Genomic DNA, 60,948 nt, shown 5'->3' on the forward strand with positions numbered 1-60,948 from the left:
TTGCCTTTGCTTTTGAAATGCATTTTCTCTGGTCATAGAACTCTGGGTAAATACTATCCGTCTCCCCTTACTACTTTGAACACTCTGTTCCACTGTTTTTGCTCTTGCATTTGTTTCTAGTGAGAAATTTCCTATTATCCTATCTTTGTTCTTCTGTGTACAACGTGCCCTATTTCCCTGTCTGCTTCTAAAATTTTCTCACAATCACTGGCTTTAAGAAAATCACTTGTGATTGCTTTGATGTAGTATTTCTTCGTGTGTCTTATACTTGGAGTTTGTTGAACTTCTTGGCTCTATGAGTTTAGAGTTTCACTCAAATTAAAAAAAAAAAATCAGTTGCTATGTTTTGGAACATTTTCTTGCCGAAGCAACTCCAATTACACATATATTAGGCCATTTGAAGTTGTCCTACAGCCTATTGACTTTGAATTTTTTCAAAATTCTTTTTTTCTATATGCCTTATTTTGAGCTTCTATTGCTTTTTCTTCAAATTCACCTGTCTTTTCTGATCTAGTTTGTCTAATGCACTGTTACTCTGAACCAGAGTTTTTTGTTTGTTTGTTTTTTTAATCTCAGTCATTGTAGCTTTCATTTTTAGAAGTTTGGTTAGAGATATTTTTGTATTTTATGTTTTCCATGCCTCTAGCTAACCTTCGAATATAGATATATATTTCATACATATGGACCCAGTCATACTAACTGTTTTAGTGTCCTGGTCAGCTAAATTCTAACATCTGTCTCAGATCTGGGTCAGTTTTGATTGGTTGATTTACCTCCTCATTGGAGATGGTGTTTTCCTGCTTTTTAACCTACCAATTCCATCTCTTCAACTCAGGGAGCCTGGATTCTTCCTCCCTGGGTCACACGTGGAAACTCTCAAGGCAGAAAGTAGTGCCAGGGAAGGACACATCATAAACGTGTCATTGGCTGGAGTGACATAGGAATCTTATAGTCTCATGGGAGGTGAGAGGGAAATCCTTGAAGATGTCTGTGACATGAACCTTCCAGCCACAGAAAGGAAGGTTATTATTTCTGAAGAGGAAATAATAAAAATTGAAAAATAGTTAACTATGGGGTGCCTGGGTGGCTTAGTCGTTTAAGCGTCCAATTCTTGATCTCCGCTCAGGTCATGATTTCATGGTTCCTGAGATTGAACCCTGCATCGGGCTCTGCATTGACAGTGCGGAGACTGCTTGGGATTCTCTCTCTCTCCCTCCCTCTCTGTCCCTCCCTAGTTCTCTCTCTCTCTAAATAAATGAATATTAAAAAATTAAAAATAGGTAACTATCATAAGACCTAAATGTTGTACTACTTTATTTATCAAGTAATTTGTTATGGGGCAGGGATATCTGAAATGATTATTACATCCCTTGAAATGATTTAGATAAATTCAAGTTTTTTCACAGCTAAGATGGAAGGAATCCTTCAAAACCATGGTTCCAGAAACTGAATCCAGGCTAACATTGTGAAAATAAAATTTTGTTAGATATATTATTTATTGTAGTTCAAGCGACTAGTTGGATTACCTCCGTTTAGTTGTTGCATAGTTGTTTTTTTTTTAATTTCTGTATGAAAGGAACATTTATTGAGATGGATTTTTACAGTGATTGCTTTCCTTATCTAAATGGAGGAACAATTCTACATCTTTCTTGATGCCCAAGTTAATGTGTTTAATTCCAGGGATGCAGCATTAACTTGCAACCATCTGCTTGAGTGTTGGTGGTGAGTCAAAATGACAGTCAGAGGAGATTAAGGAAAAATGAACAAACAAGAATATCTTCCTTTATCAAACTCTGGAGCCTGAGGCTAAACACAGAGCTTATAAATAAAAAGCTGTATTGAAGGATCAGAAAAATAGCACCATGACTAATCATCTGAAGAATTTAGAAGCAAGAGAGAAGAGATAAAAGTAAACTCAGATTCCTACTCTTTCTTTTTTTTCATGAGGGGACAGGTGAACACTGGAGAGGATCTTTCACTGCAGAGGATCTCGGCAATGTCATCCTGGTGCCTTACCTCTTGTTCTAATTCTAACGCAGAACTCTTCTCCTTCCCCCTTTTCACCATCCAACAAATATTTACTGAATGCCTACAGAGTATATTTCTGTTACTATGCGTGGCCTTGAGAACACTGTCAATGATCAAGAGACATAGTCTGTGTTCTCATGAATTTTCCTGTCAGGTACAAGAGACACACATGAAAAAGGTAGTTGCCAGGTTTACAAAGGAGAAGTTCGAGATTATTAGGGAATTTGTAACAGGGGATCACAGTTTAGCGGACCAGATGTTGGAAACTCTCGTCTTGGTGGTGGCATTGGGATACTTTTGACTGAGACCCTGAGATGTGTAGATGCACACTGTACATGTTCTTGTCTTGGGTGGATACTGGAGGTCCCAACAGAGGGTGCTTGATCTGATAAAGGGAACTTTGTGCTGGGTTTAATGCTTTTACCAACCTCAGTACCCTTCAGAAACATACCCTCTCACTTCCCTTAGCCTATTTATTTCAGAAGTAGAGATTTGCTGCCACAAGATTTTGAGACATTTTAAATTCTTATTAATGGTTGTTGGGTAGGTACTTGTCCCATTGTAATTAAAAATTTTTGTGTAGTAGAATACGAAAATACTGATTCAAAGGTGTATGTGCATCCCCATGTTAATAGCAGTATTATAAACAATAGCCAAAGTATGGAAAGAGCCTAAATATCCATTGACTGACGAATGGATAAAGAAGATGTGGTGTGTGTATATATATATACAGTAGGCTATTATTCACCCATAAAAAAGAATGAAATCTTACATTTTCAAAGACGTGGAAGGAGCTAGAAAGTATAGTGCTAAGCAAAATAAGTCAATCAGAGACACAAATGGCGTATGATTTCACCCATTTGTGGAATTTAAGAAATAAAATAGAGGAACATGAGGAAAGAAACACCAAGAGAGGCAAACCAGGAAACAGATTCTTAACTATAGAGGAAAAAACTAAGGGTTACCAGAGGGGAGGTGGGTGGGGGATGGGTTAAATAGGTGATAGGGATTAAGGAGGGCACTTGTGATGAGTACTGGGTGTTCTATGTAAGTGATGAATCACTAAATTCTACATGTAATATTACGTTGTATGTTAACTAACTGGAATTTAATTTTTATTACTATTTTTTAATTTTTTAAAAAGTTTATTTCTTTATTTTTAGAGAAAGAGAGTGAGGGCGCTAGCAGGGGAGGGGCAGAGAGAGACAGAGAGAGAGAATCACAAGAAGGCTCCATGCTGTTAGCACACAGCCCAAAGTGGGGCTCGTACTCACAGACTGTGAGATCATGACCTAAGCTGAAATTGAGAGTCAGCACACTTAACTGAGTTACCCCCCCCTTCCCCCACTAACTGCAACTTAAATAAAAACTCGGAGAAAAAAAATTGTGTAGTGACCTTGCAAGTCCATTAAAATGGAAGCTCTGTGCAGGCAGGAATAAATTTTGTCTTTTTTTACAGTTGTATCCTGAGCACCCAGCATATATCCTGGGCTCAAAGTGGAGAAACTGATATTATTTTCTTTTAAAGAGAGAATCTTACCCTTTTTGTCGTATGGACACTATTATATTGCATAGATGACGTCAACATCTTCCAAACAATTGGTGTCTTCTTCCTTGGAATTCCGATATTTGGGCCTCTCCTTGGACACTTAACTCTGACTTTCTGTAACCATTAGTTAACTTGTCAGATAGACTATAACCCTGGAACTTGGATCTGCTGAATCTATGGTCAGAGATTTCATTTTTTGCTGAGCCTGAATTTATACGCAAGGCATAGTAGTTTAGCATTAGCAGAGCATCTGCAGACTAATCGGGGAAGGCAATGTTCTTTGTGCTGTTCTGTACCTACCCCCCCCACCCCCCCATCATTTAAACATCTTTTCATTATTCTCATTCCAACATCATTCTTTGGAGAGACATAATGACTTTTTTGTGTGTTTTGTTTTAGAAATAGAGGCAGAGAAACAGGGAGACAATGAAAGAGAGGAATGCTTTTAAGTTTTTTTTTTTTAACATTTATTTATTTTTGAGAGACAGAGACAGACCATGAGCAGGGGAGGGACGGAGAGAGAAGGAGACCCAGAACCTGAAGCAAGCTCCAGGCTCTGAGCTGTCAGCACAGAGCCCCGCACGGGGCTTGAACTCAGGAACCATTGAGATCATGACCTGTACTGAAGTTGGACACTTAACCGACTGAACCACACAGGCACCCTGAGAGGAATGATTTTAAATGATTTTTTTTTTTTTTTTGGGGGGGGAGAGAAAGAGAGAGAGAGAGAGAGAAAGCGGGAGGGGAAGAGAGAGGGAGACAGAGGATCAGAAGAAGGTTCTGCGCTGTTAGTGCGGAGCCCCATGTGGGGCTCTAACTCACATGGCCTGAGCCCAAGTTGGACGCTTAACCAACTGAGCCACCCAGGCTCCCCAGAGACATAATGACTTTTAAATTAAAAAAAAAAAAAATCACATATTCCAAGAAAGACAAATTTGTCCTCTAAGACCAGGCTTTTGAAAGCTAGGTATCTTAGCTCCAGGTAAAGCATAAGTGGGTGAATGGGAGATGAATTGAAGCATGACCTACAAGAGTCTTTGAAAAAATGGGATCATATGGATAGCCAAGATATGGAAGCAGGTGAAGTGTCCATCAAGGGATGAACAGATCAAGATGTGACATCTATCTATCTATCTATCAATCTATCTATCTATACACACACACACACACACACACGCACACACATGTAAGTGTATGTGTATGTGTATATATATGGTATACACATACCATGTGTGTGTGTATGTAATGGAATATTATTCAGCCTTGAGAAAGAAAGAAATGCTTTTGTGACAACATGGATGTATCTTGAGGGCATTATGCTAAGTGAAATAAACCAGGCAAAGAGAAATACTGATGGTATCACTTATATGTGGAATCTAAAAACAAAAAGCAAAACAAAACTCATAGAAACAGAGATTAAAAAAGTGGTTGCCAGGGCTGGGTGTTGGGAGAAATAGGAAGAGGTTGGCAAAAGGTACAAATTTTCAGCTATGAGATGAATAATGCCTGAGGATCTAATGTAAAACATTAGTTGATACCAATGTAGTAGACAGTTGAAATTTGCTAAGAGAATAGAACCTCAATGGTCTCTCAAAAAAAAAAAAAAATATATATGTATATATGCATATGTATATATGTATATATATACGTATATATGCATATACATATATTTTTTTTGTGAGACCATTGAGGTTCTATTCTCTTAGCAAATATATTTATTTGCTATTCTCTTAGCAAATATATATATATATATATATATATATATATATATATATATATATTTGTGTGTGTGTGTAAGGTGATGGAAATGTTGATTAACTCAGTGAAGGGGAATGTTTTCACTATGCATATGAAATCACCATGATGTCCACTTTAAATATCTTAGAATTTTGTATGTCAGCTATACCTCAATAAAGTTAAAAAAAAAATGAGAACATATGATTGGAAAGGCACAATTATAGTGTTGAGAGGATATTTAAAACAGATTATATTGAGGACAACTGGGTGGCTCAGTAGGTTAAGCACCTGAGTTTTGATTTTGGCTCAGGTCATGATCTCAAGTGTCGTGAGATCGAGCTCTGTGTCAGTTTCTGTGTTGGGCGTGGAGCCTGCTTAAGATTCTCTCTCTCTCTCTCTCTCTCTCGCTCTCGCTCTCGCTCTCGCTCTCGCTCTCGCTTTCGCTCTCGCTCTCTCTTGCCCTCCCCCTACCCCTCCCCAACTCACACGCTTATATTCTTTCTCTCTTTCTAAAATAAATAAATAAATACCCCCCCCCCCCAAAAAAAAACAAAAAAACAGATTATATTGGAAAATCTGGGAATATTTCTTTTTGGGACCTGGTCTGAAATCATCTTATCTTTGAGAAGGCTTGCCTAAAATGATTGTGTTTATTGACATGTTACATTTTGTTTCTTTAACAGAATTTCCCACTTTTCTCTGTGAAAACTTATTTGAAGCAATGGTATGTGTAGTTAAGGGCTTCATTGATTTAGCCAAGCTTTAACGAGATTCTACTAGGAGCTGAACGATAGGACTTTGTGGAGGTGCTGAATATCTCTGCACCTCAGTAGTCTCATTGACAACAAAAGTGATACCAACAAAACCTTCCTCAGAGCACTGTTGCGGTGTCGTATGGAACAATGCATGGCAAACGCTAAACGCGGTGCCACTTATGGGAGTGAGCGAACTCGTTCAGCGCTAGACATAAGATCCCGTGGCTGCTTAATGTCAAAAAGCCAATGCCTCGTTTTCAATCCAGACATACCATTAGGGCTATAACCCAGGTCAGGACACAGTGTGTCAGTACGAGATGATGTGTGAGTTTCTCTTTTCCTATTTTCGTGGTCTTTCTCAAGCAACTATATTAGGTAATCAAAGACAGTACGTTTTGATTAAAACAAAAAAGGACCTAAGAAGACAAACAATTAACACAAGCTTTAGAATTTCATTCTTGATTTTTAAAAGATGAATCTGAGATGTTTAAAACTGAAGAGCAGGAGCGAGTATATGATGTTTTAAAGCACGGTCAGAGGGGTGCCTGGGTGGCTCGGTCGGTTAAGTGTCCGACTTCAGCTCAGGTCATGATCTCTCGGTCCGTGGGTTCGAGCCCCGCGTCGGGCTCTGGGCTGATGGTTGGAGCCTGGAGCCTGCTTCCGATTCTGTGTATCCCTCTCTCTCTGCCCCTCCCCCATTCATGCTCTGTCTCTCTCTGTCTCAAAAATAAATAAACTTAAAAAAATAAATAAATAAAGCACGGTCAGCAAACAGCGCTATTCTAGTTTCTGATCAATATAAGGGCCAGGTAGCTGCGGCAGGTTTTTTAATCACCAAAAAGTGAAGCTTCCAAAAATTGCATCTCTCCTCATAATTCAATAAGATGAGATTTTTTCCAAAGATATGATTGGTCCTTTCAGCAGAGGGGTGGAGAGAGTAGGAAAGTCTAGAAAATGAATACCTTTCACTTGACAACATTTAAAAGCAGCTGAAGTGCCCAGTGATAGAGGTTGCTTTGGAAAGAACCAGTAAGAAGACATCACAAGATCTGAGCAAACCCAGCTGGAGAAGCCCAGGGAGAGAAACTTCTTTTTGGCAGTCCCTTCAATTGGTGAGTTTTAACCAGGAGATGAAACAGCTAAGAAACAACAGATTCTATCATTTCCTGTTTGGAAGAATAGGACCTTGAATCGAATGGTCGGTTGAAGGGAATTATGAGGATAGGTGAGGCATGATTCACAGGGAACAGACACAATGGAATCCCCCCTCCTCCCCTTTTTCTCTGTGTCTGTAAGGACGGGGAGCAAGTAACAGTCCTTCCATCTGAATCTTTCTTCTGAATACCACTGTGTAATTGATGACGTTAATTGGACTTTTTTTTCTCCTGTTGAGTTTAGGCCGAAATCTACCAAGTAATGCCTATCAGCTTTATGCTTGGAAGATATCTCAGAAACCCAATTTCAGATCAGGAATAAAACAAGGCAGGCACCGAGCAGCAGAATAGTGAGAAACTGTAAAACTGCAGGTTCTGATCTGTCCCAAATTACTCTGAATTTCTTGCCAAAAACTGTGTCTTCTCATCTACTTGTTCCTCCCGGTATTTTTTTTTTTTTTTTTTAAACCTTGTGTGGTACTGTTTATTTCTCTTTGAGAAGGAATGCATGGATGGGACTGCTTACATTCTGCATATGCTTCACGTTGGCCGTCATAATTACTGAGGGCAACTTCATGACTGCAAATCACAGCTAACATGGTGTGTAGAGATGTGTGAGCTCAGGGCTGGAGTGTTAGAATTTGAGAAGTGAGAAGGGAATTTCCGACCCTTTTGTAAACATTCCTTTATTTCATCTAAGTGTCCTTTTCACACTAAAATCTGAGGTCTGGAGGGGGAAATACCATGTCCCCAGTGAGGGTGCAAAGTTTTCCCAGCCCGATCAGGATGTGCACGTCTGGTGTTCTGTAACGATGCTGACAGTAACCCTGAACTTCTAGTTTCATTTCTCGGGTTTACAATTTTGAGGCCAGGTGCTACCTTGATTATCTGCAGATGTTTGGGCTGTTGGGTTGCTTCCTTAGGAGGGGCTGGTGGGTGTAGTGGGTCCCCTGGGACAGGAAGAGAATGCACCCCAGGCCACAGCCTACAACATTATCTGGAACTTGAACTGGAGGGGCCTCTTGTTCTGTGAATGAAAAGTGTCATGGGCTGGCAATTCAAAGAGTCATCATTATATGAAATTCGGGCCTCGTCCCTTTTACCTGGGGGAAGTGACTGGGTTGGAGAGAATGTGGGAGTAAATTAATGTGAAACTTATTACTCAGCAATTCAGAAGAGGAGATATGGTTGTATTAAGGAGTTCCATGACGGTTGATACTTAAAGGAATTAATATGAACAATGTAAGATAATATTAAAGCAGGCTTTTCTATGGCTCACAATTTTCCCATTACCCGAGACTTGCCAATTTGCTTCAAGCTGAACTACTTAGGAATAAATTGACTCGGTGGCTATTATTCTGAGCAGACAACTCTGCCCATTTTTTACTTGACTTAGAAGATATTGAGTTGAATTGATTGCTCTCTTGCTGGCTTATTTCTGTAGAGGAACAATATTTTTTTCTCCTTCCTTTTTGCCTCCCTCCCTCCCTTCCCATGTTTCTTGCTGTATTTCTAGTTAAGCGGGTTGAAAAAATTTGAGCTGTTTTATTTTCTTCTCTAGCATCATATTTAACTATGGTGGAAAAACCCGAATAGTGTATGTGCATTTCTGTTTGACAGCTAACTTCAGCTGATCAAAAGTTTTCTTTGTGGTTGTGAACAGTTCCCCTGTAGAGAGGGCAAGGATCTCATTAGCACCAACTAATGGATAAAGTTTCCCTCTCTGGAGACCTGGATTGGGGTTTTTGAACCCCCAAATTATTTATTTTGTTTCTTAATTGCTACTTTTCCTGGTGGAGTGTTGTAGCTTCCTTTTTAATGTAGAAGAGAAAAATACAATATCCTTATATAGACCCAGAATCCAAAGATTTGGATTATAGATTTACTCTACAACGTATTTGTATGGGTATTATTATTGCTCGATGCACATTATGCACCTGTAGCTGCTGACACAGAAAAAAAAAATCATTATGAAGAGCACGGCTTGTGCTTATTGAATTTACAGAACATCCAGTGAGCAAGAAGAGACACAATTACTAGGGAGAAAAATCCCCAAAGTGTCACCTGGGGCTCTGGCCCTTGGCTGACACGCAGCCAAGGCAGCGCCGGCACAAGATCAAGAGCACGGATTTGAGCTGCTACCTGTGTGGTAGGATTTCAGAGCTCTGAGTAGAGTCCTTTGCAGAGAACTCTATCTCAGCTCCTATTAGATACACTGTAAATGGTAAAGCCCCAGGGGAAGTATCTCATGGTCTCAACAGGGGCCTGCCATATAATCTGTGGTCATTAAATATTTATACAAATGAATGCATGGATGAGTATAAAATTTTCGTGGATGTTGTAAATAATCTGACACAAATCCTTTATTTAAAATATGAGCAATAAATATGAAAGTAACATAGCTATGTTACTTAATTAGAAAATGGATGGATCAAGTACCCCCACCCCCATAAAAAATAAAGGAAAAATTGCTCCTAACATCACTCTACAGGATAGCTCTACTCACCATTCATAATAAAAATGGAATCTCTCGACATACATTTTTGTAAATATTTCTTTCTCTACTTTTCTTTATAAAAAGTTCTATAGCTCTTCAATAGTTTCTTTTTTCTTTTTTCTTTTTTTTTTTTTTAGCAAATATATTGTGAACCTCCTACTATGTCAACAAAATATATCAACTTCAGTTTTTAAGAGAAGAATTTGACAGGAAAGGAAAGGGGCCATGGCACGAGATACCTGTGTCCAATCGAGAGGCAGAGCGTGAGGTAGAGAGGAGACTGTTTCAAGAGGAGACAGTAGAAGAAAGAGCCAAGGAAAACTCCACTTCCTTGTCCTTAGTAATCTCCTTCCTGTACCATGATGGCCGATCGCTGGGGGTGAGGGGCAGAGATGTTTGGTTCTGTGTTGTTGCTACGTCATCATGAAACACTAGCCTAACGAGTGGCACAAATTTCTGGAGTTGATGTCAAAATGAATCTAGCCATAGACCCTTTCTCCTGCAGGCATATTGTGGGTAATCCTTGAGTCAGTAGTAAAAATGGGCAAACCCCCACCTGACAAAGACCTATAGAAGCCATCCATAGGACTTTTAAATTTTTAAAAGAATTGTGTTGCCTTGCCTACATTTTATTTAACGCTACGAAAATTTACCCCTCGAGTTTCAACTTTCGCTGTTTCATCTTTCTTTCACATCCTTCTCCTAGCTCCCGGTTGCCTCTTTGTTAACTTTTTGGACACTTCATGATCTTCATGCTCTTTCAAAGGTACCCATAGGTTGTATTGTTTCCAGCTCCTTTCTCTGGGCTGTAATTGATGAGAGCCGTACCACCCCTAATTTCAGCTCTATTGGCTGTTGCAATGTATCAAGTAACTAATTTCATAAACTCCCTCATGTTAATCTTCACAGGTGCCAATAGATTAAACTCTTTTATTCTCAGATAACGTGTATCTGGCAATAAATTTGGGGGTGATAATCCTGTAAGGTAAAAAAAATGGCAAAACTTTCAGAGGCCAGAGTAGGATAAAAGCAGGTGGGGAAGCTCATTTTGGGCAGAGAACTCTTAAAACACTTTGCATAAATAGCCATCCACATGCCCAAGCTTTTTGCCAACTCCTGCCCAACCCCAGAGAAACCTTAGCGGACAGAAGGGAAAATCTATTGCCTCACATTTTTTGAAGATAATTAATTGTAAGACTGAATAAGCTTCAACAGAATTGCACTGTCATCCTTGATACTAATTTATTTGTGTTTATCTCCTCATTGGAGGGGCCTCTTTGCTGTTGTCTTCTCCATAGCTGTTAAATAGCTGTTTTGTAAGTCCGTTCAGTTTGGACGTGAGGACTTGGGTCTGCCTATGCCTCAAGTTACCTTTTAGTTAAATTTTTTTTTTAATGTTTATTTATTTTTAAGAGAAAAAGAGAGAGAGAGAGAGAGACAGAGACAGAGGGTGAGAGGGGGAGGGGTTGAGAGCAAGGGAGACACAGAATCTGAAGCAGGCTCCAGGCTCTGAGCTGACAGCACAGAGCCTGACGTGGGGCTCGAACTCACAAGCCATGAGATCATGACCTGAGCTGAAATCTGCCACTTAACCAACTGAGCCATCCAGGTGCCCCACCTTTTAGTTTTTATTGTGGAATCATAAAGGATTTTTTGTTTCAGGTGAATTTTAGTAACACAAAATATTTAACATTTTTATGAGTGATGAGGAGTGGGGATGTTTTCAAATTTTTCAGTAATAAGGCTGTTATGAGAACAGTCTTAACGAGTATAAGTCATGGTCAAAAGGACCATTAATTAGCAAATGTGAGAGCAGTAGAGTATATTTTATTGCTTAAAGGCTCATGCTGTTGTGAATAATGTGAATAATAACATATAATTTACTCCAAGAGGTTTACTTTATATCTTCTCAGAGAATCATAAATTCAGGGGGGGATCTTCAGAAGCCATTTATATTTTCTCCACCTTTGGACAGGAGATCTCTCTTGTAACCTTCTCACACCTTCCCTGAAATATTTAGTGCCTTCAAATAAGTACTTACAGTGTTATGTGGTTTTTCCACAGTAGCCAAAAACTTCTGTATTTCAATTTATTTTATTAAAAAAATTTTTTTTAAATGTTTATTTATTTTTGAGACAGAGAGAGACAGAGCAAGAACAGGGGAGGGTCAGAGAGAGAGGGAGACACAGAATCGGAAGCAGGCTCCAGGCTCTGAGCCGTCAGCACAGAGCCCGACGCGGGGCTCGAACTCAAGGACCGCAAGATCATGACCTGAGCCGAAGTCGGCCACTTAACCGACTGAGCCACCCAGGTGCCCCTGTATTTCAATTTAAAGCTAAGTTTCTCCACCTGCCATATACTTTGAGAATCTCGTCACAGATGTGTTATTTTAATCCTCGATTCTTTAATGTGGTTTACTTCAGCAGCATTTCCCTGCGTATGCTGTCTCTCGGAACGCCAATACCAGAAGACAGTATTGTGACAGAAAAGAAGTTTCCATGGTTACAAAATTTGGTAGGCCCTGCATACTATTGGACTCTCTTGGACATGATCTTATTGTAGCTATCACAGTCTCCGGAAGTTGTCCGTGGACCACAGTACTTAAGGAACAACTAGAACGCAGTCAGCAACCAACATATCAAAAAGCAAAAATAAGTGTACAGGTGATTCAGATGTGCAGCCGGGCGAGAACCATCGGTTTTGTTTGCAGGATCCTATCCCAGGGCATGGCAGATATGGGGATGAGGGTTCTGAGTACGTGGGAAGATGGAATGGGAAGCTATGTGTCATGGGCGGTCTTCAAGTATAGGAGGTAAAATGGGAAAACAAGTACCCAGACAGCCTTATTGGATTTACACAGTGACGTAACTCAGTCCTATTCAGTACTGAAAAAGAAATTCCCTAAGACAGATCTTTGAACAAGTAGAATCATGCCTATATGTTGCAGTCATTATTTTAAGTAGTACAGTTAGTGTTGTTCTGCAGACAAACTCGTGATGGTCACATTGCTACATCCTGCTTTGATCCTACTCCAGTGATGAAACATCACCTCCACAGAGTAATGACAGTGATCCCATTGCCAGGGGTGCTCTTTTTCTATGCATTGGTTCCTCTACCTTTCTCCTTTAGGGCTAACAGTTATTCTGCACACAGGTAGGTAAACCAGAAAAATGAAGTAAATTAAGCATGATGAGGGACTGCTCAGGGAACTTTAAGGAGTGAAGAGAGGCTCTTTTTTCAAGTAGGTTAGCGAAGGAGGCAGATTCACCTTTCGAAGGATGTGGACTGTGGGCAGGGGCCTGAAGGTCAACTGGAATATAAGTAGACTAGGAAGAAAGGGAACAGATGCTACACGTAGGGGGAACAGCATGTGCAAAGGGGAGAGTTGAGAATGAGTTTGTAGTGTATGAGGAAGAGTGAAGAGTCTCCAAACAACCAATGTATTTAGGGGTTTCTACTTCCTCTCTCACTCTGCCTCAGGAAACTACGTAAGTCATGTTTTTGAAAGGAACCGGAAACACCTACCCTCAAGTGTTTTATTGTCAAACTTGAATAATACAAATTCTGATCAGTGGGTCCAGAAGGAAATAAGCTGACCTATGATGCATCAAAAGCCAGTCTTCTGCCAGGCATTTTAGGCCCTACAGAACAAGATCCCATTTACCAAGCCATGGTGGCTCTCACTTCTCACCATCACAGACTCTATTCCAATGAAGCAGACGTCTTCCAGTCCTTACACACTTTATGGTCATTTTTGCCTCCAAATCCTTGCTTATGCCCTCCATGCACAGAAAACCCTCTGTGGTTCTCATTGCCCATTAACCTGCCCATCTAGTTAGTTTCTCAGATTATAAAATTATTTCCTTGCCTTCTGTTTTAAAATATTATTGTCTAAAACCAAGTATGTCAGCATTCCAGGGGCACCAGGGTGGCTCAGTTGGTTAAGCGTCCAACTTTGGCTCAGGTCATGATCTTACCATTTGTGAGTTCAAACCCCGCACTGGGTTCTCTGGTGTGAGCACAGAGCCTGCTTTGGATCCTCTGTCCCCCTGTCTCTCTGCCCCTCCACAACTAATGTTTGTTCTCTCTCTCTCTCTCTTTCTGTCTCAAAAAAAAAAAATCAAAAACGTAAGTCAGCATCCTATTGTTTTATATTCTTATATTATTATTTTCTGATCATTAATTGCATCTTGTTTTTTTTTTTTCTGTCCCAAATGATATAGTCCTTCAGGCTAGCTAAATCTATGATACATATCTCTTATCCTGCCTTATCTTGGGTTAATAGATGTTCAATAATTACTTCAATCGTTACCAAAGCATACATTTATTTAGCATAAGACCCTGAGGAAATTTGTCATTCAATAGCTGCATTCTCATGGATGGGCAAGTTTCAGAAAAGTTAAGTGTCCTAGCACCGCAATAACTAGATGGCACTCCCCATGTACAGTGTGCTTTCATATCCAGTGTCATACTGTTTCTACAAGAAGCATGAATGGTGGGTAAGCATGATATTACCCATTTTATAGATGAAGTGACTGTGGTCCAGAGAGTTGAAATAATCTGCTCCAGATCAGAGGGTGGATGTCACAGCAGGACTCAAACCCTCATCTTATGGTTCTGAATCTAAAGTGGAGGACAGGACTGGGCAGGCAGTGGGAATGGGGAAATCTGCGGTGAGGAGAGAATTTACCGGAAGGAGGGACAATCAGAAGGGTATTAGGAGTTCTAAAGGTGAATTTGGACTTGGGGCAAGACTTGAGATGGTGGGGGGTGGGGGGGCGGGAGGTTGGCAGCCAGAGATTTCTCCTTCCAGAAGCTCCAGTTCTTACAGCTCCCAACAAGAAGGATTTTGAATGAACACCAACCACGTGACTGTCCTCAAACTGTGCGTGGTAGGAGACAGTAGCTCCAGACACCGGTTCATCAGGAGGGTCACGGGTGGGTGGAGAAGTCCCATTTAGGCTCTAAGTTGGAAGTTAGGAAAAGGTTAGATCTGTGTCTTTTGGAGAGGTTGAATGGCATCCTCAGATCTCTGCTCATCAGTCTTTCACCAACTGTGGGGCACAGGACTCTAAGTTCAACTTGCAGGCTGATGGGTTCTGTCCCAAATGGCTTCCTAGGGGGCTGAACAATGACATCAACCAATGGTTCATTTTGACATAGGTTCAAAAGTGGTAGAAACATCCACGCTTAGTATCCGCCCCCCTCCCCAAACAAATAATAATAACCATACCAGAGGAAGTTAAGATATCAGCAGGATGCTCTATCTCAGGAGCATCACACCAATCAACTTCCAGCATTGGGGATATTGTGTAATGTATACATATATTTTTTTACAGGGCCCATCAAAGACTTTCTGTAAGGCTTTTAAAATAAAAATTCAGTAGAAACACTAGGGCCTGTGTGTTTCGGGAGTTTCTCATTGCTCAAGATCTCATCCTGGAGCAAGAATAAGATAATTTAGGAAATGGATTTGAAGGGGTGATGGAATAATGAAATTGCTTTCTGCTTTAGGAAACTTGAACCCCAAATCTTCCTGTGCATGAGCCTTGTGAATTACAACCAGGATTGCACTCCTCTCTGAGAAAGTCAATATATCCTTTAAAATCTCCTAGTTGTTAATTTCACTTAGTAAAGAGTCTATGTTCTTTTGTATTCAATGCTCTAATAACTAATGATTCTATTTCTTCTTTTAGAAAAGTGCCAAAGTCCGCTGAACATATAACTGATAGAGATGCTCTTTTGGGCAATTTGGATAATTAAAAATATATCATACTCTGTCAAATTAAAAAAAAACATTTTATATATTTATAAAATATATATTTAAAAATTAAAAAAATGTTTATTTATTTATTTTGAGAGAGAGAGAGAGCACATGCACATGGGAGGGGCAGAGAGAAAGGCAGAGAGAGAAAATCCCAAACAGGCTCCACAATGTGAGCACAAAGCCCGATTTCTCACAAACTGTGAGATCATGACTTGAACCAAAATCAAGAGTCAGCCAGTTAACCGATTGAGCCATCCAGGCACCCCTATGATATATTTTAAATATTGATGGAATGTTTTCCCTCTCTTCCCCTTTATATATATATGTGTATACATATATATATATATATATATATATATATATATATATGTATACTTCCTATAATATCTTCTCTTAGCTCAGACCTTTATAAAAATTGCTAAGAAACAGTAAAATGGATGGAGCTTGGTCTTCAATGTCTTATTCACCCAAGGGAGGGGTGAAGTGAAGTGACAAGAGAGTAGCAATGATAAAGAAGTAAGATAATGCAGGCTTGAATAATCTGCACACTGAATAGTTGAATACTGACATATCTGGGTCATTGAAGAAAAGTACTAAAGTACTCACTGGTTATTAGTTGGGGAATCAAGTCTGACCCCGGGAACTTGCTTTGCATTGTAAAACAGGTTATGGGATGGTTCAAGTGGCTTATTCGGGTCTGTTGCCATTTCTACTGATTTGCTTTTCAGGCTCCTGGTCGCTTGAAGAGAGCATGGCGCTAAACCACACTGCCCCGCCCCAAGATGAGCGCCTGCCACACTACCTTCGAGAAGGGGACCCCTTTGCTTCCAAACTTTCCTGGGAAGCGGATCTAGTGGCTGGCTTTTACTTAACAATAATTGGTAAGCTTCCTTAATTTTTCTGTGCAAAGGCTGCGTGTAGGAAATTCATGGGCTAACATGTTGACTTTGCACAAGGATTCAGATATTTATGTAGATATTTTGAGTGGAACTGGAGAGTGGGAAGAAGGTAGAGGATGGGGTGGCATTGTGAAATTCAGTGAATGTTTCATAGAAATGACTCTATTATCTTTATTATTAGTGATGGATATTCCCTTGATCATCATAGAACTTTTATAGCAAAATCACTTATCCTGAGACTATTTTGGTTGCTTTGGGAGTAGGTTTGTCTTCTGAATAGTAAAATTAATGATAATGATATCTTATTTAAATACAGTGGTTCTTTTACTTTTTAAAAAATGCTTTTGATATAATCATAAGATGATAGGCTCAGAAAGGACCCTAGAAATCACCTCCTCTTCTCATAATTGAGGAACTGTCCCCGGACTGTGGTGACAACAGACACGCTAAGTTTATTTGCACCCAAAGTAGAGTGGCCCCATGATGGCATCACTAAGTGATTTTGGTGAGAGGTGGAAAAATGTATTGATAATAAAATGGGAGTAAGCCCAGGGTCAAAAAGTTTTATGCATAATCCAGAACATGGTGCACCTGCTTCCAGACTGTGCTTTCCAGTGTGGTGGCCATGTGTGGCTGCTGGGTACTTGAATGGTGACTTTTCCAGAAGATGTGCTGTAGTGTAAATATACGCGAGATACTGAACACTTAGCACTAGAGAAAATAATGTAAAGACAGCTCGTTAAGGATGTAAAGAAATTGACTACATGTCAAACTCATAACATTTTGGGTATACTAGGTTAAATATATTACTAAAATCAACTTAGTAATTGTCTTACTTTGTTTACTGCGGCTAACAGAAAAGTTTGAAATACATACGGCTCACATTTCTGGTTTACACTGTATTTCTATCGGACAGCAGTAGCCTAGGCGATTAGAATTCAACCACAAAACTTCTTAAATTTAAAACTGGTGTTCTACATTTGGGTAACCAGTGCACAGGTGGGTTATGTCTTTGGGGGTGTCTGCCTTTAATCTTTTCAGATTTGGGTCAAGCTTTGTTTCTCTCTCCTTCTCTCCCTCTCTCTTCGTCTCCTTCTCTCTCTCCCATCTATTTATTACGGGCTAAGAATTTCATTTAACCTCCTGAAATTAGAAAACTCATTAGAAAAGTCTGGAGACACCTCTATGGTCAGTGCTTGAGGCAAAAGGAATTGATGAGATTGAATCAGAAATTCCATGCAGAGGGATTCCCTGGGTCCTTGGCTTGATTGTTAGTTATTATCAGATGATTTAAATTCTGCTTCTTGTAAATGGACCCTCATGTCCTTTCAAACACAAGTATATATTGAGTGCTCATTCTTTGCCACTGTTTAAATTTCTGGGAATACAGCAGTGAACAAAATGGGCAAATTCTCTTTCTGGACAGGGACCATCTGATAGTAAAATCCACACTGCATTTTCATTAAACACAAGTACTTTCAATTATCAGAAAAGGCACAACAATTGACATCTTATAAATTGAATTTGTCTCAGTCAATTGCAAGAATTGGTTTAAAAAAAAAAAAAAAGTAGCATCTCTAACCTGACAAATTTCTCCAGATAACACAAAAGAGGGAGGGATCACAGTCCATTCCCTGCGCTGGCAGGGAGGATCTCAGGAAGAGAGGTAACCAGGCTGGGTGGGTTGGGCAATCAGGAAAATTTCTCACTTGTTTTATTTGGGGATGGAAGGAAAATCCACAGTCAGTTTGAAATGGGCATGCTGGGGTGAAGCTAGAAAAATAGGTCCAAAAAGAGTCCCCAAACAAAGGGAATATCAGATGACTCAGGGAGCTGGGAGTGGAGCCGAAGATATGTTCCAGAACAGCCATTCAGGGTGAGGCCAGGGTCATTTGGAGGGATTTAGACTCATCCTAGACCCAGTCTTGGATTTGGTGCTATGTCTGTTTTTCACCCCTCCTAAGATAGGTATGGGAATATGCCCAGATTCCTTTCAAGGAACCAGAGTTCAATGACATTCTTGGTGAGTTTGGTTAAATACTGGAAGTCTTAGGGAAAATTGGAAGATGAAAAGACAGATGTAACCTTGGATAGAGGAGAAATCAATTAGAGACCCATTTCCACCCTCAACCCTTTTACTATAGATACTTGGTTTATTATTAACAGTCTGTATATGAGATTTCATTGTTTTGTATTCAGAGTGAGAGTCAGGATTTTGATCATCAAAAAACATCCCCCCCCCCCCGCCCCGCCTTTAGCTTCTTAGTCTTGTTTTCCTTTATCATCAAAAATAAGTTTGCATTCTCTTGATAATCCCCTCCAGAGAAGATTGCCTATGGGAATAATCTACATGCAGCTGATAGTTGACTTTTTTTTGTGATAATGCTTTGGGCACTGGGTGAAGCCTCATGAAACATTAGTAAAGATAATTGAAGAAAGAAAAAGTGAGAAAATCCATATTCTCAAAAGAGAAGTAGAAAGACAAAGGGTGTTTAAAGGAGCTTTGTGTATCAAATATATATGTATACTTACTGTTTTCAATCTTCTTGGATACAAAGTAGAAGGCATTTGTTTGAACTTCTTCAAGCCATGTCTTCACGTTTTAATATCCCAGTGTGCCTTGCTAGCTGGTCTCCTTTAATGAGATGTAGGCTTCATTTTAGGTGCTTTGCTCTAGAACTCCCTAATCTCTTCTATTTTTTTTTCCTCTTCTGTCTTAAGAAAGCTAAAGAGGTTTTAACAGACCATTAGGCAGCACTGACTCCAGGAATTCATAATTTCCTAAGAGCACAATGCAGTTCGTTCCTGGTGGTTTCATACCATCAGCTGAAACACACATTTCTTTCCTTGCCCCTAAAATGAATTGTGGTGGAGAAGTAGAAATTAACATAGAAAAATCTGGGTTTCTCCTGTTAATACTCTCCTTATTCCTTACTACTAAAGGCAGCTGTACCAGATTCTCATTTATACACAGCTACACTATGAAGCAAGAATTCCTGAAGAAATCTACTCTACATGTTAAGCTATGGAAGTAGGTGTATTCTTTTCTTAAATAAAGTCAGTAGGGATTGGGTCTTTTTTGGATTTAAACTGGGTTTGTAAGAACTTTTGAACAGTATCATTGTAATGCCAAAGCCAATTAGTCATTAATAAAAGGATATAAAAAAGTGGGAACACATTTATACCATTATTGGTAGGTTGGAGGGTTGAGGGTCACTTTCCCTCCCTTTGGTGGGAGGGGGAGAGCCATACTATCAACTGTCACCCACTTCCCCTTAAGACCTAGTCCAGTAGAAGCAGCAGACACCCAGCGTCCATGTGTCCTCAGGAGGCAAGCAGTCCTGGGATGTGTCTCCAGGAGATGACCCTTTCCTTGCAGGGGTTTACGCCAGCCCTATCTGGCCTCTGCCTCTCCTGACTGCTGGTGCTCCCTCAGGAGTCCACGGCGATAGTGAAAGCACCCTGTTTGGTTGGGGTCACTTCAGCGTCAGAATTTATCAAGAGCCAAGGGCTTAACCCTACTTCTTAGAGGGAGGGAGTTCTATAAAGCCAATACTTGGTAAAAGTGGCTGAGGAAGTACTCCATCTTGGGGGCCAGTACAAGAACTGACCATGGGGATTCCCACAGCCTCCTGAGCTTCACTGGGAAATTAGCAGTTCCTTTTTCTGGGTAAGTGCAGTCTTATGATCCCTGACTCCTATCCCTTTGGAGGCAACCCATCCCTCGCCTGTCACTCGCAACTCATGCTTTTTACTTCATCTTCTTAATTGAGATTTTTATTTAGAGTCCTCTCACTACCCTCTAAACCTATGGTGTCCATTTTTGAAATTGAGAAGTGTTTCATAACCGAGGGAACCCCAAATCCTAGTGTTAACGGCGGGAATTTATATTTTTCCTTGTAGGGATTCTGTCCACATTTGGAAATGGGTATGTCCTTTATATGTCTTCTAGACGAAAGAAGAAGCTGAGACCTGCGGAAATAATGACTATCAATTTAGCAATCTGTGATCTGGGGATTTCAGGTAACACAACCGTTTCTTCTTTGGGGGTTTGAGCTGTGCCCCATTCTCAAGTCCTCACTGGCCCAGAGATCACCCCTCCCCCATCTCCTTTTGCTCCTCCCTTCACACACCATCTTTACAGAGCTTGTGGTAAGTCAACAGAGTGTGATCAGGCTAAACAGATCATCCATTTAACATTTATTGAGTCCTTTCTGTGTGCTGAGCACGTTAGGTGCAAGGAATACAATTTGGAATAATGCACGATACCTTCTAAGGCTACACCTCAGAGTGTACCAGCTAAACGATTTAGAAGACAGAAACTTACAGATCATGGTTTTGAGCTCTTTTATACCCCTGCTGCCCTTTTGGAAATCTGTTAAACACCAAGGGAGGAGGTCTTAAAGCTTCAGTATGAACGGGTGCCTGGGTGGCTCAGTCGATTGGGCGTCCGGCTTCAGCTCAGGTCATAATCTCGCAGTCCATGGGTTCGGGCCGCATGTTAGGCTCTGTGCTGACAGCTCAGAGCCTGAAGCCTGCTTCGGATTCTGTGTCTCCCTCTTTCTCTACCCCTCCCCCACTCGCACTCTCTCTCAAAAAATAAATAAACATAAAAAAAAAAACAAAAACAAAGCTTCAGTGATGGGTGAAGAAGTCTGAGAAGCGTGCCTGGGTGGCTCAGTCGATTAAGCAGCCAACTCTTGATTTCGGCTCAGATCATGACCTCATGGTTCATGGGTTTAAGCCCCCATCAGGCTCTGTGCTCACTGCACGGAGCCTGCTTCAGATCCTCTGTCTCCTTTTTTCCAGCTCTCTTCCACTTTCCCTCACTCTTTCTCTCTCTCGCTCTCTCAAAAATAAATAAATGTTAAAAATTAAAAAAAAAAAAAACAGTCTTGAGATGGTCTGAGAGGTGAGTACAGGAAGAGGGGAGGGCTGTCTTGCTGATATATTGAAATGTGGCTTCAGGACTGATTGATAGTGTAGGAAGCTTCCAGTTCAGTTCTGGAAATTGGAAATTGGCTGCACAAAAAAGTCACTTGGGGAACTTAAACAAACAAAAAACAAAAGCAAAACCCAAAAACAACAAGAAAAAACCAAACAGCAACAACAAAACACACACACAAAAAATCCCCCTTAAAACCTCACCGCTGGGTTTCATACCCAGAATGTTTATTTACTTGATTGAGAATGTTACCTGGGCATCAGGATATTTAAAATTGGTATTACCAGGTAAGTTAATGTGTGGCCCAAATTGGAAACCACTGGTTTATTTGTTGCTTCTTTGGATCCTCTGATAACCCAGCCAAGGAGGAATTGGAATAAAATTTCTCTTTTACTGTAATTTACTTTTAAAATATAAATGATTTTGGATAAGTAGCCTCCCTTTGCTTTCATCTATAAAGTTCCAGGGTTGCCTAGATACACTCAAATGTGCCTTTGGATCCCAAATTCTGCTGATTGGAGTATGGTCTTAAGTTACTAGAATTGGGGAAACTGAGTTCAAACAGCACACATCAACTCCTCTTTCCACTGGAAACTTTTCAGCAATTTCCCACCTCAAACGTCCCTATTAAAATGTTTTCTGATACTTGGTTCTTCCTTCATCAGTGGATTTTTCTGCGGCTGCCAATCTCCAAAAACAAGGCTCAATAATAAGCCTCTACTGTTGAGTCACTGTTTATCACCAGATGTGCTACCCCTGAGATTTTGCATGGCCTTCCTTACTTGGGAAGACTTTACTCAGTATGGACAGGCTTAAATATCAGGAGCTCTTATTGGAAATGCACGTGCACATTAAGAGAAGCATATTACATCATACCCCATGGGTGAAAATCGCCAAGACCAACCCTGGCAATTTGCAAAGCTGAAAAATGGCTGCCATTTTAGCGATGGCCACACGATGGCGGTGTCACAACATAAATGATAGCTTTCCCCGTCAACTCCTCCCTGCTCACCCCCAACCGGTTTGTCCCTGGTGTTGAACATAAAATGTTCAAATGAAACCCGCCATTTCATCCACATCCCTCACCAGAGAATACTACCAGGTTCATGTTTAAGGCCGAATTAGACTAAACTTGAATAAAAAGGTCCTTAATTGGTCTGATACATTGAAAATGCTTCCCACCAAGCAAACCTGCTCTACAATTGCACAAACCACCTCATTATTCTGCATATATCTTCAGAGTAATTCACCAAGAAAACATTTTCTTCCATGTGCTTTTGCTGATGAGCCCAGATCATTTTTCAACTTCTGAGTATCTCTAACACATTTCCCATTCCAGTAAACCTTAACAATATTTGCCTGTTTTATTTATTTTTTCCTGGCCCACTGTATTCCCTTATAAGCACCTTGAAGTGCATACTAGACACCAGGTGTATTTCATCTATGTAACTAAGATGGCTCACAATTGTGCATATGAAGTAGAATCACCTGGGAAGCTAAAAGAACAAAAATTATATTGAAGTATATTGATGCCTGAGTTTGTTCCACATAAATTAAATCAGACTTTCTGGGGGTTGGCATCCTGGACATTGATTATTTAAAGTAAAACAGGGGCACCTGGGTGGCTCAGTTGTTTAAGTGTTGGACCCGGGCTCATGACCTTGCTGTTTGTGAGTTCCAGCCCAGCATCGGGCTCTGTGCTGACAGCTCAGAGCCTGGAGCCTGTTTCAGATTCTGTGTCTCCCTCTCTCTCTTCCCCTCCCCTGCTCATTCTTTGTCTGTCTCTCTGTCTCTCTCTGTCAAAAAGAAACATTAAAAAAAATAAAAAATAAATAAAGTAAAACAAAAGCAAGCAAAGCAAGAGAAAACAACTCCCCCAGTGATTTTAGTGTGCAGCCAGAATGCAACCATTTTATTAAGTGGAGAAGGGAGAGGCATTCTAGATGACATTCCGAAGGTTTACCAAAGGCTCTACTCCAGAAGGAAGCTTAAAATAGTCCCAGGCCCAACAGATACTAATTTCACTCCATCCGAGTCACCTTCACTTGTCTTTTGCAGCCTTTAGCACCCACCCAGCTGACACTTACCTTAAGCGTTCAGTTCGTGTCTCCTCTGCCTGGAACATTTCCCCTCTAGATACTTGCTTGAGTTCTCTAGCAGTGATTTAGACATCTTCCTAAATGTCATGTGCTCAGAGAGGTCTTCCCTGATCCCCTTATGTGAAACAATTTCTATCTATCTCCTTCCGTTTCATTTTTCCTCACAGCTCTAATGACTAATGATCATTCCATCGTGTCGTATCTTATATTACAAATTATGTGTTTCTCTTCTCTGCCCTCCCTATTATAAAACGCATTTGTCTGTCTTGACCTCCACTTTGTCCTCTAGCACCTTGCTCTGAGATTGTTACATAAGAGACACTGAATAATTATTTGCTGAATAAGAACCAGTCCTTTTACACTCAGTATCCTCACTGACAAGAGGGCAAGACCACTGGGATTGAAAGCTCTGAAATGGGGGTGTAAGTCTAGCACTAGCTGTCACGACCACTAGAGGAGATGTGTGTCTCACTCACAGAGGCACTCGAGAAACACGTGTTAACTGGCTCCACTCTCAAGAACTCGGTGTACCTCTGTCTACTGAAGAAGGGCCACACCTGGGAGGGGGGGGGTAGGACGGGGCTGGCACCCGTGACTAGGGGTTCCTCGGTTTTCCTGGTGCAGAAAGGTTAGAGAACCTCATGATAGAATAGATCAGATGGAGGTTTTAGAGAGCTTCCTCAGCACTATTCCCTCTGGGAGCGTGAAGATTGAATGTGATAGCTGAATACAAAGGGTGCAAAAAATAGAAGAATGTTTTCTAGAATGTAAAAAACACAAAAACACTAATGGAGGCTGAAGGAATAAATAGTTTAAATCCCGGAAGTCTGGGTCTGGTTGTAAACCAAGGCAACCTACCATCGACTAAAATAGCTGTATCTCTTGTCTGAATAGACTAACTCAACAGGGAGTTGAGGCAGGTGGGTAATTTTAACTGGAGGGAACATCCCTTGACAAATTGCTTGGCCCTCTAGTTGTAGGCAAACCGTTCACCATCATCTCTTGCTTCTGTCACCGCTGGGTGTTTGGCTGGATTGGCTGCCGCTGGTATGGATGGGCTGGATTTTTCTTTGGCTGTGGAAGTCTTATCACCATGACTGCTGTCAGCCTGGATCGATACCTGAAAATCTGCTATTTATCTTATGGTAAGTACGAAGGTTTCTTGTTCCCTGATAGACAAAACTAGTGGACTGTCAGACTGTACCTATTGTACCGATAGGTCATGAACAGAGATTGCTAATAACCTAAGAGACCAAGGGTATTTCTATTCATAGCTCATTTTGTTCTAACATATGTTTAAAGACTTGAACCTGTGTCCATGTAGGTTTCTCTTAATTCTACTTTTATAGGAAATTCTGGTGTGTGGCTACAATGCTTTCGGAAAGTATCATTTCCTTGTGTAAAGTGTGTAAGCTTTGCTGTGCAAACAAAGAAATAAAATGCATTGAAAAGATGTTAGTTCCGAGATGGTTTAGTTGGTTCCCCACATGGTAAGTGTAATTATTAGAAAGATGTTTCTGATCCTCATTGAGGACTCAGGCTCCCCATGATTTCAGAGATAAGGAATTCCAAAGAGTCCGGGTCCAAGTTAGAGAGCTGTGCTGCCGTGGGGGCAAGAAAGGGCACGTGCAGAAATGTCACTCAACGTTCTTTTTGTAGTCTTGTAGGTAGAAAGATGAGGGAAGAGCCCGTCATAAAAAATTTTTCAGGGACTAAAGTTTTCTTTTGTTTTGTTTTTGTTTTTGCTTTTGTTTTTAATAATTAGAGCATTCAACATGCTAAAAATACATTTTTATTGCTTTTGCTCCCTGGGTTTCTGCGAACTTATTGAACCCAAAAGAGAAGCATTTGGGCCCTCACGTTTAATATTGAGAACGAGGCACAACCAGGGAATAATACTGGCTCCGTCTGGATAAAACTGCTCTGTGTGTTAATCCGTCAACCGTCTCATTGACGTTGCGACCATGGAGTCGGAGGATGGCCTGGAGCCTGAGGGGGGAAAGATCAAGTCAACTTGATGCTTTCAGTGTGGTAGAATTTTCCTTTATATTTTAAGAGTTTATAGTCCCAAACTCCAAGGAAACCGTTCAGAGGGAGGGTAAGGTCATGGACCATCATCTTCACGACCTAGCACTTTTTTGTTGTTGTTTTTAAATTTGCATCTCTTTTTCTAAACAGATTAAAACTTCCACTAGAAACAACTTAAATCAGAATTTCCAATGATATAAAAAAATATTCGATTGTATATATACTGGATGACTTCAGAGTCAAATTCTTTCTATAAACTTATTTTTGGTTATTTCAAATAAATTTTAAATATACTTATAGATTTTATAGATGAGAAGGCAGAATTTCCACTTCTTGGGGATATTTAAGAAATTCTACACCTTGATGTCTCTGCTTTTTAAGTATTTTCTTGGATGTAGGCGTGGTGTCAATGAAAGAGATGATCCTGCCCACCCCCAGAATAATTGCAGGGCATCTCTCCATATGGGAACTGTATATATTTTTCCAGCTTCTTTTAAGATTGAACCTCAATAGAATGGTTTCACCATTTGCTTTGACTCATGCTTAAGCCCTCTACACAGTGTCTTAAAATGTTGGAATTAGAAGACCGCTTGGGAACATGTAGACCTTTCTCCCATTAATGTGATAAACTGTTTTAAGGCATCCCTGACAGACAGCCACTTGGCCTCTTCTTGAATAATTCCAGTGACCAGTGACGGGGAGCTTACTACTGCACAAGGCAGCCCATTCTCTGATTGGTCTGCTCTCATTGTTACAATGTTATTCCTTATATTGAGACAAAACTGCCTCCCAGTAACCTCCACCCATTGGTCCTAGTTCTGACTTCTGGAGCAACACAGAACCAATCTACTAATCTACTCCCTCCTGTACTTGACAGCCTTTCACCATACTCGAATGTAAGTATCCAACACCTCGCCAAGTAACCCTAACCATAAATGCTTATACGTATGCCTATGCACATCCCCCTAAATATATGTGGTTATCCGTGCCAGTGTTTTACCCATTATAATGGACAAGCAAGAGCTGACATAAATGTGGCTACCTGATCCTTACCTCTATCTGGTTGGGCTTGAGAAATTTGCATTTTGTGATAAAAAAATGCCATGTGTTTGAGAAAAATAGAGACGATAGAATACAGATACAATCTGTTATATTTCTTGCGAGAGCTGAGGCAAACACAAGACTGAAAAATCATGCTACTGTAGTCCTTCGTAGCTTGCAAATCAGGCCTGGCATTGTTTCATCGAACTCTTATCAAAACCTGTCAGCAATGTACGTCTTATTTACTCTGTTTTACTGCTAAGAACATGGGTGTCTAGAAAGGTTACATGAAAAGGGTCAAGTCCTAGAAACGAGAATTAGGCCGTACTGACTTCCCAAACCACGTGGCACTGAGCAGAGGCAGGCTGGAGTCTGTGATGAAGAGATCATTTGGCTTTTGTTGAATGTGTTCTGATATTTCTTCTCTGCTACTCCAAACCAAGGCAGTAAGGATTCCCTTCTCCAGCCCTTTCTCTTTGAGGTGATAAATGGGGTGTGAAGGTAATTTTCCCAGTAGGCTACAGCACTTAGATCAGGCTACCCTGTCTTTGGTGGGTGTGTTGAACTTTGGAAAATGATCACTAGTGTTCTACAGCGTTTTTTTTTTTTTTTTTTAGATGACTACATTGTTTCTTCTTCTTGGAATTCTCTTTTGGTTGATGGAAACTATTCCTGAAAAACCTAGAGGTTAATTTTGTTTTCCTGAAAATATTTCCACAGAACTACTCTTTCTTTTTTAAAATTTTTTAATGTATATTTATTTTGAGTGCACGCGCGTGCGAGAGAGAGAGAGAGAGAGACACACACACAAAGAGACAGAGCACAAGTGGAAGAGGGGCAGATAGAGAGGGAGACACAGAATCTGAAGCAGGCTCCAGGCTCTGAGCTTGTCAGCACAGAGCCCTACGTGAGGCTCAAACCCATGAACCATGAGATCATGACCTGAGCTGAAGTCAGAGGCTTAACCAACTGAGTCACCTTTAATGTTTATTTGTTTGAGAGAGAGAGAGAGCGCCAGTTGGGGAAGGGCAGAGAGAAAAGGAGAGAGAGAATCCCAAGGAGGCCCTGTGCTGCCAGCACAGAGCCTGATACAGGGCTCAATCTCATGACCGTGAGATCACAATCTGAGCCGAATGCTTAACTGACTGAGCCACCCAGGCACCACTCCACCCCAATTACTTTTGCAGAACATGATACAATCTAGCTAAATCCTCTACCTCTCTTGCCATGGCTGTGTGAGCATGACTGCTGTGTTAGTAACGTTCGAAGGTTCAAAGTCTGCTCCCGTGAAGCAGGGTCAGTCACTTTAAGGTCACAGGCAGTAATGGTGGTGGCCCACCGACCCCCACCAACAAGTGCTTATGAGGACAAATGAAATGAGAGACATGGAAGATTTTAGGGAGAAGGGTATTTAAAGGCACAAACAATGTGTTACCATTTCCACCTTTCCCAAAGGACTCTATCTTGGATGAATCATTGATACATGGTTTTTGGCGCTTGGTCCTTCTGGTCTACCAATGGGCCTTATATTGGATAGGATCTCAAAGGTCATTCTAGATGCTTTCTTAAGATCCTTCGTTCATCGTCTTCGGCACCCTCTCATCTTTCTACTGCCCCTCCTTCCTCAGCTTTTGTCCCTTCCCCTCCCAAGGCTCCCGTGTGCCTATGGAAACCTTCCCTGTGAAAGCACTTCTAGTTTTATTTGCGTGGAAAAAGGCCCATGCTCTGGAACTTTTCTCCCTTCACTCCACTCTCCCTCAGAGCTCAGTTATCTGACCACTTCTCCCAGAATCCAATGGAATAACTCTTTGGATGTGGAATTTGACATATCGAGGGGAGGTATTTGGGTACAGGGCAGATTACATCCCGGTAACGCTTTTCTTCTACCTCCAGGGGTTTGGCTGAAAAGAAAGCACGCCTACATCTGCCTGGCAGTCATCTGGGCCTATGCTTCCTTCTGGACCACCATGCCCTTGGTAGGTCTAGGGGACTACGCGCCTGAGCCCTTCGGAACCTCATGCACCCTGGACTGGTGGCTGGCCCAGGCCTCCGTGGGCGGCCAGATTTTCATCCTGAACATCCTCTTCTTCTGCCTGTTGCTCCCAACGGCTGTGATTGTGTTCTCCTATGTGAAGATCATTGCCAAGGTTAAGTCCTCCTCCAAAGAAGTAGCTCATTTCGACAGTCGGATACATAGCAGCCATGTGCTGGAAATGAAACTGACCAAGGTAACTACAGTAACAGTTTACAGAGGTATTTTGTAATCAATTAAAACATCGTAGGGCAAAGAGGATAGGGGATGCTAGGGACTGGGGAGAACTTAGAGTCCCTATTCTTTACATACTGCTCAACTTTGCTATTATTTATCTAAACCTTTGTAGTGTTTCTTTTTCTTGTTTCTGTCTCTCATTTACACACACACACACACCCAAACACATCAGATATTTACTTAATTTGTATGGTGGATCTACTGGGAGCTTATTCTCTCTATTGAATAAGATACTCTTGGTTCTCAAAAATTATTCAAGTCATAATAAGAATAAGTTTTAAGCATCATGAGATGCCTCAGAGTATTTGTAGTTTTGTACGGATGTTGGTGGGTGTGAAGGACATTCTGTCACCTCGCATTATTTACCATGTCTGCTGTCCTATGGGAAGCTTATCTTAATGCAATATAATTCCTGCAGGGTTGAGTTTCTTGGTAAATGCTAACGTCAAGGGTTGACAGCTGTTTAGGCATTGTAGTGTAAGGAATGGAACACACAGTTTGAAAACAGACTGGGGTTTTCATTCCATGACCAACACCTGTGAAGTTTGTGACCCAGAGCTAGACACTGAAATTCTTTGAATCTCTGTTTCCTCACTTGGGCAACAAGAATAGTACCATTGATCTCATTGGATTGTGGTGGAGATTCAACGAGATAAAGCAGGTTATTCTGTCATTTGGTGCATAGAAGGTGTTGAAGAAGCCGCAGTTCCTTTATTCTCTTGTAATTTTAAAGAATTCTGGGAAAGTATGAGGCAGTGGTCTTTCCACTTTCATCCTGTCTTACCTTTACGTTGAAAAATATCTTTTCTGCACACACGTCAATATAAATGACATGCAGCTAACACCGTCAAACTGTATATTTGACACTAGGACATGCTAATTTCCATTTTACTTTTAAAGATGCAGAAATAAATGCAGATTAAGGTTCTAACCATTCCTTTTGGTCCCAACCAATCATATTACTGATATCCCACGTTCACGTGTCCTCACAACCTACTTGGGGACCACTTGTCTCGGGACCTATAGTAACAGTTCCCTCTAGACCCGGGGTCGCTTCTAATAAGTCAGGGCCTTGGTTCTAGTAATATTCCTCTCTTCACACTGCAGATGTTTCGAGATGGTGCAAGGGTGTCTTGGTTGCAAAGTGTGAGCTAGAGATTCTTCATGGTTCTGGTTGACTTTTCCTTCCTGAGCTCCACCTGCTGAATAAAGACCAGCTCCGAGGGAAGTTTTCATCACTGCAAATCTATGCTCATAATCTAATCATAGAGTAATTCTTTTGGGATGAAAATGCAGAATCAGGAGTCATAATCTACTTCTCTCTTATAATTGGTTGTAAAATGGAAAGAAATGTTTCCATAAAATCCAGGATCAGGAATTCAGTTCTTCATTTCTAGCTCTCCTTTTTGCTCTTATCTGTGATTAAAACACACACACACACACACACACACAAATTAATCCAAATAAATTAATCCAAGTTAATTTCGGATTACATTTAATCCAAACCCTACTCAGGACCAAGTACTGTTTTCAGGACACAGTAAATACAACAATAATAAAAATTTCTCTTCTCAGTGCTTTATGAAAATACGCCCAGAGAAACATCGTAACATCCGTCACACTCGTAGGTGGATTTGAGTTCACCTTGCAGCCCCGTTATTTGGCATAGCAGAAAGCTGCTCAGTTGTCATCTGACTTCCTCTCACTTCTTGCCACCCTCTGATGATATCGGCTTCGAGGCATTTTGATGGTCTTGATCAGTGAGTCCAGATCCTGATTCCCATGGGGTTCTTCTCCAGTTTCTCTGAGTCCGTTGTTATTCATCATCTGGTCTCTGGTTAATGGAATTGCCTAACTCCACCCACAGCCAACTTTTATAAATACCCTGGCATCTTGTTCTTTGTGTATTCTGGCGGGTGGGCAATTTGGTGAATGATTCTGAAAATCATTATGCATAGGAGGTGAAACTCAGCACACACCATTTAATTTGGGTTGTGGTCATCATTCTCCTTGACCTGGACTGGACTGTATAGATCAAGTATGCAGGCTTACTCAGCCCAGATCAACCAGAGAGATATTAAATGAAAAGTGTAGGCATATATATGTATGATTTTATTTTATACGCATCTTCTTCTAACATACACTAAGTGGCATTATATTACATATAATGTCTATATTGTATATATTATATATTATCCAATATGTCTGCATCTCATTTGTATATATAAAACTTATATTAAAATAGCCTGAATATAACATGCTTCTAATTACTTACACTTAAACACAAAAAATGTAAATCAAAATTCAACCCACATTGATAAACATAGCTTTCTATTTTGGCATCTTCTGTGCTAAATTTGAAATGTTTTCAATTACTAGTTAATTTTGATCTTGATTTTTTTTTTCTACTGAGTAAAAATTAGTAAAAACAACCTCATACTGGGCCTTTTCATCGTCTGAGAAAGCTTTTCCTCCATTCAACTACCTCTTAGGACTGAGCAGTTTGCTCATTCAGTTGGTGCTTCTGATCTTTTAGAAAAGCCTGGTCTGAAAGCTTACTACTTAAAGCCCACTTCCTTGGATTCTGGGGTCAAAATCATTTACTTTTCTGGGGGCTCTAATTATTTCCAGCTGGGTTATTATCTGGGCCTGCATTTTGCCAGGCTGGTCTTATCAACCTAGAAATTGACATTCCATTTACAAATATCTCTGTAGTTTGTAGTTTTCCTCTAATTAATTTTTTAAAAATGATGCTTTTGCCAGCCTTTTCTGGTAGGCTGAGATTTCACAAGAGTGCAAACAGAGGTGTGCAAAAAAAGCCCAAGAAATAAAACAAACAAACAAACAAAAGCTCTTTATATTTCTATGACTCAGTATAATCTCATTTTCGTGCCTACATTTGACTTTGTAACGCAAACTTAATATTAGACAATCAGGATAAGTTCAGTTGCTTTGGGGTTTTCCTCCTTCTCCCAGGGCTATGTATAAATTCCAGGGAGATTTTCAGAATTCCGTAGTGTCAATGGGTGGGGGGGGCTCTTGGTCTGGTTGTTCATTTATTGACCCTGGTATTGCTGAGATATTTAGGTTTCTTTCTGGTCTCAGTCATCAGCCGTCATGGGTCACTTTGCATCCTGCTTGTTCCAGTTAGAAGGTCTCTTTAGGCTCGTCAGCAATTCTAGTTACTTCCCTGTCCTTTGACTACAACTCATCATGTGTATTTTGGGAGCTTGGCTGGGACCCTGGGAAGTTTCCTGCCCTGGGACCCTGGGACCCTGGGACTCTGGGAAGGACCCTGGGAAGATATCCCTAAATGCATTAAGGGTCTTTTGCTTCCCCAACACCAACCCTGGCCCCTTGTGTGTAGTTCAGTGGAGTCCCTCAGGACAATTTCTCAAGGTCAGTTACCAGCTCCTCGGCGGTCCCTTCACCTTCGAGCTGTAGGCCTTTTACCCACTCTTGGGTGGGAAACCTGTAACCACGTGCATGCCTCTAAAATTGTTCCCATTCAGTAAGACTGATGCTTCCAGGCCTGCAAGTTTCTGGCTGTGGATGCTCGATGTCATTTTTCGCACATCCAAATCCCCTTTCTCTCAAGTATTTTCTCTCCTGTAAGTTTCAAATTTCTATTTTAAAACTCACAAGCTGAGAAATGAATGTTTTACTTCTTTGGATATTTCTGCTTGAAAAAATCTTCACACAATGCACTGAACACTCTTGCTTCTGCTTTAATGAGGGGGGTGGTGGAGTAACAGGAAGAAAATACCAGAAGCACAGACTAATTTTTCCAAATATTATTATGTGGTATGGATTAGTACTTCATATTTATTCATTTAACACATGTAGATCATCTATAAGTTCCAGGTCTATAATTAGTATCTAGATCCTTTGGGATCTGGATTTCTGCTCATTTCCCTTATTTCCACCAAAACGCCTTCCTGATCGCCCCTGGCTAGTTGAAGTCCCTCTGTAATGGGCCATAGGAGCACTTGGAACATTCGCTTTATTGAATCCCACGCTGGTCCCTCTTCTTTGCTAGTAGGTAGGTGAGCGCAAGTGCTACGCGTCCTGTGTGCTTCTGAGCCTCACTGCCTAGGGCCTCCTAGACGCTTAATCATGATCACGATAATGAATACATAATTGAATAAACTAAGTTCATCTAATTACCTTGATGAGCGGTAAGTGGTCCCTTGACCCCTGGCTGGAGATCCTCCGTCCCTTTCATAACTGAGAGGCATTTTGTTTTGCTTTGTTCTTTCACCCTGAAGTCTTTTTAAAAATCACAAATGTAAATCTCTGCTTTCCTCAAATGATTATCTCTCTTTTATTGCGCATGGAGTGTTATTTATCATGGAGGGGTCATAGTCAGAGAGCCCCCCCCGGGGAGGCTTCTGGGTCAGTTTGTGGGAAAGTGGAACGGCATTGCTTTTTATTTTTTAAACCGATTAATTCATTTCCTCTGGTTCTTCATAAGTGCTCTTAGTTTAAATGTCACTTCTCAGAAGAGCATTGCCCGAATTGAATTCAAATCTTCCTATTACAACGTGTCACTGCTGTCTTTACATTTTCTTCTTGGAGCTGGTTCTGACTTATAATTAATTTATGATTGCATATTTATTTTTGTGATTATTTGCTCAATGTCTGGTTTTAACATTAGTCATTAGTTGTTACTGTGGAGTAACAACTGTATCATTTTGTTCGCTTTGTGTCCCCAGGACATAGCACAATGCCTCAAATATATACATATATATATATATATATATATACACACACACACAAACAATTATATATATATTATATAATAATGTCATATGGTATAACATATAATTGATTATAGTATATTAATGTAAGTTAAATATAAATAAATATGAATAAAGATGTATACATAAATATATGTTAAAAATATATATTTGTTGAAGGAAAGAACTGCAATTAGGAATCAATCCCAGTTTTGCCTGTGACCCACTTTAGGGTCTCAGTGAGCTGATATTTGTTATTTATTTTGGCTGCCAGTGGCTGAACCCCTTTCCATGTTTGGAATTTCTGTGTTAAGGAACTTCCAACATTTTGAGTCTTGCTGGGGGATGGAGGGGAGGAACAATATGTCTGAGCAAAGGATGACTCCTAATTTAAAAGATACAGAAAGATCAGTCATGAATTTTCCCAGATTCCCTTGCAGCTGGAGTATAGCCATAACCCTAGGCTCCAGCCAGTCTGTCTCAGGAGCCAGTGTCACCAGCGAAGGGGCAGGGAGATGTCCCCTGGGGGCATGGCTGCAGCAGCAATGGTTTCTGCATCAGGGCCAGCTCAAGCCATCCGTTTTGGGTGTCATTTCTGTGTGGTTGGCCTCAGTCCTATGTCCAGCATTCCCAGTGACACTCTGTCCTAATCAGCCCATTCCTTTTCTGTCTCCCTTGGCCAAAGTCAAGTTCTGTTACTTGCAACTCAGAATCTTAACTGATTCACCTCGGAAAAACCACTTCACCTGGCTGGGCTTCGGTTTTCTCATCTGCGAGAGAAGGTGGGAGAGGGGAGTTAAATGCTATCTAAGTTACCTTCTAAGACTCTCAGGTTGTATCAAAACGGCTAGATTGGTGGATTAAGCACCCATGGTGATCACTCTTATTGCTAAAACCACTTTACCTCTCCACCTCAGTACGTTTTCCCTCTGAGTAGCGGTTTCCTCACCTTAAGGGCTTGGTTTATCTGTAATGACCAGTGAAGTCTCCCTTGTTTTGCAGAACCAGATAGTGAGAGTTCTTCAAGCCAGCCGCTGCCTCATTGGGGAATGTTGTGTTCAGTTTTAGACCAAAACCCCAAAACACAGATGTACAGAGCGATATGACCTAATTTACATCCTCTCCTTTCAATCTCAGCTTTTGCTTGTTTATAGAATAGTGGTATTTTAAGATTTGAGAAAGTTGCAGCTGGGAAGTGCAGAACACTCCTCCTTCTTGTATGTCTTTTTTTTTTTTTTTAATACAAATTAATATTTTCTACTTGGATCACAACCAGGGCTCACATGATGGTGGACACATCAAAGCTGTCAGAATTCTTTTCTTTCTAAGTGCATGAAGAAGGGCCTTGGATGGTTGGCCTTAGTTGTCCTTCTATCGATTAAAGAGAAGGGAGGAAGAAACTCAAATGAGACATGCTTAGGGTTGTTGAATTCCTCTATTTCTTCAAAGGTGGCGTGCAAGCTATCACCACCCTTATTTTTGTACCTGTCAGGAGCTGAGGTTCCAGTGAAGGTAGGTCATGGTTAAGTTTATCACCTTCCTTCCTCCTTGCCATTGGTGGTGTCACTCAATGGCAGGCTGCTTGCGTGTGGGGGGTGGTAGCCGCGTACCTGGCATTGACTCTTGCATTATCACATCTCTTATTTATTTATTTTTTAAACTTTATTTATTTTGAGAAAGGCAGAGAGTGAGCAGGGGAGGGGCAGAGAGAGAGAGAGAGACAGGGAGAGAGAGAATCCTAAGCAGGCTCCACGCTAGGCATGGAGACCGACATGGGGCTTGAACTCACGAACGGTGAGATCAGGACCTGAGCCAAAACCAAGAGTCAGACGCTTAACCAATTGAGCCACCCGGGTGCCCCAACCATCCATTTCATTGTTCAAGGTAGTACACAGATTCAAAATGAGAAGCCTTACTCATATCTGGGCAAAGGAGCCTGGTGGAAGGAACTGAAAGGGCATTCTCAGAGAACCCGGGGTTCTGTCTCACTCACACTATGGAGCCAAACACAGTTGGAATCCAAACCTGAGTACTTCTCCATCTGTGATATTTGCACTTTTGCACACTGCCTCAGCACAGAGAGGGCAGGACATCCCTTTTTGGAAACCATGTCTGCTGGACTGGTGAAGATGAATTGGACCCACACATAGAGCCTTACGTAACTTGGAGAATTTACTTTCAATTCCACTGTTCTATTATTGCTTTAATTGATCGATTCGCTAGAATCAATCAATTATGGACAGTACTGCTTCTGGGACACTTCAATTAATGCCCTTGAATTTAGCTGGAACATGCAGATATCCCTTTGTCCTCTGCAGCAAGGTATGTTTAAAGTGAACTGGGTTGCAGATGTGTGATTTTTTTTTTTTTTTTTTGTAGAAGCAGAACACATATTCTGTGAATTTCCTCCCACAAAAATTGCCTAATTTAAGAACTGAAGTTTTACTGTTTTCCAGTAAACCACAAGGCAGTAATAAAAGTGAAGCGATTAAAAAATAAACAACTTAGAAAAAGCTGACAGGTACAGGTGTCTGTGTTAGATCTGGTTTAAGGACACCTGGAAAAGAAAATTTGGAAAATGGAAATGAGGATACACTCAGAAATGAGGAAAGCAAGGAACAGGCTGATGAAAAATTAAACACGTTCCATGTTGAGTAGAAAGCACTGGGAAAATGAATGTAACATGCGAGATTTCTGTAGGGTGTATCTTAAAATGCCTTTAATATTTAATGTTTTAATGTTTAATATTTTGTGGAGTAGATTTTAACATGAGAAGATGGTAAAAAATGAATGTGGCTTCTGTTAACTTTGTATTCACTTCAAACATATAAGTAACATTCTGCAGTGCTTTTCCATCTAGGCTTTTATCCCTCTTTCTGCTTTAAACCTGATTTCTAGTCATTCATTTTAAAGCACTTAGCTTAATTCTAATCAGAAAAGCCACGATGATGCATTTGCTCTGTGTTTAAAAACCACAGTACAGTTAATTCTCCTATGTTCTTTTAAAAAGGATAACGTAATGCTAATGTTTGAAGTCCTTTGTCTTTCCATTGCACACTCTCATAAAAGTAGAAGATACATAAAATGCAGAAAACATTATGGACTGAGTGCCAATCTATTTTTTGTCAATGACTTTGACGGCAACCCAGAATGCAGCCTTTGCAATACTGTGAAATCATCATGTGAGTCACCAAAGGACAAAGGCAAGAGCTATGTTAAGTTCCCAGACATCTGCTAAAGCAAGTGTTATTTATACAGTTATTGTTTATTTGGGGATTTAGAAAAAGGCCCTCACTTTGAGCCCTGTGGCATCCTTTCTATTTACAAAAGAAGTCACACAGGCCAGACCAAACCAAATACAGTTTCTCCCGGGGAATCCTCTGCAGAGAGGTGGGAAAGCAAGCAGAGGGATTGCATGTGTGATCTGGGGCTGGGGGATAATTGTTAAGCACGGGCAAGTATTTTGGATCAGGACCCTAAAGGAAGGCTGCGGGACCCCAACACAGGGCTCAGGACTTGAAGGAGGTCCGCGCTCACTTCATTCATCGCTATGAGATTTAGACTCTATTTGTAAAATGGAACGAAATGAAGGTAACTGATGTGTGTCTCAGCGGCAGTTCATTTTTAGAGATGAGCCTTGAACTTCTTGGGTGGAATTTTATAACGTTGAGACTTCCAGTAGGTGTTTCAGACTTCTTTCTTGACACGGCCCACAAATATGGGGGTCTCAGGGCAAACACCCTGCTGCTGGCTGTTCGGAGGTCAAGTAGGGGTAGGACCATTCCCTGCATATAACAGCTCTGCTCTCATGCGTATTGAAATGCACATGTGCTCAAATGACTTTGTTATAAAACAAAACAAAACTTATCCGGTTGAATTTCTAAAACAAAAAAGCATGCACGAATGTTGTTGCTTTAACTATTACTAATAAAGCATTTTGTGTCTCATTCTTCATCCTTGATCCACTACGCTAGCTTGTCATGACCTTCATACCGGAAGCTGTTATTTTCCTTCTTGAATAAGAGGATGGGGGTGAGGGGCGCCTGGGTGGCTCAGTCCGCTAAGCGTCCGACTGGTCTCAGGTCATGATCTCACCGTTGGTGAGTTTGAGCCCCGTGACGGGCTCTGTGCTGACAGCTCCGAACCTGGAGCCTGCTTTGGATTCTGTGTTTCCCTCTCTCTGTTCCTCCCCAGCTCACACTCCCTCCCTCTCAAAAATGAATAAACATTAAAAAAAAAAATTAAAAAAAAAAAAAAGAGGGTGGGGAAAGAGGTGGTGATGCCTGCCTTGGATAGTTCCATTTTTTCATCTTCTCTGGGTTTGGGGGAACTCAAGGATAAAGGAAGCTCCACTTTTCCTACAAAGCCCTTATAAAATCACAAAGATGGGTCTGATCATGCTCTTTCTGGCCATGTACTCATCCCTGTTCTTGCTATGGTGGCCAGGGGCCTGCAGGCCTCTGCTCAAGCTTGGGTCACGCGAAGCCAGCTCCATGCAACAGGGGTAGAAGGGATACAGGCAATGCTGAAGTAGAAGGTATATGAGGCAGAGGAAAATAAACAAAACCAGACGTCCACTGCACAGCCCTAACGTGAATATTGTTTCATGATTTCTCCTACAGAAAAAAATACTCTGGTAGATAATAGTGTAAAGAGACTTCGAGGTTCGTGCACTCTGTCTCAATTAGGACGTGAAGTGGCTCCTGTTTAAAATGGACACCAAAGCTCGGACCTCATTTGCCAGTGTTAGTACTCGAAGCGAGAGCCCTTCTATTTCTTATTTACACTGCAGCCTAAACAAACTGTTACAAGTGGAAATTCTGTGTGGCCAGGGATGGTGTCTGCTTTGCTCATTGCTTTATCCCCAGCACAGAACATGGGGGAATACTCACCCTTGTGGATTCAACGAATGAGCAATGAGTTTTCTACCTCCTATTTCTTCCTGCCCCAGTTCATTCAGCAGAGGTCAATCTTCCATTCGTTAAGTCTCCTGCTCAAAAACCTACTAGTGCCTCAAAGCACATGGAATGAAGTGCACGCTTGGTAATATGCTCCACAAGCCCCTGAATATACGCATGTTGTCTCTCTCTCCAGGCTCATCTCATGTGCCAAAGTGAACTGTTTGCTAGTTTCTGTACAAACCTCACACATACCTGTGCCTTTGCTCACACTGACTGTACTGCTATTCCTTTATTTTAACTTACCAACATGCAGGTTATATGCCACGTCTCCCGCGAAACTGTTCTGAACTTGCCCTGTGCCGTGCAGTTTGGTCCTCCTCCGGGCTGGCACTTAAATCCTACTCTGCCGTGTACTGCAGTGGTTTGTATTCCAGAGGGATACAGCCAGGCACTAAGGTGTACTAGTGTCCCCGTTAGCGCTTGGCGTTGTGTCTGACACAAGGCACTTGCTAAAAAGGGGTTGTTGAATTCAAGTGAGATAATCCATAGGGTCAGGTAGTTACAGGGCACTAATTAGGGCTACGTCAGTAGGGGGGCTGGGTTGCAGATGGTGAGAAACTAGTGAGAGCGTTTTAAAACCCTGTCTCTAATTATTCTTTGATCTGAAACTTTAGAGGCTCCCCCAGGTAATTATAATTTTGTGAGAGAGAAAAGTCCTTTCTGGAAAAGTCTTGCTTAATGCAACTGTGTCACTTTGGTTAAAGCTTGGCGATTCTGTTTTACTTTATATCTAGTGAATTTCCACTCTCTGAGCCTCACACTTGAGAAAATGAGCCAAAAGAAGGAACACTTGATAGAAATCTCTGAAGAAGATTCATATTAAAATTTCCAACAAGAGCAGAGTTTCTGTTTCCTGAGGCAAATGAGTGATTTCAAATTTCTTCAAGGTGAACATATTGTCCGTGTACCTCTGTGAAAATACGATGGAACATATTTTCCATCAACGTGGGTTGAGAAGTCTTGGAAATTTCAGGGGCACTGATGTCTTCTTAGCATGAGTTCATGCCCAATGTAAAATTGGACAGCGTTTATAGGGTTAAACTTTGGGTCTCTTGGTACATTCCAATTCTGGAGTAGAGATTGGATAGGATGTGGTAAATGGGATAAGGCATTGTAATAACTTCTTCTGGCTGAACATCTCTGAAGTCCATCTGAAATGTCTCTCCTATGGGCGAGATAAATGTAAAAGGTAATAGACTTTCTTGGGTGTAATTGGGCTGCCGCTCCTCCTCCCACCCTTCATTTCCACCCAGTGTTTTGACTCTGTTCTGTTACTTGCCCTCGCCAGGTGGCGATGCTGATTTGCGCTGGCTTCCTGATCGCCTGGATTCCTTACGCGGTGGTCTCTGTGTGGTCAGCTTTCGGAAGGCCAGACTCCATCCCCATCCAACTGTCTGTGGTGCCAACCCTACTTGCAAAATCAGCAGCAATGTACAACCCCATCATTTACCAGGTCATCGATTACAAATTTGCCTGTTGCCAAACTGGTGGTTTGAAAGCAACCAAGAAGAAATCCTTGGAAGACTTCAGGTAAAATTTTGGAAGCTGGGAATGAATGATGCTGTTTCACAATCCTATGGGATTCAAGCCACTCCGATACGCTATCTTCTTAGGCTTAGAGCTCATCACTTAGGAGTAGTGTAATGAGGACTGTATTTTTCTGTTCATCAAAATTCCTGAAATCAAGCCATCAGATATGTAAGGTTGAATGTCATGGGTAGAGGATACCAAACGGATGCTCTATTTGAGCAACCACCATTCATCCCTCTTCCTTATCTAGGACCAAATCCATTTTACCCCAAGAGTACAGTTCCACATGGCAATGATCCAAAATTAAGTTCTCACAACAGAACAGATTCTCCTGTTTGAGATGTTTCTGCCATTAGCTAAGAGTTCTAGGATTTGGGCGGGCAAAGGAAGGAGAGAAGGGAGGTGACATATTCTGCTCTCTGTTCAGGTTCTTCGTGTTATTCCCACAAGAGCCCCATGTTGTCCCTTCTCTTTGTCAGACAAGGAGATGGAGGTAAGGTAAAACAAGTAAGGTTAAGGTCAAGCGAGCTGCCTGTGTTTATGCAGCCAGCAAGTAGCAGAGCAGAGGTTTCAATTCGGGTCCCCTGGGTTTCAAAACAGTCTACACTGTTTCCGCTACGAAATGAACAGATGAGTTTGGGGATCCAGCACCATAGTTCCCAAAGGCTCCATGTGAGTAAAGAGTTGAGAGTGATGTGTGGACTTTGCGTCCAGTTAGGGCCAGTCTTAGTAGAGTGTAGATCAGGCACCTGAATGCATGGTCTGAGGTGAGGGGTATTGAGAAGGAATGGGTTCTCTGATTTCCATTAATTCTTACTCACTGGATGTCTGGTTGTTTCCCAATACTATTTTCCTGTATCAAATAGGAAACAGAAGGGGGAAGAAAGGTAGAACTAGCTTTGAGAAGATACGGGTCTTTATCTTGTTCTCTCAGTGTGCTGGAGCAAAGTGGTTACGTTTTTGACCTTTAACGTCCTCGCCATGCAGGGTACAGATCAAATGAAAAAAAAAAAGGCACAAAGAAACAGTATTGTCATTGTTGCTGGTACAGGGGAAGAAATACACAATTTGGAAGTAGAAGATTAGTGTTTGGTTCATTTTTCTGTATCCGGGCAAATGAACTACTTATAACTTAAAATTGTGACGAGCTGCTTGTAACAGCCATCATTTGAAACTGTAGGAATTACACCAAATGCATGTTTGGAAAGGGTTAGGTGACAACTGTTCGTGGTTTTTGTTTTGTCTTGTTTTTCTTTCACGTTGTTGGTGGTTCATGCCTTTTCTGTGGAATTGGATAAACTCAAATGCTAAAATGCATCTATTTCGGCAGTAACAGCACTTTTCCCTTATCAACTATTAATACTTTATTATGAATGCAGGTTAGAGAGAGTGTTCTTCATAGAGCAGTTGCGGGAGAAAATAATGGGCATTTCTTCCTCTGAAAGAGATGGGACTTTGACAGGAGTGGCTGAAGGCAGATTGCACCTACCTCATAATCTTGCCTCGGACTGAGTCTGTGTTCTGTGCCTTAGCTCTTCAGGGTAGGCAGCACATAAATACTCAATTGCACAATAATGAAAAGAGAGAAATTTATGAGGAAGGCAGTGACTCGGGGCCTCAGACCTTCAGAAAAGCCAGCCAGCCAAGAGTCAGTTCAGTTCACCTGCTCCTGTTAGCCGTTGCTATGAAATACAACAGTTGGTTGGCTGAAGGACAAGTGCTGTTTTCTTACTCCGGGGTCTCAGCTTTCAGTGGAAAAAGCAGGTGGTAGCGCTAAAAAACCCTTGGGTTTTAAAGTTTGGAACATCTTTAGAAAAGGAATGCAGAAGCGGTGTGAGGAGTCGCCGATTTTTAGAAGGCTCTCTTCAGAGAAGAACTTTCCAAAGAAGCGAAAAAGCAAACATTTTGTCGTCGTTGCCCTTGTTATTAAAAAACTAAGAAAGTGGGTAACATAGATGCTTATAGAATGAGACGAAGTGGTAAGAAGCCAGTCCAGAGTGGTTAATGCTCTGCCAGAACAGTTTAAATTGAATTTAAACTAGATTAATTGATATCCTTGTTTTTTTTTTCCTTTTCTGAGCTCTGGAATGAATTTGCTTATAATGGGACACCCTCTTGGGAAATATTTTGCATTCAAATAAGAAAGCTAATGTGTTGAATATGAGCTTGTGGAAATAAATTTTGAGTGGTTTTTACAGTTCATTTAAAGTTAACTAATTCCCCCCGCTGAATTGAGTCCTCTTGAGATTTTGGTAGAAGCTGATGAACTAAAGCATGGCCAAGAGCCCTTTTTGACAGGCTGTCTGTTATTCATCTCATCTGGGTATCCAGATGAGGTCTCCTGTATTTTGCAAACAGTGCTTTTCTGCCCTGTTTGTGTATTGGAGACACCTGGGGAACATGGAAAAAACTAACGCTCCCTGGAAAGAGATTTGGCTTCCACTGGTCTGGACTGGACCTTCATTAGTTTGTTTGATTAGTTAGCTCTCCCAGATGGTTCTCGTACCCAGCCATTGTTGAAAGCCAGTGACCCAGAGCCTGGAAAAGGAAAACATTAATAGTTCAGAAGCCTCTCACCCCACTTACACAGAGACCAATGAGGTCATCTACATCAGTGACAGGGAAACCAGACTTCAGGAGCTAGGCCAATCTTAGATGCAATAAAACGTTCAAATGACACGGGGAATACATAGCGAAGGACCGAGGCATTTTACATTCCTAATAGTTTAGTAAAGATAAAGTATAAAAAAAGTACTAAATTCTGGCATTGCCGTTGTAATAAACCTTCCCTCACCACCTTAATTTGAATGCTGTCCTTCACTCTTTGTAGGTAAGATACAGGGCCCAACTGACTGGTTGGTAGATAGGTAGGCGATGTAGTTTGTTCTAGGGACAGAAAACTCACTAGGCCACGTGGAATGTGCCATGAATAAGTGGTCTGGTTTTGGAAAGCTCCACTCAAGGGATTTCTTGACTTTGAATATTTTAAAAAATTTTCTAATGTTTATTTATTTTTGAGAGAGAGTGAGGGAGAGAGAGAGAGAGAGAGAGAGAATGATAGAGTGCAAGCAGGGGAGGGGCAGAGAGAGAGGGAGACACAGAAACAGAAGCAGGCTCCAGGCTCTGAGCTGCCAGCACAGAGCCAGACGTGGGGCTCAAACCCACAAACAGTGCGACCATGACCTGAGCCGAAGTCGGACGCTCACCCGACTGAGCCACCCAGATGCCCTTTGGTTTTGAATATTTTAAAGTGATTTATTATTTGCCTTCTCTTTCTAGTTCAAGTCTTGTGTCTATAATCTTCATGATAGACAAGACTGATGTGTATACATAGTATGTGTCTGTGTGTGCGTATATATATTAAGTTGTGTTTTTCTTCTCCTGTATCTAGGCTGCACACTGTAACCACAGTCAGGAAGTCTTCTGCTGTGCTGGAAGTCCATCAAGAGGTATGAAGATGGGCACGGCATCACTCATGGACATAATTATTCACTTATTTGCCTCTTCACTGCTGTTGATGTTTGATTGTGACTACACTTTTCTCTTTATATTATATTTTTATATTTTGTACACTTTCCCTCTTTTTCCTTCAGCCAGGATTTGCTGGGGAATGCCAATGGCCAAGTGGAAATTAGATTGTAGGATACTATGTAAGGAATATTACCAGGATGAGCCTCCCTGGAATTTCTTTTTATTGTAATTTAAAACCTAATTGTCATGCCCCAAAGTATGAAGTCTGAGATCCTGAGAAAAATGTTTAATTACTTTATTTATTAGCATGTTATTTCATTTCATTATGTCATCATTATTTCTTAATGTAGGGCCAGGGTGGCAGTTTTGGGGTTCATTCAGGTGGGTGATTGTTGGGACTGTGGTTCTTTGACTGGTATCCGCTTCTGGTTCTTTTTTTTTTTTTTTTTTTTTTTTTTAAAGAGAGGGAGAGAGAGCATGAGCAGGGGAGAAGCAGCGAGAGAGGGAGACACAGAATTTGAAGCAGGCTCCAGGCTCTGAGCTGTCAGCACAGAACTGGATGCGGGCCTCGAACTCACGAACTGTGAGATCATGCCCTGAGCCGAAGTCGGACGCTCAACCGACTGAGCCACCCAGGCGCCCCTCTGCTTCTGATTCTTGTAACCATTCTCTTCTGATGTTGGCAAAGAGTCATACTAATGGTAGTGATTCCATGGAGCAGTCCTCTAGGGAAATCAATTTTGCCTTAAACCCCTAAATGGAAAACTCTCTCGTGTCTCTGAATTTGAGGGCAAAAGCAATTCTTACCGGTAATAATTTTACCCACATGGATTTTCCTCATGAAGCCGTACATACTAACAGTGGATGTGACAGGGTATTTATTACGAGCTGTAATTATACAAGAAACAAATTTAGTGAAAATAGCTCTATGGAAGTATTTTTTGTTTGTTTTCCGTTACCTTTTTGTTTCTTTTGTTCATTGTTTTCAACAAATACCGTGTGAGGTTTACAGGTGAAAGAAATGCAGATAAGAATAAATTGGAATGATTTCAGTTGCAGATGCCTGCCCCTTAAGAACTAACGCAAGGGGGCAGGCATGTAAATACTAGGTCCAAACTGGCCTTTAAGACCTGTCTATCCGGTCTTCTTTCCTAATCCAAGGAGGATTGGGTTAGGGCCATCTTCCTTGCAGTTCTTTTCATTGAAGCCCTAGGCAGGGGTCCCCCATGCTCCCTGCTCCATTCACCTTCCTCTTCTGCTATGACCCTAAACCCTGCTCAACAGTTCTGATCCCACCTTTCTGATAACGGCTGGTGAGAGAAGAGGGAGAAAGAAGGGAGAGGCCCTTCCAGAACCTTTGATAATCTTTCCACTCCTTTCATCTGAGGATTTGTAGAGATCAGACCCTCCTCCAAGTCCTCACTCCTCAGTACATGGTACCTTGGGTTTCTTTGTCTATTAGTTTTCTCCAGAGTTGGGGTGGAGAAGGAGTTGATGAGTGTGAAGGGCTTACGATAAGTGCTCAATAGATGTGTATGTAAAACACTCTCTGATTAAAGCAAAGGGAGTGACACGCCTGCGTGGGGCTTGGGACTGCTTACCTGAGTGCGGACAAAAGTGGCAGGATTATCATTAGAATAAGGAGCAAGGGACTTTGAGGCAGATGAGTAAAATACAGAGGTGTGGAAGAGCATGGCACGGTGGAGGGGGACACAAGTTCAGAGCACAGTCAGACTGCCTGTGTCTACAGCTCACTGCCCTTCAGCAAGCCTGTAAGGTGGGTATAGCGACAACAGCTTGATCACAGGATCCTTTTGAGGCTCAGATGGGAAAATATCCACATAAATCACTTAGCACCAAGACAGTAACGGAGGGAGCAGCCCCTACATATTAGCAATTGTGGTCATTACTATTAACGTGGTTGGTGGTGGTCACAAGCGGGGCAAGAAATTGTAGTCAGGCAAGAGCCAGATCAGACCCCAAGGGCCTTGTCGGTGATGTTATGTGATTCTTACCTCTAAAGGGATGGGGACCCTCTGGGAAGGGTGTGATGAGGTTTATGACTTTTAGGAAGACCAGTCTGAGGGCAGCGTGGAGAGTAGATTGTTCTGCGTGGCGATAGGGTTCAAGAGTAGAGGTTGGGAGACCAGTTGGGTAGCTGTATAAAGACATGACAGTTTTTGAGGGCCTGAATTAAGGATTGGTATCAGACATGGAGATGAAAATATCAGACATGGAGATGAAAATATAAGTTTAAAATATTTTAAGTGGGAGATCTTGACAATTGATTGTGTGGGAGGTGAAGGAACCAAGGATGACAGGGGAGCATCTGCTCAGGAAACGGTGAGGTTAGTGGTGACTGCATCGTGCAAGAGGGCAGAGGGATGGGGGCAGACAACAAACCAAATTTGGGATATGTTGACCCTAGTGTCCAGAGCACAGGTGAAGATATTTTAAAAAATAGGCAGTTAAAAATAACCTAAAATCATACATGATGTATGGGGATTGGAATTTTCAAGTGAAGCAGGTAGGAAAAGAATGAACGTTAAGGGAGAAATTGCCTGTTTCAAAAGACCTGATGAAAATGAAGTGAAGAATTTTTTGTTTCGTTTTGATTTTGAAGGCATGATTATGGAAGTGAATGATGGAGGGGAGTAGAAAAGAACATTCCGATTAACATCTAGAAGGTAGAATTTAACACTGACATTGTACAGAAGTTCCTGAAGATAGACCCATCCTGTCATTTTTTTAACTGTTTAACTAGGGTGTAGTCTTTCCCGTGGCTTAGAAAAGCATCTATAAGAAAGGATTAGCAGAGCTATTGGTAGGGGGCTGGGGGAGGGCAGGGGCAGAGGGAAAAGTGTAAATACCAGGAATTTTGGGAAAAAATATGACTTAAGAAGTGATTCTACATGCTCTGGTTCCACATTTTTTTTTTTTTTTTTTTTTTTTTTTTTTTTTTTTGTGATACTTTGGGAGATGGGAGGCACCAGAATTGTTACCAGTACTGATAGGGAAAGAGAAAACTTAGGGTAGAATAAAGGAGGAAAAGAATGAGCCCTTGAGGGTTGGGCTGTTGTTGGATGATTGACCATTCCCTGGGGCTTCCAATGATTTGAGAAAGCTCTGTGTAGTCCCCAAACACTTCAACAAATTCAGTTAAGCTTACTTTAGCTTAGAAGATAGACATATCATATTTCGTGCTGATAAGGCTGCGTGAGATAATCTGAAACCTTGAGCAGACACTATGCTTAGTCTCCTTTAGATTCTGGTAGCTGTTTCCATGGTTCTATGCCAGGCACAGGAAGGACACTCAGACATTGAATGGTAGAAATCAAAAGAGTGGCTTTCAGGTTTGAATTGGGAAAGATCTGGAAGCATGGAATAAAGTACTGAATTAAGAGTGTAAAATCCTAGATCCCTAGTTTATGCTTTATTTTAAATCCACTTGTTTCTATGTAGCTGTTTTAATATGACTGTCTCACGAATGAGTGAATGAATGAATGAATAAGTGCATGAATTTGTGAAATGGGGATTAAGAATAGAGATGCCCTAATAACTTGAAATGTTGGGTGTCAAGAATCATAATAAAATCCAAAAATATTTTGATTTTTTTTCCCAAGTAGAATGAGGGAATAGGAATATATTACACAGTAAAACCCAGCTATTTAACTCTTAGAAATTTAATTGTTTGGAGAATCAAGCCTTATATTTATTTCGAACTGAATGGTAGCTCAGTTCTTTTTCCAGGGAAAAATTCATTGCCATCTTTAATGATTCTTAAAAATATGAACCCCAAATCTGCCAGTGGGAGTGCTTTTCCATTAAGTTAGTGCACATGAGGGAGCAACAAGGAAGGGGAAGTAGAGAGGAAAAGGTGGAGAGTGAGTGGGATATTGTATTGCCTACAGAATAAAATGTCTTAAATTCTGCCAAACTGTCAGAGGATGATTTATATGGAGTGAGGGTAAATGCCATTGTAGAAAAAAAGGTTAGTGAAAGTAGAAAGAGCCTTTGATTCAATAACTAATTTTGTAGAAAACAAGGCAGACCTATTGCCCGGAAGGCCAAAGAGTTGACTTTTATGTACTCTTCTTGTGAAAAGGAGTAAATGGCAAGAAATATAAGAGCTATAAGGGATATGGTAAGAAACTGGAGGGATGTCCAATGTCAAGCCATTAGCCCCACCGCCAAACTGCTGGTCGCCACCATAACCTTGAATGGTTTTTCAAAGATGGTACAACTTTCAACATATATATTCATTAGGTTGTGGAACTCTGAAGAATACATACGCTGTAAGCTGGGTTCCATCCTCAGAACAGAGGGATAGTGTGGCACCAGGTGTTTTGGAGGGAGAAATCTAAGAAAACAGCCCCTTGTGGAATGCTGGAACCAAGGCTCCCAGTCTCCTCCCTGAGAAACCAGAGGAAGGGAACAAGAGGCTGTTGGGTGAGTCAGCATATTCCTCACATACAGCTGTATTAGTAGGTGTCAGAGCTATCTTGTTCAGAGAGGAGGACTTTTTTCCCTTAATACCAAGAGTTACACTTTTGTAAGTATTTTCTATTTTGGAAGAGTCATCCACTTGTAACACCCACCCTTCCCACATACACGCACACCCAAATGAACAAAATCTAATTTTGTTAGGGGAAAAGAAAAGCATCTGATCCACTTGAAAAATGAACCACATTTGGCAGCAAGCATGTGGGATTTATCCAAACTGCTTAGAATTAGATCTGAATCTACGGATTTTGACACTCCGTCCATGTAGAAGCAAAGCCATGTATGAGCCCAGACTGATAAAAAGCTTTAAAGCATTGGAAGTGAGGAATAATAGTATTAGAGCAGAATCACTCTCAACACTCCCAGAGAGTAGAGGAACTGGCACCCTTCTCTAAATATAGGACCAAGGCTGAAGATTCTACAAGCACTTCCAAACTAGGAGTTTGCAGGAACTTGCTGCCACAGGGGAACTGGCAGAGCATCCATCCAAAAGAGAATGCAATTCTGTGGTTGAGGCTGAACGTGGGGAATAGATGAAGCCCTTGGCCCAGGATGGGGATGAAACCAGGCGCTTTCCAAAGATGACACCTCTCTGAAGACGAAGATGGTTCAGGGTGAGATGAGACCCCAGCCACCTCTTTTGAGTTGTTTGCTGTTATTGTTAGCGGAAGTATCTGGGCAAGCCCCAGTGAGGAGCCTGCAATGGAAGGCGTGTGGACTGGTAGCATGAACGTCCTGAAAGTCAGGTTAGCCCAGGAGCCAGAAGACCAGGTAGGTACCTCTGTAAGAAACAACTGGCTCAAAAATGTTCATGGTCACAGTCAGAGCCCCTGGAGTGTAATGGCTTGAGTGGGTAAGGCAGAAACAAGAGGTAGAGTGGAGATACACTGAAAGAGTGGATCAGGAGGGGCAATTTCCTATTTCAGGGCCTGCAGGTGGATACAGTCCCTTGGAGGAGCTAATTAGCTGGTAACTATGTGGGCACAGAGTAACAACTTCTAGACAAACTCTACAAAAAGTTTGCATGCAAACGTTGATATAAAAAGGAGGCAGGTGTGACTTCTTTAAACACCTTTAAAAATATATTTATTTTTAGCTCCTAGAGAAAATACCAGAAGTGGTTAAATGATTGTACTCACAGTTTAGTTGCTCAAATCCCCAACGACAACATCTAGCTGTTGGCTTCACCCCTTGGGTACTCTACATTTCCTAGGTAGTGGAGTCAATGACATGGCTTGCTGTTTGGAAATAACTGAATAATTCTGAAGGTTAGAGACATACATATTTTTGGCACTGTAAGTATACATGTGATCCTGGTGGGAAGAAAGGGAGTTATTTATTCCATTTTCAGCCGTTTAGGGTCTTGGTTGTCTTCAGTTTTGTCTTAATTTAATTTAGCACAACTATTAATTAAAATCATTTATCACTCAATATAAATGATCTTCAAATGAATAAAATCATTCACATCAGTCAGCTGCTACTATCAGTACATGTTTCCTGTTACAGTGGCTTATGAGTTTTTTCAAATTAAGTTTCAGAATGGTTGAAGTTAGAGGGGGAGATATAGTCTCCCAGAAAATACTCTACTCGTTTTATTTCAGTTGATCAGTATAAATGAGTAGTGGTGGGAAATCATCTGAGCTTGTGAGTCTTAGATGGCGGCCCATTTTGTATTGATTCCAGTTAATACAAATAGATGAGGTGTGTTCTCATTGTAGTGAGAGCCATATGATTAAAGGTTGTGTAAAAGGTCGAAACTCAAGTTACTTGCCAGGTATTAAATTTCTCCAAGGGAAATAATAGCAGCTACAATATTATTAAGTTTAACGTGTGACAAACAAGCATTGCTCTAGCGCAGAGGTCAGCAAAATACAGCCCTCAGGTCAAATCTGGCCCACCGCCTATTTTTGTAAATAAAGTTTTATTGGAACACAACCACTCATTTGTTTACATATCGTCTGTGGCTGCTTCCCTTTTTGAGTTGTTGAGAGAGAGATTGTCTTGAAGGGCCTAAAGTATGTGTTTTCTGGCACTTCACAGAAAAAGTCTCACAAAAATCTGCTCTACTGTTTACATGTCTTAAGACCTCGAGGGGGATATACTTTGCTCCTTATGAAGAAACTGAGGTGCAGAGAATTTATGCAACCTGCTCAAAAGTCACACAGTCAGTGGAAGAGTTGGGGTTCCAGCTCTCTCCCGCTGCCTCCAGAGCCTGCACTTCTCACTGCTGTAGGGGTTGACAGAGAGATTTGTTCTGTCTTTAAATTTTCTCCTTCCCTCTTGCTTGCTCTAAAATCCTACTCTAGGTTTCTTCGAATAATTTTACTTCCTTGCTCAATTTACAAATGGGATGGGGAATTAAGAATCAATTTCCACCCTTTTTATAGAGCCCGGAGGTCCCAGACCGGGTGCATCAAGTCATAACTCTGTTTAGAAGGGAATCAGTTGTATGGGGGTGTGTTGAGGTGATAACCTTTGAAGATAAATTAAAGTAAACATTATTTAATGAGTATTTACTACACAGGAAGCTATGCTGAAAAGAATGCACACTCTTTATATGAAAAGAGGTCATGGTCCGGTGGAAAAACAGATGAGTGAAGGATGATTGCGATACCTTGTGGAGAGTGCTATGAGAGAGGGAGCACAGGGAGCTCTATGAGCATAGGAGGGCTCTCCTAAGCCACACTGGTGTGGGAAGGGATGAGACCTGTCCTGGAAGAGGAAATTTCCCATAGGAGTTGGTCAGAAGAAATTGCTGGAAGGGTCTTCAAAACCAGAGAGAGCTTTGTGAGGAAAAGGACACTCTATGTAAAGGCATGACATATTACAGAGGCTCTAAGAAGTTGTATAGAGACAGGGAAGGGGTTGTAAATTCATGAAGGTCCTTGAAGATCATGATCTCAGGGTCAACAGCTTCTTTTGTTTCCAGTTGACTGTGGGAAAATCTTTAAGCGTTTTTAGTACACGAGGATTGTGTTCAGAGTTCCATTTTGGACCACAAAACACAAAACACAGCAGTTGGGACACCTGTATTGAATTGCCTTGGAGGCTTGTGTAAATGTAAATCACCTGGCCCTACTCATACCTCTCACATCTGACTCTCTGTGGAGTGGTACCCATTTAAATCTCTGGGATATTGAAATCTAATGATGTTTTTATACACTTCACAGCTTGAGGAGCATTGAAGAATGGTTTTAAGAAGGCGTAGGGGGAAAACTAACCTAGGTGAGGACTGAAGAGGGTCTGAAAAGTTGTACCTGGGTTGCAGAGGGAGAGATGGATTTTAGAAGTATTTTGGAATTAAAGATTGACACGAGTTGGTAATTAATTGCATGTAGATAATGGATAGCGAAGGAAAAGGAAATGTCCTTTCTGATTAAAAAAAAAATTCTGGCTTAAGTAATTGCAATGAGATAGAGAATATTTTTCTCCCACCTACAGTTGTCCCTCCTTCTGCCTTCTCTCCCAAGTCAACTCAGATATTTGCTCAGTAGCTTCCCTATCTTTCACTCATTTCAGAAAATGAGCCAGGAAGTCTAGAAATGAGCACTCAGTTTAGTTTCCCTAAAACAGAGAAAACTATGTCCAGAGTAGTTAGTTGGAATATGTAATTATTGGAAAGGAGATCCTGATGTATAATATGTTACATTTTTTGAACTTGTCATGCCACTGTGAAGGATGTGAAACCTGGCAGGAAGAGCAGTTTAGTTAAATTAAGGAGTCTCGTCTGTGGGCGGATTGGCCATGAGAGAACTGGGGAAGACTTGCTTATGAACCAACATCATACTGGTTTTTTTCTCTCTCTGAGAAACTGTTATTTGATTGATGGTTTTTATCATCCCACACTGCTGTTGATCAGATACTCTAAATGAAATCCTCCAACTTCACAAATCTACAAGCTGATCTGCCATAGATAATCCAGAAGTGGATTATCCTCCCATGTATGTGAAGGAGACACTTTCTAGGATTTAGTTTGCTTTGGCTGTCCTAAATAGCACAAGAGAATAGCACAAATCCCTGTCATGTTTCCAGCAAAACCCCCAAGCAACAGGCTTATTGGAAAGAATTTGGTTAAGGGAGTTTCCAGAACTGGGTTCTGCCTCCGGTTAGTTGTGTGACTTTGTTCCAGCCCATGACTCGGTAGTGATGTTGAAAAACATATGAACTCAACCTTCAAGGAGCTCATTGTCTAATGGGGAAAGCAGCATCAGAGGATGGGTACACCATCTGGCTTCAAGGAGGAAGTAAAAACTTAGAGGGTGGGTTAGGTGTTCAGGCCCAGGAGGAGATGGAGGGGCTGGTCCCTGCAGAGGCATGCCTGGAGGATAGAGAACAGTTTGTATTAGTTGGATCAAAGGGTGTGTAGGAGAAAATTAGGCTGTGCAGATGAGTAGGGAGCACATCCTAGAGGACCTTCTGGGTTAGTCTTAGAGGTTTTGCATTTTATTCTAGGTGATGTGTAGGAGTAGAACACAAGGAAATGAGTTGGGAGACTATGGAGGTGGATGGATAAGAAAAAGGGCCCGAACTAAAATAGAATATCCAGGAAGGGAACAGGATGATATGCATCCAGAAAGCTCGAATCTCCAGCACTAATTGCATCTGGGAAGAAGAGAAAGGAATCCACTGAGAAGCCATCCGCAATGACAATGTCCATCCCAATCCCTGTCCTAGTGTGTACGTGTGTTGGGGCATGGTGGGTATGATTAGGATCTGAATTTAGTTTTGGAACCTCTCCACTTCCCAGTGGTATGCTTCTCCTTGAAACTCAATTTTTCTTCTCTACAAGAGGAATGGCACACCTTTTGGAAATGAAGAGTGCATCTAAAGTGCTCCCATATGGTCTGGCACATACAGGGAAGTTAGCTGGCAAGTGTTAGTTCTCCGGACTCCCAACCCCACCCCATGTACCTTGTCAGAAGAAAGTAATTAATAAGGAATATCCAAATAATGATGCACCCTATGAATATTGAAGTAAAATATGTTAGTTGAATTATCCCAATCTATGGCAGAGTTACCAACTACAGGGTGCTGGAAACCTGCACTTCCACCATCCTCTGATGCCCATGTCAGTCTACTGTGTAAGGGACTCCTTTCCTTTAGGACAGGAGCTTGTGAAAGCTGGTCTGGATACAGTGAGTGTTAAAGGAGGTCCGTCTGAGTCTCCATCTGGGGCAGCTTCAGTCCACATCTGTAATTTGCCTTGTTCTCTTACAGATGAGGTGCCGGGCAGAGGTGAGCGTGGACTGGCGAGAAAAGTATTTTTATAACCGAAAAAAGTGGTGCAAAGGGTCTTCTACTGATTGGCAGCGTCACCTGATTAGGGAGGCAGGGTTTGTTCCTGATGCCTTAATCACAGTATCTGCTCACCTCTCTGGGGTTTCGGACCAACCCCATTTTCAGTGAAAGTAGTGTGGGCTTCCTATGCTCATAATGTGCCCACTCATCACAGTTTCTGTGTAGATTATTGTCCTGTCCTAGCTGTAGTTTCCCAGATGTGGACCCCACGCAGGCAGAAGCGGTCTGATTCTTACAACTGAATTACTTCATCTTCTTTTTCTTCCTGCATAAGCATCTTGAGAATGCCCCTTATCAGGACTCTTTGGAGAATAAGAAATGAAACCAGGGTAACCCGAATCAATGTGTCTTTTATAAAGAGGAAAATAGAGACCCATTATACTTATAAGCCAATGGAATAGCTTTTGTTTTCCTTACTTTTCTGTCTCTCTCTCTCTCTCTCGTACCATACAACAGAAGCAAAATAAGAAGAGGCTACCTTAATTTCAAAGGTAATGCTTAGGTGAGGAGGAAAGTCATTATGCTGGACCAAAGGGAGAGTGGAAGCAGGAAATTTGGAGGATGAAACAAATTTACGCACCTTATAAATTTTGAGTGGACTGGAAACACAGAAGAAATGAATAAAAAGGCCTGCCAGGAGACCATGAAGTGGTCTAGTTGGGAAATGACTAATGCGTGAACACAAATCTTGGTGACAGATGCATCAGCTATCTGTGAACTTTCTAAAGGTTAAATGAACAATAATAAGATTTTGTCAGTGCCCCAAAGTGAGTTTAAACCATCAACCACATGATGCAAATATGTGAGCACCTTTCATTGGGCATGACTAAAAAAATAATGAGATAATGTTTAAAATAACGACTTCTAGAACAAAAGAGCAATTAGGGAAAATTCGTCTAAAAAGCCAAAAAATGATCATTGCTTGGTGCTTTCATTGTTGTCAGTAGAAATATTTCTCTTAATATAATAAATTGGGCCCTGTGGCAAGTGAAATAAGTTCCAGACCAACTATAAGTCCCTTGGGATTCCCTGGCAGCTAGAAAGCTTGGCATTCCCGAAATACCGTTTTCATCAAAATGAAAGATGCTCGTGAGTCTTCAAGTCAAACCTACTAATTATTACACCAGGCCAATTGAGAGTTTGATATATTCAAAGCTCTGTCATCCAGGGACTGATTCTGGTTTTCCTCCTGCCAAGACGTTGGTTGATTTTGACTACAGTAGCACGTCTGGTAGGCATGTATGAATAACAATTCTGGTAGCTGGATTCTCCATGACTACTGACACCACAGGGGACCTCTTCAGGTTCTTTCAGGTACATGAAGAGTTTCATTTCCAAGTAAGCGAGAGAAACAAATAACTTACCTTTGCTTGAGTGGGTCTGTGAACCTCAGGAGATTAGCCATTCCTTTTAGACTCTGTGTGTGTGTGTGTGTGTGTGTGTGTGTGTGTGTGTGTACATAATTTTCTGGTTTGCTTAATATCTTTACAAAAACTTAATAGAACTTTCCATGAATAGATAAAAGAGAAAGAAAAGTATAATGAACGATGTATCCATCTTCCAGTTTCAACAATGATCGATACGTGGCTCATCTTGTATCATGTATACCCTTATCTACCTTCTTCCCTCGCCTCCAAAGCAAATAACATCCTGGGATGTCACCACAATTTTATGAGTATCTGATTTGTGAGAACAAAATTTCCCAAAGTATGATCCACAAAAACCCTGTCCTACAAAGATACTGCAAAAATAAAGGGTGCTAATCTTCAAATGCTTTGGGAAAATGCTAGACACTTTGTCTCCTTTTTGAATGGCTACCCTGTATGTTAGCACATTAATGGCTCTGAGATGAGAAGTCTACATGTTAGAACTCATTTAAACCAGTATCTTCCAAATTCGATTGAGTCTAGAACTCTATTTCCAGCAGATCCTATTTACATCATATGGAAGAAACATTAAGAGATAATATTTACAACATTTACTAGGCACTTGCTATGTGCCAAGTTTTCTGTAAAATATTTTTATATGCATTTCCTTATTTAATCCTTATAATAATCCTTTGAGATGAGATTTACCGTAATATATTACAGGGTAATATATTACCCCATTTTCAGATGAAGAAATTGAAGCTCAGATATATGAAACAACTTGACAATGGTTACACAGTAGGGAAGAGACTGGGGCAGGATTTACTCCCATATCTGTGCAGCTCCTGGAATCCCTGTGCTATATACACATTTGGAGAGGAGGTGTTAGTTACAACTGATGATGGGGACATCCTCTGGTGGCATTGATAGACCTACTCTTCTTTTCTTTTCACTTGTAGTGACAAGGGAAGCAAAGGTACAGCAAAACATATTTGGTCAGAATCAGTAGGCTAAGGATTTTGTTTAATAATTTGTATTTCCATTGTGCTTTGTACATTTTAGATTATTCACAAGTCTATTGTCATTACAGACTTGGAATTAGAACCTAGATATTATGTCCAGGGCATTTTGTTTTGACTGCACTGTGAATATTGCATTGTCAAATAGAGTATGATCCTGACTTCTGGCTTGTTTTAGTTTATGTAAACCAGAGAGGCAAAGGAAAGGGGTGCGAGGGAAACCACCTTAATCAAGAATTACTTGATGGAGGAGAATCTACTCATGATAATGCACTTTTCAAAATATCCTACAGGCAAGGTCTGGTGCTTACCTCGGTGTCTAGATCACGATTTTCATGTTTTAGGGTAGGAAAGGAGGAATCTACAAAGTTAGTTTTCTTAGGACAACTTATGACTATCACGTCCCAGGGAGAACTCTGCCAGTGCTCTTGGTGATTTTCTTACTCCCCCCACCCCAGCCTGGGTTGGAAGCTCTGGTCCAGGTCTCCTTAGTGATGGGAGGGGCTCTATGGAGCCACTTAGTGGTTCCTTAGCAGAGGTGACCATGATGTAGCTGAGAAGAGTAGCTATTTTTCATCTATCTCACTTTGCTTGCCAAGGTCAAAGTATTGCCTTCTAGAGTACATGTTTTGTATATTCTTCCCTGAGTACAAAATCATGCAGGGAAATTGGAAAATTATGCAATTGTTTTCAAATGTATCATGGGGAATAGGACAGTTGGGTAATAGCTACACAAAATTAAGCACCAACATGATTTGAGCTTTACCGAGATAAATGAAAACACCTCTGATTATCTGGACAGTTATTTTGGCTAAGACAGACTTGCATGGGAGATAGGGAGCATTTGGATGGGTGACTGCTAATACTGAACATTATCACTTCATTAAAGTAGGTCGAGAGAAGCAAATGTGATAGGTTTTTCTCACATGCTATAATTACCAAGGGCAATTCAGTATGTTTTAGTCTGGTCTATATCTAGCCCATGAAATTATATAACAAACAATCACTCATTGTAGGTGATTAAAATACATGTCTCTGGACAGATTAAAAGGGGATAGATAAAGCGCCATGATCTCATTATCTACTATACTCCCTCTCACAATTAAAGAAGGTGTAAATTTAAAACTTATTAAAATATGGAGACACCATGATATAACAAAAAGAGAATTGGTCCCTGGATTAGACAACCAGCGTTAAAGAATCTATTCCTATACTTTGACAATGTGGCCTTGGGAAAATCATTTAATTTGTTTGAGCCTTGGTTGCTTATTTGAAAATTGAGATAATAATAAACCCTTAACATGTTTTACTGGGGATCAAAGAATATGATATGTGGACCTACAAATTCCTAAACAAAGTGTTAATAATAATGCTCAAAAAATGGAGCAGTAAAGCCAGAACAGAAAGGCCCCAGAAAATGCCAACAAAGTCCCCTGTATAAAGTGGTGTATCTGGGGGTGTGCAAGCTTGAGACCCACTCTTCTGAAACAGGAGTGCCTTAGGCTGCCTCTAGTTTCATTGATGAGATGAAGGTCAGTCAGTCCGAGAGCAATTAGCCGAGAATAACAGAAGAGCCCATCACATAGTATCAACGTAAGTGATGCAGTTAAATACTGACTTTGGGATCTGTGATACTAGGAAGAAAGAAAGGTGCTTTTTTCCTGGCCTGGCCACCTGGTTCTTCGTTCCAATATTACATATTACAATATGTAATAGTAGTCAGTGGTTGTTGTAATGTGAGAGTGTAAATCTTATTTATTTTCTGGTTGGTTTAATTAGGTTGTGATAATCCAGAATGAAAACTCTCCATTCTGTGCTCCTAAGGAGTTCCTGCTGACAGCAAACTTTCAAATCAATGCACTCAGTGGCCCTAGAGGTCAGCTGGCCACCCATGTTTCACTCCTGGAGGTACTGAAACTCAGACAGCCCCAAAGCTTTCCCTAAAGACACAGAAAGCTAGTGATAGAGCTAGAGAAACCTTTGTGACTTGGGGCTCTTCTCCCTGTTTTGCCTAGTGGAAGTCAAATGTGTGTTTTGGAAAATATCCCAAGCATGGTTGTTACTTTACAAAAATAATATTGTTAAGGAAAAGAGACCTTAAAACATAGCAAGTGTGTGTACAAGTGTCTGGGATATGCTGAGGGTAACTTTCAGAGGGATTTGTGGAGATCTGGCAAAAGAAATGAGAAGTTCTGCCGTAACTGTATCCTAAATAAGATGGTAGTGTATATCATCTTTCCAAATTAGAATGAAGTGGTGTCTCCTTGGAAGGCCCAGGGGGCACATGTGGTTAGAAGTGGGAGAATGGGTCTTATAATCTGGTGAGGAGGTGAAAAGAGTGGGTCAGCTGGCACGATGGGGAATTTCATCTTAGGTTAGGATGGAGGGCGGTTGAGGGAGGCCTTTCTATTGCCAGTAACTGTCATTGGTTGTCATCACGCTATTTGAGGTGAATTTGTCATTTGAGACTCTCCATGCTGAAGCCCCAAAGGAAAGATTTCTGGCTATTTTTCAGAGCTAGCCTGTGTAGATTACAAATATCCTGAGTAGCAAGTTGAATTGTCTGGGGGAAAATTATTTTCTGTGTAACTAAGTTTGTCTCTTACTTTATTAATATTAAGGTGAGAGAAATGTAGACAGATTTAAGTTCATCCTAAAGACTACAAAAATACAAAGAATAATTTTTAAAGTTTTTTTATTCGAGTTTTTGAAACTAAAATAGTAATACAATCTCCCTGCAACAATTCGAACATTATTGTACAAAGACGTATAAAAGCAAAGATGATTGATAACCTTTCCTCCAATGCTATTTCAGTGACGACAGTGTGATATGCATCCTTGTTCACACGTATGGGAAAAAATTAAAATAGGCAAAGTCTTAGATAAAACCAGAGAATCCCAAAGTGCTGGAGACTTTTCAGCAAGATCAAAGTCAACCAGAATTACCTTCTATGGATTAAATCTTACTATAGAAAGACCTAGACTGAAGGCTTTGGGGCTAGGGTCAGGCAGAGGTCACAAAAGGGCCCCCAGAGAAGCAGACCTAGAGGAATTTAGTTCTAGAAAATTAGCTCTGAGCAGAATCCTAGATGCTAGACAATTGAACTTCTCTTAATCCTTATTTTCTTAACCAACTATAGTTTTCTTAACCAAGCTTCACAGAAGGCAATCAGTGACTGTCATGTATCCTTAGGACAGCTCTTATCACCGACATGTATTTAATATGACTTTTTTGTGGCTATGGTTATATGGAGCAAACATTCAAAAATCAAGCTGAAGAGACATGCGCCTGAATTTCAGAGCACAGGAAGAGAAATCTTGGACCAACCGACAGATGAACAAGTAAAAAATTAACAGAATGAACCAAGGACTTAATAGTGGTATGTGTGGATTGCTTAGGGAGAAGGATCTGGTGCAGGTGTATTTTTGGACAAGATGGGCCTGGAGAGGAATAGCTGCCTCAATTCCAGACGTGAAGTTGCCTCTGCCTAGTGAATTTGACATAGGGAAGTGCTGGAAGGAAAATTAATTTCTCAGGCAGAGATAAATTTCAATCTGAATCCAATGGAGCATAATCCCACTATGCCCGAGTTATCTCTTTGGGGATTTTGATTTACAATGTGCTACCCAAATTGTAAGATCACAAATACCATTAAAATACAAAAAGCTACAAAATGGGAGAACTTGAGGAAACAACCCTTCTTTCTTCCAACCCTTCTTCCTTCCTTCCTTCCTTCCTTCCTTCCTTCCTTCCTATCCATCTATCATCTCCTATCTATTCATCAATCTATTCATCTATTTATATAATCCTATGTACGTATGTATGTGTGTATATACATATTTATATACATATATGTACACCTGCATCCAATAAGACCATATCTTACCCAAAAATTTTTGTAAAGAGATTGTGGTAATAATTGCATTATTTCTGAATTTCTTTGAAATGGGAAAATTGCATATTTCTTACCCTTGTGACAATTGCTTTTATTTACAGGAAGCTTAGCAGTCATTTCTTAGCTTAGAACTTTTACACATTTCTTAGTGGGATACAGTATGATAGGCTATTCTGGCTACAAATTCAACTGGGTTCAGACACTACTCTTGGAGATTTCTCTTTCCTGTAGGGTTTTCACCCTCAGGATCTATCTAAAGTACCTAAGGCAAGCATTAAATGTGCTGCTTTGTAAAAAATCAAACAACTCTCCCTCTTTCCCCTAGTGTTAATTGCTGATATGTGTGTAAATAAATAGATAAATGAGAGTCTGGCCTCAGAAAGTATGGCTCTAGGACTGTGGTGTCCATATTGTTCTGCCTTCTGTGAAAATATATGAAAAGATGTTTAATAGATGATAAAGATGATAAAGTCAATGGATACGATGCACCTCAAGAATGTTGTGGTTCTCTGTTTACAGCAGGTACAGATTTACTAGTGGAGGGAGTCATGGTAATAATGGTGACTGTGACAAGAATTGGAAGCTATATTCTGAGGCCAGGTAGCTCTACACCTGTCCATTAGAGCTTCAGAAAAAATATCAAATTCTAATACGTTTTCTTAAATTCTAAAAAAAAAATAGTGTGTTATTCGCATTTATTTTTAAGCTTGAGATAATACATGGCCAATGCCAGCTGAAGCGTTGTTACCGAAGTTTAATTATCAGTATGTACTGTATATTGTTAAGCACTCACTCTTCAATATGCGGAGAAGACTGAGAAATAATAACCCCGGGATGGAAAGGACGTTCTAAGCAATGGGAAGGCAAGGGGTAACTTAAGCTTTTCATTCATCGTGACAGCAGTTGAGCTTCTTGATGCATTTATTATTGTAAAAATGTCCTTGAAACCAATTATTTCCTCCTTTAGATGGTTAGAATTCTGAATATTACCTGGAAAACTTCTAGAAGCATAATGTGTCAAGTCAACTTGTAAAAGCATTTGTAAGTACTCTGTGTGAGAATATTCAGAAGATGTTTTAGTTTCTCATTCATTATCTCTAACCCAGTTGTGTGTTGAACCGAAGGGCACATTTGGCTCCTGCACTGGGAAAAAAATGGATTAGTTCTTCCCACCTCTGTCAGGTTCTCTTTATCCACACATTTAAAATAATTTCTCTCTCTTTTCTTTTTAAGCCACAACTGTGTTAGTCAAGTGCATTTTTTTTCAATAAAGAAAATATACTGCACTGACACTCTGAATCATTTTGGTTTTGTTGGTATTGTTTATTTTAAATCTAAAGATTCAGCAGCACAGTGGGTAATAAATGAGAGGTGTTGACAGAACTAAAATAAAGGT

At 40.9% G+C, this 60,948-nt stretch overlaps 1 protein-coding gene across 1 annotated transcript; it reads left to right on the plus strand.

Annotated features, from left to right (window-relative positions):
- The first annotated feature begins 16,238 nt into the window (after positions 1–16,238).
- On the plus strand, positions 16,239–43,453 carry OPN5 (opsin 5). The gene is made up of 6 exons (XM_042937308.1): positions 16,239–16,368; positions 20,290–20,409; positions 24,405–24,575; positions 28,393–28,727; positions 39,757–39,998; positions 43,390–43,453. Exons 1-6 carry the CDS (start codon positions 16,239–16,241, stop codon positions 43,451–43,453), a joined length of 1,062 nt encoding a protein of 353 aa, XP_042793242.1.
- The last annotated feature ends 17,495 nt before the right edge of the window (positions 43,454–60,948 follow it).

The sequence above is a fragment of the Panthera leo genome, chromosome B2 (genome assembly GCF_018350215.1).
Source record: "Panthera leo isolate Ple1 chromosome B2, P.leo_Ple1_pat1.1, whole genome shotgun sequence".
Lineage (NCBI taxonomy): Eukaryota > Metazoa > Chordata > Mammalia > Carnivora > Felidae > Panthera > Panthera leo.

Excerpts from the sequence above, each read along its gene's own strand:
- OPN5 (XM_042937308.1), top strand. The coding sequence starts at position 16,239 with ATGGCGCTAAACCACACTGCCCCGCCCCAAGATGAGCGCCTGCCACAC. Across the intron at positions 16,369-20,289 it reads CTTTTACTTAACAATAATTG|GGATTCTGTCCACATTTGGA; the intron begins GTAAGCTTCCTT and ends TTTTCCTTGTAG. Across the intron at positions 28,728-39,756 it reads TGGAAATGAAACTGACCAAG|GTGGCGATGCTGATTTGCGC; the intron begins GTAACTACAGTA and ends TGCCCTCGCCAG.